The sequence below is a fragment of the Mercurialis annua genome, linkage group LG3, assembly GCF_937616625.2.
Source record: "Mercurialis annua linkage group LG3, ddMerAnnu1.2, whole genome shotgun sequence".
Classification (NCBI taxonomy): domain Eukaryota; kingdom Viridiplantae; phylum Streptophyta; class Magnoliopsida; order Malpighiales; family Euphorbiaceae; genus Mercurialis; species Mercurialis annua.
This window is the reverse complement of record NC_065572.1, coordinates 73057879-73129573: the sequence shown is the minus strand read 5'-3', so window position 1 is coordinate 73129573 and position 71695 is coordinate 73057879. Positions and strand designations below refer to the sequence as shown.

Sequence of the window (71695 nt, the reverse complement as noted above, 5' to 3'; positions counted from 1 at the left end):
AATTACGATAGAAAATCTCATGTGGTAGCATATGACTATTTTAGTTTATCTAATTGGTTGGGGCATGTCCCTCCGATTATCAAATTCTATGTACTGGCTGATCAATCAGCTTTTGATTAATAGAACTTTTTATTTCAAAAAAAAAAAAAGCTAAACTGATAAAATTTTAAAATCGTGGTATATTTAAAAAAATGTGCTATAAGTATTGCTAGATAAATATATTTTTCCTTTTTAACGATGAATCAATATGTAACTTCATTTTAAGGAAATCATACTCTATGTTTAATTTGATTTCATAAACAATTGATGTTAATACTAAAAATTGTATTAGTGATGATAAATATATATACTTCACAATTTTAAATAGCTACTGAATGTGTCTGCCAATTGGACTACCCTTGTCTGGCATTATGCCCAAAATGTTAATAAGAATTTAACAAAAATTAGACTACCTAAAGCCGGTATTGAAAATTAGACACTAGCTCGCTATATTTAAGAGAAGAGCTTAGCCCAATTCTATATAATACTATCAGAAAATAGGACTTGACTTTTTCACTTTTTAATTAAGAAGGCTAATTATTGAGAAAGTAAAAATGCACTTTTGGCTTAATTACATCTTGATAATTTTTAAAGTTAAAATAAAAGTAACTACTCTTATATGTAATGTCCTACTTATAATCTAAGAGAAATGCTAAATCACACAAACGTATATAACACTAATCACACGAATTTGACTTTTTCAACCAAAACCATAAATGATTATTAATGAGTTTCTTACAAACATTCAATTCTCTTCATTTTAAGAGCAGTGTTTATTTTCTTATTCAATGCTTTACAAATATTAATATTATTATTTCTTATCACATTCACTTAATTAACACATTTTTTTTAATTATATTACTTATATTATGCCATATATAAATTTTAATAAAACATATAAAAATATACATTTTTCATTTTATATAAATGTTTATATTATCTGCATTATTTATAATAAAAATTATCAAATATAAATGTAATTTTAAAGATCTAAAATTTAGAAATTAAGATTTAAAATTTAAAATTTAGAGTTTAGAGTTTAATGTTTATTGTTTAGATTTTATTTTATAGTTTACTAGTATTTAAAGTATAGAATTTAAAATTTGAAATTTAGTGTTTAGAATTTTGATTTAAATAAAAAATTAAAAGTAAATGTTTATAGTTAAGGAGTAAGAAGACAAGATGAAAGAGTATGTATTCACTGATAAAAGTGCAACTGTTATTATTCATTAAAAAAAATTGTCATTTATAATTTTAGTTGAAAAAGTCAAATTCGTGTGATTAGTGTTATATATGTTCGTGTGATTTAGCATTTCTCATCATCTAATAAAAAATAAGGATAAAATTGATAAAAAAATTATATATATATATATATATATATATATATATATATATATATATATATATATACACACACACATAGATTTTCTAATGGGATGAATATTTGGGAATAACTATATATTCAAAAATGAGGATAATATTAACAACATGGTATTTTATTAATTATGTCTAATGGTGTTAAAAACCAATTTTTTTTTTAAAATATATCTAAATCTTTCAATCCAATTTGACATAATTAATTTAATATTTAAATTTTTTTCAAAATAGAAAAGAAAAAATTATCAATTGGATGACATATAATTCGGATAAATTAATTTTTCAAAAATATCAAAATGATTTTAAAAAATTGAAATAGATTTCCAATGAATTATTCAAATTGAAATAAATTTATAATTTTAAAAGATTTAAATATATTTTTTAAAAATTAAAAAAGTTTGACTTTTTTTAATACTATATATTAACCGAATTACTTATTGCACGCAAAGCAGCCTATCATACAAGCAGTTGGCGGTTCCATATCAATACATAATACGTACTTTTAATCTCGTTGATAGACACATAGTCAGTTGGCTGATACAATAAGAATCTAACTTAATTAATATTATAAACTGTTTTATTCACTTTGTGTTTGGTTGGATGACAAAACAAAACAGAATTAATAAAAAAATGGGTGCAAATCAAGCTTATGACAAAACTAACAATTTTTTATTTATGTTAAGGATAATAACTTAAATAATCAAGCTTCTCACCTACATATATATGATATGACATGCAATCCTTTTGTTTGAAACTTCAGGCATGCGTGTGCTTATTAAACTTTTATATAATTTCATTTTATTTACAAAATCTATTACATTACATTAAAGTTGGACCAAAAACACTGTAGCAGGAACAGTGTTTTGGCAACTTTACCCTTTAAAAATCTGAGTATACCGTTTGTGTCTTATCTCAGTTCCTTTTTTAACCCGTTCTTTTTTGCTAATTACTCTTTCAATCCCCCTTTTCTTTTCAATCGTATCTTTCTATTGCTCCTGTCGTTCTTATCCATCTTCCTCTCTATCGTTCTTCAAAAAAGAATTTACTCTAAATTTTGTTCCAAATTTTATAAGATCATTTAGTTTCGTATTTTTCTCTTTCATCACCCACCGCCGCCCGCCGTCCATCACGATTAACGTCCACCACGACATCGTTTGAGTCCCACAAAACCAGTCTAAGAGAGTTATGGAGTTTTTTTGATAGTGCTTAGAGCTGTGGAGGCTGCACAAATAATGCTGAATGGTCGGCTAGGAGGTTGTGCTTTATCCATGGAGTTTTGCTACTATTAATCATCGTGCATTATACTTTTTTTGCTCTCTCTGAATCTCTGGCTTACGAGCTTTTTTCAAGTGTGTACAACAATAACTGTTTATTTGATGATAATTGCTATTGTTATTTTTAATTCATCTTGAATTTAGAGATAAGTATATTGCATTTTTAATCTCACATCTTCTAATATGAAAACCTATTTTCAAGTTTATAATCAATTTATTTATGGATTTATTATCAACAAATTGCATGATGATTAAACTTAATTGGGGACAAATTTTTTTATGAAGGTTACTCATAGATGTCCATCAAGATAATTGGAATCCATAGGCATAAGTTTATTGTGAGTGAATGTTTTTCTGAATTGAAAATATTGATAATAAGTATACCCTCTGTTAGTGTTTGATTTTTTATGTTAGATTTTTATTTTAATATTTGATCTTTTATGTTAGATTTCTATTTTAGTGTTTGTTTTTGTTCATTTCTTCGCTGTGCTTTTGGTTTATTTTGTTCTATGTTATTTAAATTGATAATTAGTACGGAGTTCTGAAAAGGCAAAGTGAAAAGAGGTATATTGAGTAAATGTCCAATTTGATTCTTCATTATATAAGGCTTATTTAGATCATGGAATGATAGAATTGCAGATCTTTTCGTAAAATTATCAATGGTACTAAGCTGATTCCTAGAGTTTTACTAATTTTTGATGTTTTGAGATTGAATTTGAGATAATGATATTTTTTGAAGTAGGGTTGTTAATGTATTGATAGATGTTTGGATTTCAATTGGTAGTTTAAGGTTTTGAATTTGCTCCTACTTTTGATTTTAATTTGTGTTCTTATTTTAGTTTTTAGTTTAGTGTTTACAGTTGCTAAATTTTCATGTCCACTTTACATTTTACTATTTTATTGGCAGTTTCACCTTGCAATTTGAAATTTAATGTGTAATTTTTCAAATTATTGTATTTAATTAAATTCTACACTATCGTGAAGTTTATGTTTTAGAATTTTAACTGCGATTCTATGTTTGTGGTAATTGAAGGTCATCGAGTTTGACGATGCATTACGGAGAGCAAATCTAAGGTGAATAGGCGAACGGGGTGTATTCAAGCCAAATTTTGGTAAGAATGCAAAGATTAATGCTTTAGAAAGCTATTAAAGCCTATAAATTAAACGCTACATTAATCTGAATCTGATGTTTGTTGCCATTTATCAATTAGGGTGTGCAGCAAAACCTCATCTCTATAGTATGATTGTTATCAGAGTTGAGTAAGGTTTGGTACATGGTACAATGATTTATGCCATCTGTACCATTTTATTTGACATAAGCTTAATAATGGTACTTTTATTTTGTCAAACGTCATAAATTCATAATTTTTATTTTAATTTGCATTGTATTAAATTCTTCGATAATAAGGTCAAATAATTAGAATTTGTATCATTTCATAATTGGAGATCATGCTAGCAAAATATAGGAACGTCTATTATAACCAAGCTGTATTTCATCTTTATGATAGTTTTGAACATCATGTGCATAATAAAGCTTCAGTTTGCATGTATATTCATTTGTTATGACACTGCTGCCTCATCTTTTTCTAATATACGGAGATTATCATTACGAGTTATATTTGTAGTTTTCCATGGATATATTATGATTTTAAATCTTATGTAGTTTCAGTTTCTATAAAAAAATTGAAATAACTCTCCATTTGAGATAAATATGTGGCTTCAGCTGACATATAATTTGATTTCACTTGCAGGCTTGGCAGAAACATGAGGAAATAAAAGCTATTGAGAAAAGTTTGAATGAGTACATGTATCAAAATTATGGCCCGAAGCATCGCGAGGGCTTCGTTCTAGTTATAATTAAATTTCAAACTTACAAGGAATGGAGAGTTTTATGGTGATTTAAGATCAAATTGAGTTTACATTACAACTAAATATTTATGTATCTTATATTTTTTCTCTTTCGTCAATAATATATATTGAAATGTTGCGGTCTTTAAACTTTAATTCAATTTCATTTTGGAGTAAAAAGAAAATTATGTTGCTTCATGATGTGACAAGATCTAGTTGTCATGTAGATTTAATTTGATATAAAAGCAATAAAAAAACCTTTTCCTTGTTTGTAGTTTATAATCTAGCGCGTAAATTGACACATTTAAAATTTTATGATCAAAATTATATCACACAAAAGTTTAGTGATAAAAAAATTTAATACTTCTTTTGGTTGGCTGTTTAATCTTATTATTTTGGGAGTTGTTTGAGCTGTTAGATAAAATCCTACAATTAATGATATATTCATGAGATGTTCTAAACGGATCCCAACTATGAGACGACGTCTTCATATTAAGATTAATGCCCATTCGAGTAGGGTAGGTTCTTTACGGGAGACAAAACTCTACTCCAAAATTTAAACAGTTACATACATGAATACGGTTCGAACCTGCAATCTCATTTAAATAAAGAAAATACCTTAATTATCAACTCACCTGCGTTTTGGGGGTTAATGATTTTTCTAACAGCAATAAAAATTATTTTAACCATTTCATTAACTCTAAACCTCTAAATCAAAGACGATGTTCATGGAGTATCACCTAATTAATTATCAATGCAATGAAAGTTTTATACGAAAAGAAAGCCACTATATATACAAAAAAAGAAAGCCACTATATAAATGTAATTTCATACAAGCATATAATACAACCATATGTATAAGTAAAACATTTCTATATATATGTAGTCCTAAAATAGTCGCTAATTCTGTAGTTATTATACAAATAAATTTACAGAAAAGAAGGATCAAAAGCAAACTCCACAACTGATCTAAGCTCATCCCAGTCACCACTCAAGAACTGATCATTCCCATAATAAGCCGGACTCGATACATTTGATGAAGATGCCATCGATTGAGTCTGCATGATATAATTGTTATTAAATGGGTCTGCATGATATAATATTTGATTCTTCTCATGATTCACATGATTATTAATAAGCACAGGCTTCTTCTCGGTATACTGGAACACCGGAGCAGCAAAACTCAGGTAATTTTCTCGGCTCTGATCAGAATCTGCACTGCATGTGATTGAGTTTGTTGAGTCAATAACTGGTTGAGGCTGAGTGCGTTTGGTGGATAACTCTCGCCAATCTGGTGTGTATTTCCTGTGCGACACACTTCGCTTGAATATTCTACAAAGTGTCCATACTTCCTGATAATTCGAGAACCCAAAAATTATTATTGATATGCAACAGTTTATTAACTTAAGGATTAAAAGTCTTACTAATACCAAATTTTGGCCATATATTTCAATTTAGTGTCATAACATCAGAGTCACACAATAATATTCATTATTTTTTCCATCTAACATGACAATCGAGTATAATTGTCGGGTATTACATTGTTGAAAACTTTAATATAAGCACAATAAGTTTTTTTTACAATCGAGTATAATTGTCGGCTATTACATCTTGTGGCTTTTTTAATACAACTTCATTCATAAAAAAAAAAGTTTTTTTTAGTGATTTTCAGTTAAATTGAGTCTACGTAGTATTTAGGTCTTGCTACATCATATTTTATCTTACATGAATTATTATTGTTTCGCGTAAAATTTTCATTTTCATACAAGAAAAGATATTATTGCTTCATGATATGGTAAGATTTGGTTGCTACATAAAACTAATTTGGTTTGAAATTATTAAGAAACTCCCCATTTACTTAAAATTTTAAAGTTCATTACCTAAATTAAAAATTAAACTTTAATTATACTACTTTGATACTATTTAAAGTTATGATACCAAATTAAAACATAAGATAAAAGTTTGTTGCCACTCAGGTTTTTAACCTTTAACATAATCATTGTTTCAATAGCTTGTATGAATCTTACCGCTTCTTGAGCAGAAGTTTTAGTATTGGCAATGGCCGCGTCGTTGACAGGAAGGCGAAATTCATGCATCATCCAGTCGGTTTTGGTTCCTTTTCCGGCGCTTCCACGGTAATAAACTAGGGTTTTCTTGAGTCCAATGCAGTCTCGGCCTTGGCCACCATTAGAATAAATAGGCTTGTCAATGCCAGTTGCTTTCCAGAATCCAGATCCTGTCACTCTATTTGGTCTGATGCTATTCCTGTATTTTCTTCCTCTTCTGCAAAAGAAATACCCTTCTCTGTCTCCCACACTGCTAGCTTCTGTGCCATCATCAACAAAAATAACTTAGTTAGATATACATAATATAATACATTAGATAGACTAAAAAAGATGCATATGCATCTAATTCAGTTTAGAGTTCTACATAATAATAAGAGTTGGATTTTTTGTTTTGGTTTTGTTATGATAACTTCAAATTCAAAATGTCTACTTGAAACCTTAAAATGGTTCATAAAATTGGTTTGTTAAATAGAAATAATGGTTGCATAACATTAATTATACGGTATTTATACAGCTAATGATATAGAACTATAAACACATGAAGTTCTTACATAATTATGCGTCATTATGAATACTCTCGTGTAAGCGAACTCTACGATTTAAGGATATATAGTTGAGTGTAACTAAACGAGAATGATTAATAAAGGTGCACTTAAGACTAAAAATTGTCTAACTACATGTATTAAACAATCAAATGATTGGCTTATACATATATATCACCGGAGATTAATAAAACACTTCTCCTTACTGGAAAAATAATATTTATTTAAATAAGTTGAAATTCAGTTACCGTCAAGACATTATAATTTGATAATCGAAGCAAAATTTAGCCCTAAAAACTATCATTTTAATCTCCAAACCCTAGCTAGTTTTTTTTTTCATTTCATTCATATAAAGAAGCTAAAATACTTTCGTTCATATATTATTATATATAAGCGAGAAAATAAAAAATAAACAAAAGCATACTTGGAAGATCCCAAGGATCAAATTTGTAGATATCAACTTGTTTGATGAGCTCAATACAAAGAGGTTTCTTATCAACTTTTCTTCGAAGATAAAACCCTACAAGTTCTTCATCTGTCGGGTGGAATCGGAACCCTGGAAGTTCAACTTCTTCTTCATCATCATCCCTAATATTACTGCTTCTTTTAGTGTTCATCTTCTAATTACTCTTTTGCTCAGAGAAGAAATGAATAAATATTACTATCAGAAACACAGTGCATTTTTTTGAAAGAATTAAGAAACAAAATTTAGATTTTATATAAATTGTGAAGTCATGAGAGGCGGTATTTCAGGTCAAAGTCTTTACGATTGACTTATGGTAATAGTAGGACCACTTATTTAAATGATATATGAAGATGTATATAGAAATAGTCGTCCCTTATTGTTTAAGAGTTGCCATCCATGACTTTATTTCTTATGTTTTGATGAATAAATCCTAGCAAAATGGTATCAAACATTGTTTTAACTTTTAAGTACGGATGGCTACGGTTCACAAACCGACAATTTCAGTTCGGATCCGTCAGATTACGGTTCAAAGAACACTTAAAACATCGTGATTAATGGTTCAAAAACATGCCGGTTTCGGTTTACAGTTCCGGTCCTGGCGGTTGGAAAAAATAAAAAAAATATTTTTTTATAAAAGTTAAATTTAAATATTTTAAATTAAGTTGAAACTGAAATTAAATTTAATATAAATAATTAATTATACTTAAAATTTAAAATCCATTTAATCCATTTAATGGTTAGTGTTTAAGAGGATAAAAAATAAAAATACATTAAAAACAAGTAAATAATATTTATATGTTTATAGTAATATATATTATAAATAAATATAGTATGATGTACATATATAATAAATAAATTAAAATATAATTTTTAAAAAATATACGGTTTGGAACCGGAACTGACGGTTCCGGTTCTAGAAGATGTTAGCGGGCCTGAATCCGACCTTTCTCAAATTTTGGGCCGGTTTAGGCACGGTTCATAGTTTGACCGGATTTGACCAAGCCGGTTCACGGTTTAACCCGGCCTATGGCCACATCTAGTTTTAAGAATCATTGGATTGGTTAGGCTGCTAATCGAAGGTTGGTCTGATTCGTTTTTTTTCTTTCCAAAAATAAATTTTTTAGCCATTTTGAACTGGAAAAACTCGTATGAATTGATGAACTATTGAATGGCTGAACCTTAATTAAAAAAGTTATATGAATCAATGAAGTGGATGAACCTTAAAGGTTGACCTTTTTCACAATTTAATTATTTGAAAAATAAATATGAAGGACCATATATATGTAAAGGTTTAATTATATTTTTTATTATTTAAGAATCTAATATTAAATAAAATAAAATACATTAATATATCTATTTAATTTAAATAATTTAATCAATAATTAAATTGATTAAACTGTAAATGGATGACCATGCCAATTTAGCCATCAATTCGATTTTAAAAATATTGAGATGAAGGATAAATATTGCACTAGTTTTCTCCTTATTTTAGAAACCAATGTTGTTAACTTGTTATTATGATATCACTCTAACGTAAAACGATATTGACCTAGTTGCTCTCTTTATCTTCTAGATTTGTTCGCATCATTAACCATACATTCATTTTCTTCTCTTTGATTGAATTAGTACAAAAGGGAGGAATTTTGCTCTAGTTGAGTCAACATAATTGATAATTCTAGCATACACTTGTATCATATATTTAGCTACCCGGCCTAATGGCATATGTGTCAATCGTTCACTTTTAAAAGACCTAATTATTGTAACAAAAATCTAAACTTTTACTTGTAGTTGCAATTTAATTAAAACATAGTAATATCTCGTTTCATCATTTTACTACAATTTTAACTAATTATTGAATCTATTTAATTGTCCCAATTTTCAAATGAATTTATATACTAACTCCGTAATTAGCAAATCCCATTTTTTAGAAAAAGAATAATTAAATTTACTTTTGATCTAAAAAATCAAAAATAATATTAACATTTAATTCTATAACTTTTGACGGTTGAAGCAAAAAAAAACAATTTCAAAGCTAAATATGATCAGAAAAGTCAAATGAAACAACTATGCATTGTACTGAGATAAAAGATTAAATAATTAAATTGTTTGAAAAAATAGCTAGAATTGCAGAATAAAATCTAAAATATTTGGTTTAAATTACAACTACATGTAAATATTTGATATTTTTGATTTTGTTTGTTTATACCAGTCTAAAAAAAGTCAATTTTAATCTAATTTTAATTCTAGCCAGTTATTATCACTTTTTATTTAGCCAATGTTTTGATTTTATAGTATATTTCTATTGAAAAAAAAAGTTGAACCATAAATGAAAAGAAAACAAAAAAGCTTGCCTTTTTCTTTTGAAAAATTAAATAATTTGCTTGTAACTAAAATTTATTAACTGAAATTGGACTATATTTTGACATTTAAAAAAAATTAAATTATAAACAAAAAATTGAAAAAGAATAAATATTTTTGAGAGATCATACCAAAAATTTACTAAATTTGAAGATGTTTTATCCATGCAATCTTAAAGAGATGAGCGCCATGTATACATTTGGTGCCCGGGATTGAAATCAAGACTACATTTGTCCAACATAAAAGTATGTCATTAATTAGTACTTACTAAATTTACAAATGATACTTGAATCTGATATTTTTCTAAATTAAATAATTAAATATAACACAGAGTTATTGTTATTAAATATTTTCACTTTTAGCGTCTTTTTTTTATTTAAGTGTACAATTTAAAAACATTTTACTTCGCATTCCAACTTTTTCAAACTTTTCATTTTTATATTCCAGTTGCCATTTTATTTATGTGTTACATAAAAATAAGGCCAAATATTATCAAAAGGCCAAACCTTTCACAAAAGTTTCACAAAAGTCATGACCTTTTAATTTTGTCAATTTTGGCCAAAAACTAATTATTTGGTTTCACAAAAGTCCTGATCTTTCAATTTTGTCAATTTTGGCCAAAAATAGATTATTTGGTTTCACAAAAGTCCTGAGTTTTCAATATTTGGCATGCCACATAAGCGCCACATAGGCAAATTGAAATTAAATTGAGAGTTGGCCACAACTGAAACCAAATAATTTGTTTTTGGCCAAAATCGACAAAATTGAAAGGTCAGGACTTTTGTGAAACTTTTATGAAAGGTTTGGCTTTTTTATAATATTTGGCCTAAAAATAATGTTGTTTTGACCATTTAAATAAATAAAATAATATCGAACAAGGCACTTTATATGTATGCCACAAAATGTAAAGTTGGGATATATGATATCACTTTTTTATATTATTTTTAAATCAGAAAAAAAAAAACGCGAAAAAGGAAGATGTATTATAACAAGGCTTAATATCTTAAAAAAACCCTGATCTTTCATCCCCTTTCCAATCCTACCCTGACGTTGCAAATCTGTCAATTTTATTCTATTTTGCATTTTTTTTATTTCAATTGTACCCTAAAGCATAAAATTGATCTTTTTTTATTTGGTAAAAATTCTCTAAATTGACCATTTTTTTGCATTAGATTAACTTTTTATATTAAATTGACCATTTTTAAAAAAAATTATTGAACTTTTGTCAAATAAATAAAGGTTAATTTTATGCTTCAGGGTACAATTGAAATGAAAAAAATGCAAATTGGGATAAAATTGATAATTTTTTAACGTCAGGGTAGGATTGAAAAGGGGATGAAAGGTCGGGTTTTTTTTAAGGCATTAAACCTTGTAACAATAATCCAATATAACATATTGAGTGCTTTTTTTTTTCTTTCTGAAAGCACATATTCAGTGTTGTTAATTTTCTATCAAATATATAAATTATTAATTTCAAAAAACGTACAATACTTTTATAGACAATCAAAGGAAAACAAAATTATTCTCTGGAACCAATGGGGTTTGTTTTAAGTGGTAAGCGGCTTGGTATCGCTTAAGCAAGGTCTTGGGTTCGAGTCTTGTGAATGCAGAAAAATCTCACTGGTAGACTCATCCACCATGCCAGGTGCGCGACGCGGGTCGGATCCGGATTAATCAGGGCGAAACCTTGAAAACTGGATGGGCTTAGCAAAAAATTATTCCCTGGAGCGTGAACATTTGACTAATTAGGATATGCCTCTGATAAAGATTTGGTTATTATTGACAAATATCTAACACATTAGCTTTGACTAGTAACAATACATCAAGGGGTACAATTTGTTTTTTTTTTTGGATAAATTGAAAAATAAATTCATCAACGCATACTTTACAATAATACCCTCAAATAAAATGATTTTATTAATAGCAATAAATTTAAAGATAATTTTAATAATTTAATCCGATAATCTTATATAAATTTTGATAATTATTCAAGTAGTCAACAAAAAAGATGAAAGGTCTAAGAGCAAACTAATCTGAAACTTTACATATGTTATAGTTCACATTTCGTCACGTATGTTTGAAAATTAAACAATGTGGTCCTTCACTTTTAATTCCATCAATGATTTAGTTTATCCAACCATTTTAGTGTTAGTAAATTCATTCAAAAGACTTAACTAAAAGATTCAAATTTTAATTTAGTCCTTAAAATTATATTGTTGCAGTAAAAAACTTTATCTAATTTTTATTTCTCTATTTTTTAATTCAGCTAGTTTATACAACCAAAGAAGTTTAAAACTTAAAAAATAACTTTTAAAAAAATTGAAATATTATTAAATATTAAAAATTAAATTAAAGCTGTTAACTCATTAAATCTCATTATAATATAATTTTTTTAGACATTAAAAATATAAATTTAATGATAAATTAAAGTTTATTTTTTTGATTTAATCCTTTGACTTAGCTGGTTAACACCAAAAAAGAACTAAAAAATTAAACCGTTGATAGTAATAAAAATGGAGGACCATATCATTTGATTTTTAATCTGAAAGAACAAAAAATGAACTATAATATATGTGAGGAGTCTCAATGTAATGTACTAAAAATCTAATTGATAAAAATAAAATACTTTATATTCTTTATTAATTTTTAGGATAAATTAGTTCATAATTGAAGAAAATATTATTTAACTAATTTATATAATATAGAAAAGCTAATTAAAATAGAAAACTATATTTTTTTTTTCAATTATTGAATAATTTATCATAAAAATAAACTAGAATATATTAAATTGCATCTTATTTTTATTAATTAGACCTCCCTTTATTTTACTTCTTAAATATAGTTGTCACAATTCAAAAAAAATAAAAGAAAATACTGTCTAAATTATTCCAAACGATATTTCTATCTATTCAATCATAATTATAAATATATAATTTTTTTTTCTAAATTAAATACCATATTGCAGTCTGACCCAACCATAAAACCAATCAAAATAGAGAGATGAGAGTTAAATATTCAACTGAAAGTTAAACATGGACTGAACCTTAACTTTAATTTTTTTTTACATTATTTGTTCATATATAAAAGTATATCATTAATTTTTCATAAAAATATTTTTAAAATTTCAACAACTTCACAATCTTCAATATTAAATTCAACATCAATGTCTATAATAAAAATATTATTTTCATCCATAAAATTCTAAATCATTAAATTCAACATTTTTACCGTATTAACTTCAATTTATCATATTATTTTTCATCACCTGATAACAGAAAAAAAAATATTATTTATAAAACACTTTATAACCTAGTACGAGTTATCTGCAAGGTCATATGATACTCGGTTGGTTTAACATTTTTCATAAAGGTTTTAATAAAAAGGAATATTAGAAATTTTCAAATAGCTCAGTGACCGGATTTTAGGTTTTTCGGTTGAACCGGCTGAGCTAAATTAGACAGCCATATTAAATATATTATGTTGAAATAAAAAATATTATATAAATAAAAATTGTGAAATTTATCTCAATTGAGGGAAAATGATGGAGCTTTAAATGAGAGTTCGACAAGACATGACATAGGGGTTGATTTCGGTTATTCAAATGTGAACTGCACTTCTAAAAACCTCTTTTTTCTCTCTAAAAAAACCCTAGCCGCCAAGAGTTTTCTTCTTATTTCTTTTCCGGCTGCCGTCAATGGTTTGATTTTTGTTGTTGACGGTAGCCATCCCTTTATTTATGTTATTTTAATTTGATAGAATATAATAAATAGCGACTCTTTTTCATTTTTTTGATGGATTAAAACCTATCAACGAAGCGCAATTCATTTACCAAGAAGTGAAGATAGATCGAAGATCTTTCATCAATAAAATGGAATCGTTTATGAGCTATATTAGTTTTATTTGTTTTTCATTGTTTGTTTTTTTTCTGAATGTTTTATGTTGTCCTTTCATTATGAAAGGTTTGTTGTCCTTTCTCTGTGAAAGGTTTGTTGTCTCCTTTTTATGTAGGAGTTTGCTGTCTCTTTTTTATGAAGGAGTTATCAAGTGGTGATTGAATGGAATGCTCTGAGTTTGTGGGTGATTAGATAAGTTTTGATCGACGAGTGATCGAAGACTGCACTTATTTAGCGAAACAGTTAATAATTTATTTTTATTTTCGTAAGTAAGATCTGCGAATCAGGCAGCATGTTGTCTGTTCCATGTCAGGTCATCGGATTTAGTTTTCGAATTATTCCGAATTTCTTACAAATGTAACTGTTTCATATTCGATTTAATGAGATTTGATGATTTCAAAAAAAAAAAATGTGAACTGCACTTTGATTTCTGAATATAATTTCTTCAATTTGGTCAAATTTAAACATTTTGCATCTTCTAAATTTGGTATTGAGATTATTTGTCAATGTTGCTTTCTAGCAACATCTTCAAAGGAAGTTGAAAATGTCTAGAATTAATATAATTAAAATATTTATATGCACAAGTTGAAGAAATGAATTATTCAAAGACAAAGAAATACTATTGACCACCACAAACTTTTTTTTCTTGAAATTTAGTACAAGACCTCGAACATAATTAATAATGAATTGACTAGGCTTAATTACCGGGGTCGATAATGATTAACCAGCCAATTAATGGAATTACTCAGTAAATTACAGAATCCTTAATCTCTATTTTTTAATTTTTTCAGATAATTTTTAATTAATCTCTAGCGGGTAAGGATTAAGACAATTGATCCTCTGTTTTCCCCAAAGCTAGTCTCTCTGCAAGCATGAACTTAAAAGCAATTGTAATCCATCACCATGGATCAATAATGATAGCTGACCAACTCAGCAAATAATAAAAAAATCGGACTTCTCCCGACTTTCGTGGAGTTCTCTTCCTACGCTAGGTTTCTAGGGTTAGGGTTTCTCTTCGATTCTGAAGTTTTTTTGGTGCTTACCACTGTCCTACGATTTCCCTCCTGGAATTCCCTATCCCTATCCTATTCAAATCTTAGGATTAGGGCTTTTCGTTTTTTCATTCTATTTATTTTGCTGGTGTAGCAGATAGGTACTGTTTCTGGTTTTTTCGATGGCTGGTGATATTACTGAGTTGTACGCAAAACTAAACCTCACAGAGAATGAGGAAATTGCCATTAACTTGGAGGATGTTATTGATGATGAGATGGAACAAAAAGCAAACCTTAGTCTTGTGGGTAAGCTTTTAACGAAAAAGCCATATAATTTGAATCATATGAAGAATGCACTAGCGAGTGCATGGAGGTTGGCGAAGGGATTCAGTATAAAGGAGATTGGTGATAACCTCTTTGTATGTGAATTCCAATCTAAATTGGATAGGACCCGAATTCTGAACGAAGCTCCCTGGCACTTTGATAAACAATTGATATTGTTCGAACCGTTATGTGGTAACTTGCAACCGGATGAGGTGGGTCTAGATATGTCCCCGTTTTGGATTCGTATCTATAATCTCCCCCTTAATTGTAGAGGTACAGCTGCTATCACAAAAATTGGGAGTAAAGTAGGTCGGATTGTGGAATGGAGTGGTGATGAGATGGCCACTTGGGGACGATATAGTCGAGTTCGTGTTATGGTTGATGTATCAAAACCCATTGTCAGAGGTACTAAAATTATAAACCCTCTGGGAGAGAACTGTTGGGTATCTTTCAAGTACGAGAAAATCCAAAACTTCTGTTATTGGTGTGGCATGCTTGATCATTTAGTGGCTGATTGTGAAACTAAACCTGAAGAGACCGAGGTGGAGGAGTGGCCGTATGGACCAGTGCTACGGGCCACACCTAAAAAGCGGGTTCTTATGGGAGAGAGGGGTAGCAGCAAACAAAGGGAGGGAACTCAGAATAGAAGGGAGAAATCCATGGGTACTTCACCGGAGGTTTCAACTGTCAAAGCAGATATGGTAAGACGAGAGCTTCGTATGGAAAATCAAGGCAGTCAGGATGAAGAAGTTCAATCTGTAAGGCCTGCTATTCAAACTAAATCTGATGCTGAGAGGAATGCAGGGACTGATTTAACAAAGATCGTAACACAGGATAACTTTGTCGAAATTCAGGTTGCTCAAGTTGTTGATACTACACAGATTTATACTGATGGGAAAGAAGGGTGTGTTCAACATGCTTCTAGTGTTAAAAAAAATAGGAAAAGCACTTGGACAAGAAGCAATTCACAACGGAAGTCGAGTAAGGGTACTGAGGTGGACAGTAAGAAGGAGAGTTCAAAGAGAGGCATTGATGAAATGCAAGTGGAGGTTTCTCCGGTTAACTGTTTCTCGAAGAAAGCTCGGGATGGGTTGCTGGATCAGTTTAACAATATTGAGATATCGGCGGAGACTGTTGAGCAGTCTCGCCGGACGCAATGAAACTCCTAAGTTGGAACCTCCAAGGGTTGGGGAATCCTTGGACGGTACGCGCGCTGAACTTCTTTATTTCTAATGTTTCCCCGTCTATGTTTTTCTTGATGGAGACTAAACTAGTTAGTAGTGAATTTGGTAGTATTCGTAGGAGTTTTAATTCGTATAATTCTTTTATTGTTGATTCTCGAGGTAGAAAAGGGGGATTAGCGCTCTTTTGGAAGAATAATTTAGATGTTATGATAGTTGATTCTTCAACTAACCACATTGAATTTGAAGTTGCTGATGTGATTACCGATTGTAGATGGAGGGGAGCGGGTTTATATGGCTGGCCAGAAACAGCTAACAAGCATCTTACTTGCGAGTTAATCAGGCGGTTGGGTTTGAACGGCAGAAGTCCTCTTGTAATGTTCGGCGATTTCAATTTGTTCCTTCACCACGGCGAAAAGAAAGGTGGAAGAAGTGGAGATCAGCGGGAGATGGATGTTTTTGGAGAGACATTGGTCGATTGTGGGCTGGATGATCTGGGGTTTTATGGTAATGCTTTTACCTGGTCAAATAGGCGAGAGTTAGTTCATAATATTCAGATTCGATTGGACCGATTTGTTGCTAACAGTCATTGGCGAGATATATACCCAGATGGTCGAGTTACTCACCTGGCTCGATATCGGTCGGATCATTGTCCGATTGTGCTTGACACTAGCGTTATTCAGATTAGCAAAGCTCCGAGGCCGTTTCGCTTTGAGCAGATGTGGATGTCGCATAGTCAGTGTGAGAACGTTGTGAAGGATTCCTGGAATTCTTTTTGGGGAGAACCGGAGGAGATTATGGGCAAATTAGAAGGTTGTAGTAATCAGCTTAAGTCATGGGCCCATGAGAATTTTGGCAGTGTTAGAAAACAGCTGAAGCAGAAAATGGAAAGCATGAAAACGCTGCAAGAAGGTGTTAACAATATCGACTCTGACCGGCAGGTTATTGTGTTAGCTGCTGAAATAGATGAGTTATTAAATAGAGAGGAGATTATGTGGCGCCAACGATCTAGAGCTGATTGGCTTCGAGAGGGGGATCGAAATACTAAGTTTTTCCACCACAAAGCTTCTAGCCGTAAGAAAAATAATAGTATATTCAGGATCCGTGATGACTTCGGTGAGTGGAAGTATGGAGAGAACATTGCGAAGGTAGCTGTTAACTATTTTAGTAAGCTTTTTACTACTTCTAACCCCACAAACCAAAATTTGGTTATTAGCTGTATTCATTCAGCTATTTCAGCCGATCAATTTGAAGACCTCCAAAGACCCTTTCGCGAGGACGAGATCCGCTTAGCTCTCAAGCAAATGGGTCCAACTAAAGCCCCGGGACCGGATGGTATGCATGCCTTATTTTATAGTTCGTATTGGCAAGTTGTTGGGCGTGATGTGGTGAATTGTGTTCTTAAGTTTATGCGTACAGGGGTGATGCCACCCAATATGAATCATACGTTTTTAACGCTCATTCCAAAGATTACTTCGCCTGAGGCTATGAAAGATTTACGTCCGATTAGTCTTTGCAATGTTATATACAAGCTGATCTCAAAAGTTTTGGCTAACCGCCTTAAATGTGTGCTGTCTTCGGTAATTGATGAAGCACAAAGTGCCTTTGTTCCGGGTAGGCTTATTACCGATAATGCTATTGTCGCTTTCGAAATGTTTCATTCCATGGCAAAAAGATCGCAAGGGAAGAATGGGTCGATTGCTCTTAAACTCGACATGAGTAAGGCGTATGACAGAGTAGAATGGAACTTCATTGAAGCTGTTATGGAAAAGATGAAGTTTCCTGCCCACTTCATTAAGCTCATCATGGCGTGTATTACTTCGGTCTCCTTCTCAGTCTTGATAAATGGTCGTCCGTGTGGTCACATTCAGCCTCAGCGAGGACTTCGCCAAGGGGATCCCCTCTCCCCGTACTTATTCTTGTTATGTGCGGAAGGTTTCTCGGCATTACTGAGGCAAGGGGCACGAGATGGAGATATTTCTGGCGGTAGTGTTTGTAGAGGAGGCCCAAAAATTAACCACTTGTTTTTCGCTGATGACAGTGTGTTGTTCGTGAAAGCTACGGTTAGGGAGTGTTCAGCTATTAAGCGTATTATTGCTGTGTTTGAAGAGGCTTCTGGTCAAGTCGTCAATGGAGATAAATCTGAATTATGCTTCAGTGCTGATACTCCGCTAGCTAATAGACATTCAGTGCAGAATATTTTGGGGTATACGGTGGTTAGCCAATTTAAGAAGTACCTTGGTATGCCAACTATGGTGGGGCGATCGAAGAAACCAATTTTTGGCTTCCTTCGAGATAGACTCCATAAACGTGTTCTAGGGTGGAAGGAGAATTTCCTCTCAAAGGCGGGTAGAGAAGTTCTTATCAAATCTATCGCCCAATCCATTCCTACGTATATTATGAGTTGCTTTGCGTTGCCTATATCTTTTTGTGATGATATGCAGAGCATTATTTCTAGGTTCTTCTGGAGTGGCACTGATGACAAGAGGAAAATTTCGTGGGTGAGTTGGCGTTCTATTTGTCAAGCGAAAAAGGATGGGGGTCTTGGTTTCCGTAACCTTCGGGCATTTAACTTATCCATGTTGGGCAAGCAAGCTTGGAAACTGATCCAGGATTCAAATTCTTTGTGTGCGAAAGTATTACAAGCAAAGTACCATCCTAATTCGGGTTTTTTACAAGCAAGGCTGCGACCTGGTTCTAGTTTCGTTTGGCGAAGCATTATTGAGGGGCGAAAGGTGTTGAATTGTGGATTAGCTTGGAGAGTGGGAAATGGCAAGTCTATAGATGTTAAGGGAGATAACTGGATTACATCGTCAAGCTATATGAAACCGGTTGCCTGTTTGGATGTGCAGGAAGGCTGCCGGGTTAGTGAATTCATAGACGATAATCTGGCGAAGTGGGATATCGAGAAGCTCCAGATGCACTTTCCGCCCAATGAAGTAGACTGCATTCTCCAAATTCCTATAAGCAATCGCTTACCTCCAGACAAGCTTTTTTGGGTACCAAATAAAAATGGTAATTATTCAGTTAAATCTGGATATTATCAAGCTCGGAACATAGTTGAGAGGGACAGAGCTTCTTCGTCGGGGACCCATGTGCTGCGGGATTTCTGGAATCAGATTTGGCGATGCAAGGTCCAACCAAAAATCAAGCACTTTTTATGGCGTATTGGGCATGATTCTTTGTCATGCAACGTCAATCTTGCAAAGAGAATGCCTATGATGTCAAAGATGTGTCCAAGGTGTGGGGTGAAAGAGGAATCAGGTCTTCATGCACTTAAAGACTGTGAGGAGGTTCGTGGTATGTGGCTTTCTTCTCCGTTAGGCCTGCGAGCAGATTGCTTCTCCAGCTCAAATCTTGTTGAGTGGTTAACGCTAATGTTTAAATCTCTAAAGACGGAGGAGCTCCAATTGTTTATTCTGTCGTTGTGGACGATTTGGATAGATAGAAATAATATAGTGTTTGGAAATAGTAGGCTGCCTCCTTCCATCTTGTTTAACAATATTCACTCTATGATGTTGGACGTTGCTACGGATGCTCAGGTACACAGAGTGGAGAATGGTGAGGCAATTCAGTCATGGCAACCCCCTCCAACTTCGGTGGTTAAAGTTAACTCAGATGCAGCTGTATCGTTGGAGAGGAAGAAATCAGTAGTGGGGGCTGTTTGCAGGAATAGTGCAGGTGAGGTGATTAAGGGCGGTGTTTGCGTTTTAAATGGTATTACTGATGTTGATATTGCAGAAGCAATGGCGGTTCAGTTTGGTATGCAGCTTGCTTCAGAGGTTGAGTGCTCAGAGTTGATTGTGGAGTCTGATTCTCTGGGAGTCATTCAAAGACTTAATAATCCGTTCGAAGCCAGCGATCATTTGCAGCTTATTATAGAAGACTGTCGTGCTATTCCTTTACGTTGTCCAGTTCGTTTTCAACATATTCGTAGGTCTTGTAATCACATTGCTCATACCATTGCTAAATGGGGTATGTTCATTGGTAGAGATTACTCGTTTGACGGTGATATGCCTTTCCCGATCAACAATCTTGTTATTAATTCGATTTAATTAATAAAAAGTAATCTTTTTTCTCAAAAAAAAAAAAAAAAAAGGATTAAGACAATTTCAATTAGAAAAATCATCTATCTATGATCATTACTCCTGAATACTAGCCTCAATTCATTGTTCTTATGTAGATCTATAGTCATAATTCTAAAATGTTGTGCAAATATTTAATTTGTTGAATTGTAAATATGAATTCTTATATTTGCAGCCTAAATGACATAAACATAGGATTGTATATTTATGTTATAGTATTATAAATGGGCTGAATCCTAATACGATCTGCAGTTTAAATAATTGTATTAAAATTTCAAATCCGAGCACCACACGTTTATTCAACCGATTAACACGATAAATTTAACTCATTTACAAATAATAAACATATCATATCATAGTTTATACGAAAATATATTTAATCCGTTTAAATAAAAAATACTATAGTAATCTACTGAATAATAAATTAAATTTGCTGTCTAAAAACAATAAGATATTAAAATTTTGAATCATATATAACAAGTGGATTCCTTAACCGAATAAATTAAACGGATTTAAACTTTATTAGTAATATGCTAATTTCATGTTTTAAATAGATTAATCCGTGTATCCGAATTCGTATAAACTGAACTCAAACTCGCTTAATTTTTTTTTTTATGTGTAGACTCGCTTAATTTATTTCGTATCGTTTAAACAAAATCATGTTTGAAATTGGCAGCCCTATACGAAGGTCAGTGATAAAGTTCAATTTTTCTTTTGTAAAAGAGTGCAGTGAATCAACGTTAAGATGAGGACAAGCCAACACTTTTTTATCATATAAATTTCAATAATTTTAAGGTGATGATGCGCTCATATATATTTAAGGAAAGCTTATGATTAAAAAATATTTACATAGATTTTTTTATTATGTCATGTCAATCATATATAAAGTCAAAAATATATTATGATATAATTAATTACATGATAACTTTATACAACAATTATGACATGTTATTTTTATAATAAATTATTGTGATAATTTTTTATAATTATTAATTATGCCAAGTGTTTGATTGATTTATTTTACAAATAACAATGACACTATGTTCTTAGTTAACACACTAATCAAGTTTATGCGTTAAAGATGGGTAATTGATTTTGGAGGTCACTGTACTTTTCAAAAATTGCAAAATGGTGACCGAACTTCAAAACGTAACATTTTAGTTACTATACTATTTGATTATGTTAAGATAGAAGGATTTTTAGTCACCGAAAAAAAATATTTCGAGTCGATTTTTTGTTGATTGTATGTATATATGAAATTTAAGGTATTATTTGTCATAAATAATCAAAATTTGATTACTACATATGTATAATTTGACCGTAAAACACTTAAAAACCTTCCAAAATCACATATTTGAAAATTTAGTAACCATTTTATTATGTTTTGAAGTTCGATCACCATTTTGCAATTTTTGAAAAGTACAGTGACCCCTAGAATCAATTACCCCGTTAAAGATTTTATGGACGAGATATGAGACAAGGAGAGTGTTCCAAAAAGGCTTATAGTCAAATTATTAACGAGGAAAAGGCTTAATTAAAATAAAACCAAAAAAGAAAAGAGCAAAAGTAAAAGTCATTAGTCAATAACCCTCAACTTTTGCATTACTGGAATCTTCTTTTTCTGTACTAGTCTAATATATAGAGATGTTTATGGATCAATTTGGTGCAATTTTATAAAAATATTTAATTTAATTTTTTATCATAATTTAAAACTATTACTAAACTTAATAAATGTCATCGAGATGTATAAGTTAGATATCATCACTCATTTTTTTTATCGATGTCCAATCTTTTAATTTATTAATTATAATCTAATTTTAATAATTACTTTTTAATTATAACAATTTAGACATATTTATCAATTTTATTATTATTTTTCAATAAGAACTAAAAAAGATTTTCAATCGAAATATATTAATCAAAATTATGCTACAATTAATGAAATGAATTTATTTATCATTAATAAAAAAGTTTGACCTAATTTAGAACCAAAATTCCTTTGCTATATATACTTTTAAATTGAATAATTGACTAAAATTAAAATTAATTTATTATTAATGAATTTAAAAGATTGTGCCATACACGGAAAAAAAAGTCAAAAGAAAAAATTAAACATTTTTAAGTAATGAAGGCTATATATTAAAATATATTATATTATTAGCTAGCAGACATATAATATAAATATAAAAGACCATATTAACATAAAATATCATGTTTAACCCATTAATACTATTAATATTTTTTAATTTGAGGATCAACTTAAATCCAGTTAGATTATCAGATTGAACAATTTATGAACATATTTAGTTGACGAAATATGTTAGCACAAATGTTAAGAGCGTTCCTCCTAAAACTAATAGATTTGACTTCAAGTCATTATGGTGGTAGTATAAAATCTTTTACCCTTCCTTAGAAAATAGGCACCCATAATATTGTTTGAATTACTCGTGACATGATCAATTATCCTACAATTTAAATTAATTATCTAACAAAATATATTATAATCAATTAGTATAAATTTTTCTATATAATCTTTAACTAATTTATACATACTAATAACTAATTTATAAAATATTAATAATTCATAAGTATCTGTATTGATTATATATATATAGTATTAATTTTAAACTAATTTATTCTAAAAAAAAGGTTCGAGAACTGAATTAAATATTATTTCTATCAACGTAGCCTCTTATAATAATAATAATATGATTGATAAACTTGGCAAGATGAATGAGTCGGTTGATAAAAGAAATATTAATTTTAGTTTTTGTTAGTCACAACATACAAAATTATGAGGCAAATTGATATCTAAAAGAATGTACTCGTCATTGTTTAGGATGAACAACACGAATGATCAAATGCAAAACCGCAATAAATTGATAAAATAATCAAGTCTAAGCTACGGTATGCTCCAACCCGTAGCCTAATGAGAGTTCCGCCCATGTATGTTAGTGGTTGGTTATTTCTTCAACTTTGGCAACACACTGAGGTAGAAATTTGCAAGCAGCAGCTACGAGTTTTTCTTCTCATGTTATCTTTTTTAGCATTGATATCAATTGCAAGCTTTTTGTGAAGCGCATAAATTTCTATGAAATATTCTATATTTTCTATTCAAAGACTTAGCAAGCTAACTAACGGAAGATGCTTGTATTGAAATTTCTCACTAGTCATAAAATTTTCACAATTTTCTGAAAGAAGGTTCTTAATAATTGACAATTTTAGAGCAGCGACCACATAATACTGTGAAATTATTTTAAATACCTCCAAGCTCATGTTCTCTTATTGTTATTATTATTTATTATTTTGTCTTAGAGCTCTCTTATTTTTTAGTTGTTTATATTGGGGCAATCGTCTAATTTATAAATTTAAATCTATAATAGTACTATTGACATGAAATTCAGCTTATAGGTTCTATGAGTGTAGTGGGGAAGCCTATTGGCTGGGTGTGTAACCATCTCATCTCCAAGACGCAATCTATTATGTTTCTTTATAAAATTAAATTATTATCAAAATGAAAAATAAAAATAAAAAAGTAAATCTCATATCACACGAGACACTCATAGATTTTTTTGTCATGCTTGATTGTACACATAATAATCGACTTAGAATATAATATTAAACTAAGAAAATAATAATAATTGACTTCAATGTGCATTGGCTATGTATATACCGCTACTCAAATTAAGGACGCCATCATGGGCAGTGCCAGTTGCCGCAGATATATACTAGTATCAATTTTGTATTTGTCATCTCATCTGGTAATAAATATCTTTCTAATGTCCATGCTGATCAAGTACAAAAGATCTAATTCGTGAAGAAAAATATACTATAATTCAATTAAATTCATCACAGAGATGCCGGAGTAGTTTTAGAAGATATTGTTAATCTAGTTTCCAAATTCTCGGAAATTAGATTTAAATATATAAACCGTAAACATAATTGGGTAGCCCATATGGTGGCTAGAAAAGCCCTTATCAATGACTGCTTCGGCAGCTCTCATCATTCAGTTATGAATTGACTCACTCAAATGTGTTGAGGAGTCATTTATTTGTGTATATCTCACATTTTATTAAATGAAATTCAGCCTTTGATAAAAAAAAAAGAATTTAATTCACATGATAATTTTTCATTCAAGAGAGGCAAGCGGATTCATTCAGAGAGTAAAGTAATATTGATAGTGAATAGCGGAGATGCTACCTATATTTTTATTTTAGCTAAAAAAGAAAAAAAAATCTAATACGTATTAAAAGAGAAAAAAGGAAAACAAGCCGAACCTCACACCGTCACACGACATTTGTCCGCAACCGCATAACTACTTTAACATCATTGTAGACAGTTTGCTTGTCCGACTAAAAGAAAGAATTTTCTGAAAAGTGATTCAGCAGAAGAAAACTAGTGCTCTTTTCATATACGTAATAGCCCCACGTACACTTATTAGAAAGCCTTCAGCTTAAACAATCAGCTAATAAATACAAGTAGCTTTCAGGGACACGTACAGAAGTACTAACTTAGAAGTTAGAACAGACTTCAAAATTAGCACATTCTAAAGCAGTCTAACATGTACCTAAGGAAAGGATTCACCAATGCATTATTGACTAAAATGGAAAGGGTTTGATCAGGGCTGATGAATTTTGAGAAACCGACAACGACCACCGGTTATCAAACCTAAAACTCAAATATTTGGTAAAGAAATTAACAGAAAATTGACGCCTGCCTAGAAAATAAAGAGAAAACCGATGCATTGAGACAGTTGACTGGACAAAGCTCATATTTACAATAGATCATCATTAATAAACAAAGTTAGTCGCATAAACCTCCCGAAAACACATTTTATGCATCATTACAAGAACTATACATATGGATCGTACCATTATGACGCGTGACGCTGTTGGAACTTTATTTGGATGCTTCCAAAATCAGCTCTTCTTTTTTGTCAGACTCTTTCTATGCTATTCCCCGTCTGTCAAATATATACTTATTGAGAATGTGTATATACTTCTTCCCCCACTTGTAGCCATGAATCCGTTGACAGCCCAAGCTCATGACTGTTATCATATTTTAATAATATTCCAAATAGTATTTTCCCCTGCTTCCATCAACACATACAATCGTTTTGTAATTAAAATAGATCAAGAAGCTAAATTCCAAATGGGTTTGTTCAGACTAACCTTAACTCTCCTGTATGCAGCTAGAGTAGCCAAAGGTTCATTTGACCTCTGCACTTGACCGCTTTGATTCACTAAATTGATCATCTGGCAGCGGTTGCATCCACCCAATGACTGCCAAGCATGATATTCAATTAAGACAGATATAGAGAAAACGAACTGCGTAAATAGTGGGCGTCACTAACACGCATAAATTGTACCCAAAGTGAAACCAAACTCATACTACTTTAAACTGCTTGTTCCCCGGCATATTTCGTCCAACTTATTCCAAGAGGGAAAAAGAAAAAGAAAATATAAGTTACTCATGAAACTTACAAGAAGTTGACAACACATTAGAAAACTTTTCACGCTCCATGATCAATAAAAAAAATTGATATGGTAAGTATTAGGAGGTCCACAATTCATGCTACGCCTAGAGTGCGAAATATTTGGTCATAACCGAATTGACCAACCAAATCAAATCGAATTAATACAACCGAAATTTCCAAAGAAAATTTGGTTGATATATTTATGTTATTTAAAAAAGGGTTAATTCCATATAAAATCACCACCTTTATACGTTTTTTCATTTTAATCACGTCCTTTAAAAAGTATCAAATAAAATCACCACCTTTCATTTTTTTTGCAAATTTATCACGAATGTGAAAATTCGGTGTATATTTGTTGACTTGACAACCGGAATCAACAAGAAAAGAGTAAGAGGAATGTATTTTGTGTGTTAATAGGGCATTAATCAGATTAAACCATTTATTTGGGAGGAAAAAGATATCGAATTTTACTCATCGATGATAGATTTGCAAAAAAAATGAAAAGTAGTGATTTTATTTGACACTTTTTAAAAAACGTGATTAAAATGAAAAAACGTGTAAAGGTGGTAATTTTATATAGAATTAACCCTTTAAAAAATTTGGTTGAGCTGAAACCGATAAGAATTTATTACATATACTCCCTCAATCTCATTAGAGTTCGCTTTTTTGTCCCAAAACCTCTTGCCTATTTTTAGTAAATAACAATCTTCAAAATAAATTCTTATATTGTCCTTATTTAAAATTCACTATAGTAGGAAAGTGATTTTTTATCAATAAAATTCATAGTATCAATTGTGTTTTCTGAAACTGTGTAATAATGAAAAAGTGGATAACTCTATTGGAACGAGTTAAGTACTCCCTCTTCCCTTTTAATTGTCCATTTTTAATAAAACACATATATTAAGAATGACATCAAAATTTTATGTAAATGAGCCTTACATAGATATACTAAAAGTCCACATATTAATAAGGGTTAATAGCAAATTAAATCACGAACTTTACCCTAATTTACAATTACAACACAAACTTTAAAACTTGGAGTTTCAGTAACCAACTTTCATTTTTTTGGCAAATTAGTACCGATCTAAAACAACACTGACGTAGACATTGTAATGTGCCGCCACGTGTCGTTGCATGATTGATTGGTGTATCAATTTGCCAAAAAATGAAAATTGGTTATGACATTACCAAGTTTCAAAATTCGTGTTGTAATTGCAAATTAGGGTAAAGTTTGTGATTTTATTTGCATTTAACCCTATTAATAACTCTAACTAACTAAAGTAAAAGGCAACAATGAAAATATTTTTAGAATTTGTCTTTGAAACTTGTGATGGACAAATAGTTTGATTTTTTTTCCCTTGAAAAAAGGATAATAATAAGGGAACAGAGGGAGTATATAATATGCAGAATACTACCAATTCCTTTTTTTGTCTAAGTGGTCAAGTGCTGTTACTAGTTCCTTTAGGTTATGATTTCGATACACCGCAATGTTTTCACATCATTTTTCTTATTTTCATTACAAAAATCAGAAAAAAAGAACATTTTGAAAATTTTAATCATGGGAACCAATCGGTTTTAGCCAAACTTGAACAATTTTTTTAAATCGTTCAGTTTGGGATGATGCATCATTTTGGTGACCAAAACCGATTGTTTCAATCTCCCCACTAGCATTGGCAGCTGTAAACCTAATAAGAAAATAACTGAGGAATAGCCAAAGTACACCTCCAATAAAGCCAAAACCATGATGGTTACCACCCAGAACTTACTGTAAAATACTCGCTGCCAATTTTAAGACTTCTCCATCCATCTTCTGCATAAGGTTCACCTCCCGATATAACAAGATTGGGACGAAATCTCATTGGATTAATTTGGATGAATGTTCGATTACTTCCTTTTTGCACATCTGTAAACACCAATGTTAATTGTCAACTTTTACAATTCATGAAGCAGGGGAGTTCCCAAAACGTATACAACAAAATGAATGCTGCAAAAGAAATTTCATACAATCGAGAAGACTGGTGTAAAAGTGGATGAAACATTATGCATGTCAAGAAAGTGCAACTATTCCATTACTGTGCGACTCTTGAAGGAGTAGAAGAACATACTCAGGTTTAATCTGCTGTTGAGGTCAGATACACTCTCCTCGGATAGTAATAAAAACTGAGCTTCATTGGCAAAACTGAATCTGCTCTCCACATCTCTGCACATGTTCATACCTCTGTTCATCTTACTGCAAACTTTATTCTCTGAACTGGAATATCGTAATAATGTGCATGGTCGACCTACTGCATTACTAAACCATAGGTTGATGTCATTTTCATAGTGCTTTACTTCGAATCTGATAATCAACAAATAACCATCATATTAAAACATACAGAATTGTAATGATGGCTATGACAACAATGCATAGAACTTGTTGTCATAGAAGTTAGCCGAACATCCCTGACTTGTTCTGTTTGTAGTAGTACATGAGACTGACAAACAATCGAACTATAGCAGATTATGAAAATAATTTTCAATAAGAATATACTTGGAAATACAGACAAATGTTTCTGAATTTATTTTACTAAGCTTGTAAAGAAGAAGCTTGATCGAGCCATTTCAAAAGGTCAAATTATTTTCATCAGAGAGTATAATATACTAACTCGCCATAAGGAATTAAGGATTAATACTGGATTTTTGAAGTAGGCAAAGACTGGTATGTTGTTCAACAAAGGAAGTTTTACAGGCAGTTGGAATCAAGAGATTGACTAGTCAAAGTGGTGCCCCTAGTTTGTGCAGTGTGAGGAAATCTACAGCAAACAATGCCTATATTGACCAGATTTCATGAAAAGCGTCTAATAAGCATATCAATTAAAAATTTGTTAACTGACCCCAACTAACTTGGAATTAAGGCTTAGGTAAGTGTAAATTACTAATTCGAAATTGTCAAACCTCTTGGCATGCAACTCAATTTCTTCTTTTGCAGCAGGATCAGAATCTGTACTTAGATTGATCTTCAACTTCTGTCTGCATCTAGGTGACTCAACAAACATTATCCCTTGGTTCAGGTCAATAGAAGTACTAATAAAGCACATTTCAGGAACCTGCAAAAGAACTCGGATGAATCAAGGAATGATCTTATATTCAAAAAAATGATAGCATATACAGTAACGTGTATAATTCACTCACCTTCTTCTGCGTAAGAATCTCACCCGTTAGACTTTTAAGGAGCCACTCCCGATCATGTCGCAAGCCTGATAAAGTTGGCAATAACATTAAGTTACTATTCAAATCAGTGGCACGAGCATAGTAGGCAGCAGTATATGTTATATCTTAAAGTCAAAGAATAAAATTCTTCCTCTCAGAATAAAAAATAAACAGATTTTACGCAATCACAATTTAGCATCAATTGAAAACATCTATAATCCTAACGATTATAGGTTTATGATTCCAGTTTCAATTATGCTTAATTTCTTCATCTCAGAAAAAATTACAGATTTTACCCAATCATCAATATGAAATGAAGCTTGACATCTATAATAAGAGTACAGGTTTATGAATCCACTATTAATGTCATAACTAAACTAAAGCATTCATTCTTGTTCATTAGAAAATTGCAAAAAAAAGAAGGGGAAAACGATAAATATTTTCCAGAAAAACTAAACAATAAGGAAAGCTAGTTGCCTTGAATCATTATTAATGAAATGGAAGAATTAGATAGGTTAACCTACCACTACTGCATGTAAATTACTATAACATGCACATTAAACTAATGCATATGAATTCATCAAAAACAAAACTACTGCATATGAGGTATAATAACATACATCAAACCACATTTGCATAAATATAATTACCAGTGCTGCTCAGAGGCCATCTTTCTACGGTGAATCCTCCACATGATTTTATTGGGTAAATCGATATAGTCTTAAGATGATAGCCTGTCAGTGGTTGTGTTTTTTCTTCCCCTGCAATTTTAGGGGAGAATCAAAGATTAGTTGCAGCAGGCAAAAAATTATAAAAACACTTGCTCTTTTTTTAGGCCTAACCCATCCAAAAATTCTTATACTATTAGCTTTTATTTTACCCGGTCCTCGCCAAAAAATTTTGGTTTTAAAGAGTTGCTTTACTGTTAGTTTTTGTGTACTTGCTGTCCTTTTTCATGAAATGTCGTCGTTTTGATTTGCATGAAATGACAGCATCTTCTGTAATTCCGTCCAAAGGACCACGAGTACACAGAATTAATAGTAAAGGGATTCTCTAAAACCAAAAAAATTGGCAAGGACCAAATAAAATAAGAGTTAGTAGTACATGGACTTCTTGATGGGTTTATCCTTTTTAATTGAAGATGAACTAGGCCACATCATTGAGTAAATACATAAGAACAAAAAAAAAAAGCAAACAGATGGAAACTCATTTAAATGTACAAAAAGGAAGATCAAGACCCCATCATGAATTAAACAACTCATGGCAGTAACTTTGTTGAAGTATATAAAATCACTTGAATGCATGAGAATCGATTAGAATTAATGATTGGTCTCTGAGGTACAAGGAACCCTCCAATTAAAACAAATACGAAGAACCCTCCAACTATGATATATACAAGGAACCCTCAAATTAAAACAGATTCCTAAGGAACTAAAAAGCTCCAAGTTTAATCATATGTAGTCAACTAAAAGCTGCCCTTTAGCGCTGGAAGTTGTTCTGCTAATCTAAAATTGCTGAAAATTCTCAAATGACAGTGGACCCTAATAAAGAAAAAAAAAAGCTGAATAGAACATTGTAGCATGAACAAGTGAAGCAAATTAAAACAGAATGTAAATTCAAGCCTTTTGAATTATAAGCTATATAACTTGTTCAGAAACGGATATAAACTAGATGATTTTTTTCAAAAAAATGAAGAAATTATTATGCAATGGGTGTGACTGCAGCACCTAACAATCACCTGAAAAGAGAGCGGATCTTGTTCTCAGCAGATGCCCATTTCCAGACTTATTGAGTGTTGATACAAATGATCTTTTGACAAAATCAACAAAAGCCTGCCAGTCAAATTAGAGATATTGAGTCGAAGCAAAAGTCAAATTAAATGGCATCAGAAAGATTTCTTTCAAACTTCCTTGATCTGCAACAAGTAATTAAAAAAATGCATTGTAATCCACCGTGAATATAAATATGAAAAACAGTTTAAGCCTATAAATAACACAAGGACGAGCAGCATCTCTCTTGTTATCTTCCACCTGTAAGAATTGACTAGAACATGGCAGAAACATCCGTTTACCTTGGCATCTTCATATGTTGACATGTAAGCAAATGATACTCTAACAGCACCAGTTGGTTTTCCATGTAGTATGTCATTATCATCCCAACAAACATGCCCAGCCTGAATTCAAAAGAAAAATGTAAGGACGTATCACAAACTACACAAAAGTAGCCCCTTTTTCTTGGGCATAATACTTTAATAGCACGAGTATCACTGGCTAGTGACCGCTTTCTGCCTCTATCTTATATAAGAAGCATCAAACCAACAAAATACAAACCTCCAAGTTAGAAAGAAGATCCGAGTGAGATAATCCAAGATATTTTGCACATGCTCCAGGATTGCAAAAGCATCCTGTCTAAATAAAAACAACAGGACAAACAGCATAACAAATACCATCAGCATTCTTATCATCATACAGCAGTTTCATCAGGATCGTACTGAGCATTTTTCAACTCTTACCCGTAGCTGAATTCCAGATAGTGAAGCCAATTTTTCCACCTCACGGGATCCGAACCAAGAACCATCTGGTCTTAGCAAATTGAATGACAATAAGGAACCTGATCCTTGACAAATCGCCTGAAAGGGAAAAGTGAAACCAAGATCACAAACTTCCGAAAGGTAACAAAAGGTCACACTAACATGCATGCACAAACAAGGAACACCAACATATAATTTCTTTCATCGGAGTCAGTTTTTAGTATACATGTTCATACCATGGATTAGCACTTCGTCATGTGCCGGTGGAATTAGGCCTTAAATACGATCTGAGTCTTTGCATAGGAAGGTAATTCTTATGATTTTATAGTGTAGAGATCCTATGAACTTTAATGTGGACAATCTTAATACTTATTTCACTCTCTAATCTCAACCAAGCTTAAATCCCAAATTAATTGTGGTAGGCTATATCAATATGGTATCTCAAGTCTTAGCCTCAACAGATGTCAAGCCAACCTTTCTAAAATACACATTCTAAATATTGCCCATATGCCCACACATCCATCACAATATTCTTGAATGAGCAACGCACATCTCAGAAGTACAAAAAGGAGGACAAATAATTCTCCTTTGAAAGATGCAAGATAAAAGAGCCAAAAAGATAAGATAATTATGTTGTAAATAGCTTTATTTTAGTTGGAAATTAGTCCTAGAGAAATATAAAAGCACTAAAGATCAAGATCATATATATAACCGCCATTAAACTAACCTTTGAAACCTGTTTTTTGTAAATTGTACAGACATTAGCCCCATTTCCATGCTTCAAATCCATAAGAACTTTCTCCACAAATGCTGTGAGTGATGTTGTATGCCTGAAAGAAGGGAAAGGATGAAATGGGTTGAGTAACACACATAGAGAACATAAAGCAGTTCAGCTAAAGGATCTGCTGTTGATTATACCAGATCAATGAAGATAAAATTATACAAAAAAGGAAACAACACATATACAAACATCAGACATCATTATTGTCTGTTAATACCAACTACTTGACACAGTAAGTAACAGCTTGTATGAGTCTAAGAAATCATAAATGTGAACCAAAGATAAGAGAGGATCACCTAAACAATCATACTCTAACCTTGTTTTTTTTTTTAGATTTAACAACGATTAGAACTGTTAGTCAATCCAAATTATTTGAGATGAAGAAAAAAAGTCATTCATCAAAATGGGTTATTTGAAAACCTACGGCAGGTGCTACTAAACCTGCCCAAAAAAAAAAAGTCATTCAGCAAGATTCGAGATGTTGAATCTTTTAAACCTGCCCCTCCTCCTTCCGCCCCACCCCAAAAAAAAAACAAAAAAAAACTATAGTCTATTTTACTACCTGCATATTGCAGACGCAGTTAGAGATTTTAGTATTTTGAATCCATGGCGAATAGATGCTATGCTCAGAAATGAAATGGTGCCATCTTCAAAAAGCTCTTCAATATTATCTCTTCTTCTAACAAAGTCGACGTCAGCAATTGATGCAGCAACCGTTCCTGAGGTGCATGGAAGCATTTAAATTAACAGATGCCAACAACAAATAACATACTGGTTTTGATAAAGACATTAAAGCAAAAACCTCCACTAAAGTAGGCCTTCTTCAATATCTTAGCAGCATCTGTGGCATCAAGAAGATGAGCATTAGCATGAAATACAGAAATAACTATGCTACATAGTTTCAGATGACCGTATAATGTTGCATTCTTTCCAAGTGGATTAAAGAAATTATACTGAAAAAATCGAAATGATACCAGATCCTTTTGGGTAAATATGATCTATTACTAACTTTCGTGCACTTTGACAAACAAAACTATCATGTATGAACATATGAACTTTTTGATTATTATTCACATAATCTAAATTCTTCACAGAATCAATTACTTACCATTTCGAACAATGAGAGCACCTAGCCCAGTTGGATATCCAAATAACTAGACAAAAACACCAAGACAGAATATCAGTATCACACAATATTAGTCTCAATATCAAACAAATAAATATTTACATGAACATCTACCTTATAGAATGAGAGTACAACAAAATCTGCAGAATAACTTGACAAGTCTAGAGGTTGTGTCGCGCATCCTTTTGCAGCATCAATTAAGACCATCCAGTTTCCCCTATTTAGAGCAATAACTTCAGATTATACCGCATCATAAAAAATAGCCGTAGTATCTTCCTCTTTAAGTTGAAAACACCGCTCAACTTGTATATAAACTATCCTATAAGCATATAGAATCACCAACACAAGATTGAATATTGGCAGAAAATGACGTCGTCCCCATGAAATCGTCTTAAATATTACAGAAAAGCACCCGTCCACACATTGAAGGAGACCGAAAAAAGAGAAGTTCATTAATGACAGCAAATGAACCAAAAAGTTGACAACAAGCATTTACATACTTGCAAAATTGAGAACCTTCTAAAATTCTTTCCGGATTTTTCTTAATATCATTCACCAAGTTGAGGCCAAATCTGAATCCTGAGAAATTGCACTCTAACGGAAAGGCGAACAAGTTAAAAGCATCAGCTGCAAAAAGAAAAATTATTCATCCAGCTTAGTTACAGATCGTTTCTAGCAGCAATATGATAGCAATGATTCAACAAGTATAAACAATTTAAGCACGCATCTAACTAGAATATTGGATGTGTTAAACCTATATGCCAGTGAATTTATTACCTTTAGCCTCTCCTTCCATAATTTCAGCTTTATTCCTCCTTTGGACCTGATGCATTGACATCTTCGTTAATGGTTCAAGGGTTTTGGATACTCCTTCATGATGCGCAACACTTTCAATATCTACTGCAAAAGCTTTAGCGCCTTTACTGAGAGCATATCTATTAACAACTAAGCATAGAACAACTGTGGATTCATAGAATTTAATTGAAAAATAAGCTAATTGCTTAGACCATTTAGCTCAGAGGTATAATTTCATCATACAGACAAACAGTGATCATTTCACAGTAGAAGGATACTCTCTGATCCCAAGAACACTATTGTGATTTTCCATAGTGTACATAAAACTGCTTCCTTGATTCCATGGGAAGGCCTCACCAATCAGCTTCAGCGCACCCGTAGCACCAGATGTGAATATGCATTTGTAATCTTTAGGAGATGCATTGAAATAATCAAGAACCTATAGTGGAAAATAAAAATATTTAACATAGTGTTTAGAAAATCGACAACTGCACCTTAATTGGTTTTATTTCAGTTAATCTTATGTTCAGACAGATAACGTATTATTCAATAAACTTTTACAAATAACGAAAGAATTGTGAAACAAATTATAAAAAATGCAACAATCGACATGAATGAACCCTAAGTCACAGTTAATTCCAAACAATACCTAATACATTAGCTATACAAGTGTTCATATTAAGTAATGAGAATTAGTACCTCTTGGCGTGCTTGTCTTACTATGTCAAAAGTTGCAGAACTAGCTTCACTTTGGCTATCTAAAATTCTGTGTTAAAGGCTAACAAAACAAATACTGTACAATTTTTCTCGAATATAAATGCTCAAAAGTTTAAATTCAAAATAAGGATACGAGGATTTCCATACACGTTGCTGCTAAGATCTTTAAAAACCGCCTCCATCTGCAATTCAGAGTATAACGTAGCTCCGGCATGATCCAGATACACAGTACCTGCAATTACAATCAATTTACATAACACTGAGCTGAGAATAAGACTAATAAGCAAAATGATCTGATCAAAAACAAAATTAAAATTAAACAAACCGTTCTGTTCCAATCGCTTGAATTCGGTGGCTCGAATTTCATCGATACTCTTCGGACCATTAGGATAGCCATAATCGTGACCGAATTCCTTCAGAAACTGTTCTTTGCTTGCGTCCATGCTTATTCTTCTTCTTCTTCCACAGCCCTAGCTTGGCAGGCGTTAATTCTCTGTTATAAAAACTGCTATAAAAATGGTAATCATTGGAGATAACTGTCTATATATATCAAAATTTGCATGATTATAATTTCGAGTGAATCCAGTAATTATTGAATTCAAATGGCCGACAACAATCTTTGGATTATTCATTTCAAAAGCTTGGAACGCCTGTTTAGTAAAACTGTCATTACAAAATAATATAAAATTGTTCATATTTTTTCTGCACGTATTTAAAAAATAAAAACACGCGGTGCTCTATCGCTTCTTCTGGTTCTTTCTAGTTTCTACCTCTCCCTCGCCTCTGCCTCGTGCCCTTGTTCCCTTGTTTGCTAGCTTATAAAAAATACTGGTAGTTCTAGTAATCTATGAGTGTTTATCCCACACAAGTACACAATGAATGTACAACGTCATTTTTACAATAAAACAATAATTATTTGAGACAATTTTTTTTTATCATTAAACATTTATACATGGCTAACGCCTCATTGATTTGTTGTACGAATGACGTGGCGCAACCGTTGTGTTATATAATTATTCGTAATTTATAGGTAAAAACTCATTTTAACATTTAAGATATAAATAAGACCTTAAAATTGTAGTTGGCTAAACTATCACCAAACGATTATCCAAAATGATTCACATAATGTTGAATGTTGTCACCATTAGTTTTCTCTTATCTAATGATAACATGGCACAAAGAAAAAAGTTCAAAATTATTTTTAATGTTTAAAATACTTACCAATTTTATATTTATGATTTTTTAAAATATTCTCACCCTCTTCTCTTCTTCATTTAAATATCAATAATAAATAATATTTAAAATTAAAATATTTATTAAAACAATCAAAACTCAATTAAACACTTCGAAACCTAATTAAATACTTAAAAATTCAATTAAACAAATTGAAATTTAATTAAATTAATCAAGATTCAATTTAAACCTAATTAAATCAACTAAAAACTTCTAAATCACCCCCGATTGTTTTCCTAAATTTATTCCGAAATGACCCAAATTTTTTTGCCACCACCTCCTACCGACCGCCACAATTTTGTTCCAGCAGTCTTCTCCGACATGGTCTTCCATGGAAGAACAGGTTTTGTCTGTCTTTCTATGGAAGAACAGATTTGTTCTTCCCATGGAAGAGCAAATCGCGTGGTCAGTTCTTCCATCGCTTCTTCTTTCATGGAAGAGAAAGTCGAAAAAAACTACTGAAATATTTTTCAGACAGTCGATAGGAGGTGATGGCCGAAAAATATCAGATCGTTTAAGAATAAATTCGGGAGAAAAATCGGCGGTTTAGGAAGATATAATTGTTTTAGTTGATTTATTTAGGTTTAAACTGAATTGTAATTGGTTTAATTGAATTTCGAAGTGTTTAATTAGATTTCGAAGTGTTTAATTGAATTTTGATTATTTTAATAAATATTATAAATTTAAATTTAAATAATTATTAATATTTAAATGAAGAAGAGGGTGGAAATGATTAAAAAAATATAAATATAAAATCGGTAAGTATTTTAAACATTAAATGAACTTTTTTTCTATGTTAGACGAAAAATAATTAACAGAGTTAGCATTCGACGTGATGTGAATTATTTTAGACAACCTTAAGCCATCCTCGATCTCAGAGTCTTATTCATTTTTTTTTGTCAGACTTCATGAGTTAAATGAACCTTTTGCCTGATTTATGCAAGCAATGTAAGATATGAAAAGTAAATAAAGTAAACAAATATTATAAAAAATAATTAAAATGAAATAAAATGAAATAAAATAAAGGTATTAATTAACATTATTTTAAAAATTAAAGTAAATTAGTGTTTTTTAATATTTTTATATCAGCGTAGGTTTTCATTTTTTAATCACGTGTTTTATTAGAATGGATTCTACCAACTTTTATAAACTCTACCAACTTTTATAAAGTTTATCCATAGATAAATTATGATTTTTTTTATATTCTTTTAATAAATGTTTTTGTTTGTAGCCACCATCAAACCAAACCGCTCTTTTTTTCCAGCTAGCCATCTACGTCAAACCTGACTCAATAAACGTCGAATTAAAAAGCTTAACTATAATTAACAAAAATATTTATTGTTGCTTTCTTATTAAAAATTTGTTGTCTTTTTTATGAAGGTTTTGTCAGATAGTGATTGAATGAGATTTTATGGGTGTAGTTTGTGATATTAGAAGTTAGTTTGCAGGTGTTGAAAAAATTTAATTGAGGATTACGCTTTATTATTGGCACAACTGGTAATTTACTTTTTGTTTTCCTCTGTAGATATGCGAATCAGATAGCACATATTAATGTAAATGGTTTACTTCGTGTCAGGTCATCGAATTAATTTTTGTTTAAATCGCCGGTGGTGGAGTCGTTCGGAAGCATTTTTTAATTTCTTTAAATTTTTAATAATTTTTAATAAATTAATTAATTTTTAGGACTTATTTAAACGTTCTTTTAAAGATAAATGACTTATTTGTATTTTATAAATTAAAAATAACATGAAATAATCATTCAATTTAATTGTTTTTAATATTTCCATCTTTAAATTAATTAAATTGTCAATTTTTTTTATTTGGGATGGAGTCGAAACACAAAACCAAATAAGGGTACAATTGATTTTTTTCCTACGTCATCGTACAATTGGGAAAAAAACTAAAAATGGGTGGTTTTCGAGTAATTTTACCTTGATGAAATTAGTACTTCGAGAGTTGAATGAGTAAAAATATAAAAGTCCACAGACTAAATAACGCATAAAATTATAACAGACGTCATTTGATTGCACCTATGTTAATATAATTTTATCACATCGAACCGATTAGTGGACACTCTTTATTTTAGAGATTGAATAGATAAAATTTAAAAGTTTCATTTTCACGAAATGATAAGGCTAAAAGAAAATGAAATAAAACTATTATAAATATTTTTTGAATTATTATAAATATTCTTAATTTTGAAAACGTAAAGTAAATGATTTTATAATAATTTTTGTTTCAACATAATAATTTTTATATTTTCAATCAACAGGTCAAAATATAAAAAGGTTCCCTTGTTTAAATTTTCATTTCATACATTAAGTAAAATGGAATTTCAGAATTACAGAACTTTGCAAACAAGTGTCAATTCTATCCAAACAAGTCCTCAATCCAAACATATTTCCAAAGATAGACAAATTTGAAATTCAATAGACTTATAAACAAGTAGTAAAATGCATTTATTTATTCTTATCCGACCAGAAATTTGATGCACTATAGAATTGGAAACTAATTGATCGCAGCAAAGTCTAGAGATTTCTCCTTTCCTTGGTGAGAATTACTAAAGAAATTTGCCATGTAATCCCCAAACACAACCTCCTTATAAAGAGCTAGCCCATCTTTTTCCACCAGGTGAGCCAATGGTCCAATCTTTTCGGTTGGTTTTGGAATTGTAAAAATCGGAATCGACACTCTTGATTTTTCACTTGTTGTTCTCACTCTATGTTCAGCACTTTTATATTTTCCATTGCTCAGTATCTGCAACAGTAATATTATAAGATTGGAATTAGAATCGCGGATTTGAAATAATTTTATAAATTTGGAATTAGAATAGCGGATTTGATAAATCCGACCGGTTTACAATCAAAATTAATAAATTCAGCTCCGCCGAATGAGAACCAGCTTAAAACCAATTCTACTCAGGTTTTAAAACCGACTTGAGTCTGATTCCAAATCCAAACCGGCCCGCAGACACCCCTATAATGAATGGAAGCAGAAGTAGTAACAAACAATGGCGGAACCAGGACTCCAACTTAGGAGGGTGGAAATTTTTACGTGCGGCTATTTAAAAACAATCAAATGGCAGTAAAACACTTAGGGAACAACCCGCCCCTAACACATGTAGGGGTGGTTTCTAGGAACGATTATAATAAAAAAAATCCCAAAAAATCTATTTTTTTTATATATTTTTCCGGCGAGGAGGGTCGGCCGACCCTCCCCAGTTCCGCCACTGGTAACAAAATTTGAGTTTTGGTGTTATTCAAACCTGTAACGTGTCACCAACATTAATGACCAAAGCACCAGGACATGGCGGAATCTCTATCCATTCTCCTTTCTTTTTGCCATTAATGGCGTCTTCGGCTTTGACATATAAACCGCCAATTTCATCTTGCAATAATACAGTAAGGGTACCCATGTCAGAGTGTCGTCCCACCCCAACTGTAAGTTCAGGATTGGGGCATTTTGGGTAGAAGTTCATGTTTACCATCTTCAGCCCAACCAGTGCATCTATTTTTTCATCATCTACTTCTGCTCCTAGCTTCTCCATTAGAACATGCACTATTTTCTTCACCATCTTCATTGATGTTCGTAAGTATTCCAGGGCCACATCCCTGAAAAATAATAACAATACTTCATAGTGATTAATGAAGAAATAAACTATTTATAATTTCCAGAACCGATGTTATCAATTGAGATGAGGGGAGTGTAATTTAATCAATATCCTAACTTGATAATTAATTAAGTTTACTGTATGAGTTATTTACTATTATTCTATTCGAGATTCATTTTGTAAATCGTGTGAGTTATCTAATACTCCCTCCGTTCTTTTTTAGTTGTCCATTTAGTAAAATATATTTGTTTCTAATTAGTTGTCCATTTAGAATTTCAATGTGATTTTAGTTATTATCTTCCAAATTTACCCATTCATAATAAATGACTCTATGTTTTAACTTAAAAGGCATTTATTAACTAATAGGGTTATATTAGTATTTTTCTTTAAAAATCAAGACAAAAGGAGCACTATCTTGATATGTGCAATATTGGCTAAATGGACAACTAAAAAAGAACGGAGGTAGTAAGAAACAGTTACCTAAACTTGATTATAAATCTGAAAGCTTAATTACTTAAAAGAACCTTATTTTTAATTTTGTTTTCGTTTATACCCTGACTTAGGAAAAGTGTCACATATATTCTTGACGTTGTCTTTATATTTCACCTCTACCCCAAATTTCAAAAAATAGATGATTTATTAAAAACAACTAAATATAAGGGTTATTTCATACTTTAGTTTATTAAAAAAACTACAAACAAATACTTCATCTTTAAAAATATTCAAATAAGTCCTAAAACTAATTAATTTTTTTAAAATAAATAAAATAAAATAAATAAAATATTTTTTATTAATTTCAATTTATAAGCGTACTCCGAATCAAAAAAACCGCTAATATTATTTTTAAAAAAATATTACGGTTTTCAAGAAGGAGGAGCTCATTTCCTCCCATGGAGCAAGGATCATATCTGCTCCTTCCTTCCATGGAAGGAGGAGCAGCTAACTCCTTCCGGTCGCTCCTTCCTCCATGGAGGAAGGAGCTCGCTGCTCCTCCTTCCATGGAAAGAAGAGAGGGAAAGAGGAGCTAAAAAAAAATAAAAAAAGTTAAATTTGATATCGGATTTTAAAATTTGTTTTACGGTAATAGGTCGGAATTAAAAATATTTTATTTGTTTTATTACGGTTTTTAATTTTTAAAAAATTGCTGATAATTAATATAAATTAAATTATTATTATTAATTGAATTTTTTTAAAGAAGAACGTGTTTTTGTACAATTAATAACATTGACGTGTAATTATAATATATACTAAAATTGAAGGAATATTTTACACTCTCTTTCAAATGAAAATAAGTCAATTTAATACTTCGAGGGTAGAGGTGAAACATAAAGACAACGTCAAGAGTATATGTGACATTTTTTTTAGGTCAGAGTATAAATAAAAAAAATTAAAGATGAAGGTTTTTTAAGTAATTAAGCCAAGTCTGAATATCTATCCAACATTCTTTTTGAAGCGGAATTCTACAATTATTATTTTTTTATTTCAAACCCAATCCGAATCCGTTATAAATCGAGTTTTTATAGGCGAATTTAGACATTTATTATTGTATAGTTTTACATGTATGTCCGAAAAAATGAAGCAAAACTGTATAAATATAATTAAATATAAAATTCCAACCAGATTTGACCGAATTTGAGCTTACATTAAAAGAATCGAAATAATAATAATAATAATAATAATAATAATAATAATAAAACCAGTTGGAGAAGCAGAGATAGAGGCAAGCGATCGCTTAGTTTGGTAAAAAAAAAACGAATTATTTAACTAAAATTGGATTATATTAAAACAAATTAAAATTAAATTAAATAAATTATCATATCTCCTACTAGATCGAAACTAAAATAACTGATATTAAAAAAACCGAACTGACTGGATTATTCAGTGAGTTTGTAAAAATATGAAGAATTATATAAAAAAAATTAAAATATATCCGGTTAACAGAATTTTAAAATTATTAACTATAATCAAATCAAAAAAGAAAAAAAATAACCCAATTGGACCTGACTTAACTAACCAAAGTACTTTGACAAGGAAAAAAAAAAACTAACCAAAGTAACCGAAATATAGATATCCATGTGCTTACTTGCATTCCCTAGGCCAATATGCATGTGCTTCTTCATCACTAGAATGTATCATACTGATATAATCTTTCCATTCCAACGCCTTCTCCTTCTCCGGCACAAAACTGGTGCTGTACTTCACCAACGGGCTCGGACTCACGCCCTTACAATACACAGCCTTTTTCTCCGGTGGTTGGTTAAAGAAACTATGAGCCGCAACCTTCAACGACTCTAGTAGCTCAACCGGAACACCATGGTTCACCACTTGGAAGAACCCAAGGGTCTCAGCGGCTCGAGCCAGCTCCTCCGCCACTTGGTCATGGTTCGGACCGTCTAGTTTTGATAAGTCAATCGGTGGAGTATGGTTTAAGGTGGATTTGAGGTTGTCTATTATTCTTTCTTGTGGAGGTTGAATATATTGTTGTGGTACCTCCGATAAGCCTGAGTCCACCAAGCCTTTGACGCCGTTGCCGTCTCTGACTACGAAGTTGAAGAGTGAGTTTGATTGGGAAAAACTTGGAGTTGGAGCCATTAATTCTGTGGTAATAAGTCTCTGATGAGCTATATTGATAATGTGGCCAATTTATACACTAAATTAAGTGTAGTTAGTCAACCATACTTGCTAATAAATTAGGAATAGTTAGCAAATAGTGGTCCCGTTTGTCAATCCTCGTCTCTATTTTTTCTGAGAGAATGTAACTATAGTGTTTTTGTCAAATATATTATAATTTTTAAATTTTTTAAATTTTAGTTCATTATTTATTTAATTTATATCAAATATATTCAAAATTTATTTAAATTTTGTTAAATATATCCAAATTTACTCAAGTCTTAGGGACATTTGGCGAAGATTATATAAATGACGGATCGAATTGATAAAATTTAAAAATCACAATATATTTAGCAAAAATACTATAATTATAAATAGATAAGTTCATTTTTTTTCTTAAGTGTTTTTTTTTTAAGTACTTGTAATATAATTTAAAAACTAAAATTTGGCGTGCTTAACTGTTTCGCGGGACGTTTAAAAGTGACCTTGCTTATGGTTATGTGCGGGACTCTAATTGGATTTTAAAGAAATTGTTTTTTCATGGCTAAAGGACAAGTTAAGTCACTAGATCTCTACTTCTCCGCACTTCCAACTCTTTCTCATTTTTATTCAAATCGGAAACTCTAACCATTATATAAGAATTGCAATTTATTATTCTTTTGTTCACTATAAGATACAGATTATTATTAGATTGTTTAGTTTTTATTTCAGTTTTATTTATTTATTAATCTAATTTTATTATTATATTTTTTTGAAGAACAATAGTGAATTATATTCAAATTTTGACTATTTCAGCTTCAGATTTAAATTTATTTAATTTTTTTTGTTCTTCAATTATACATGGTACTATTTACTTATTGTTTAATTTAATTAAACTTTAATGATTTATCTTTCTTTATTTATGCAATTTCTATTATCGTACTTAACATTAATAATTATTTGTTCAACGATTACTTGTCGTTGGATTGTTTAGTGAGTAAGGAATAATTGATTAAATTTTTTTCCTCATCTTTTGTCGGTTTTAATTGAACCGACCGAATAATCGACCTATTCCGTCAGTTCACTTTTGAAATTTTTCGTTCTTAATTTGTCAGTTTGGTTAAAATTTCTTATTCGGTCGCTTTTTTAGCTATTAGATCGAACGATTAATTCAGTTAAAAGATTTTCGAACCGACCAAATGCTCACCCTATTTCACCATAAGATTTATTTTCTTTTAGAAAGAACCAATTCATCCCAATACAATATTTTTTTTCTATGGATGGAGTCAAAAGAAAATGCTAGAGAGAGAGAGAAATCATTAATCTATTATTGTTAATGATGATGAATGAACTTGACCCCCTAAACCGAATTAGTTAACTTTAAAACGATTCCTCAATACCTACAAAATGACAAGCATAACGTTAAAAACTAAATATTTAAATATATTATATAAATACACTATTTTATAAAATTATAATTATAATTAGTAGTATTTGAAAGGATGACTGATGATCGCACTAAAATACATGGTTTGGTGAAAACAATTATAAAAAAACTATACATTTAAAAAATCTCTTCTAAAAAATTTCATTTAAAATTTTATCTTATACATTATTGGACCAAGTCGCATTTGAATCCTAAATTTGAGTCTGAAAATTAATTTAAAAAGCCTAATCATGTTTATTAGTGTGTATGAACATATAAAAACCATCCCGGGTCGAATCAGAGCTTTCTAGCGAGAATCGAAAAATCTAATTTTTGACAAGTTACAGTGGCATATCGCGCCCAAGATGCCTTTGGCATCACGGGCGTGATACACATATCTCGGGCGCTATCTTATCCATCACGGGCGAGATTCATGGCCATACCAAAACCTCTTAGGGTTTTGACTTTCATCACGGGCGCTACACACTCATCACGGGCGCGATGAATGTGACCGTTGGAGGTCCAATGGCTCTTTCGAAGCACTCCCTATCAAAAGTTGACACTTGACTTGCACCCATTAGCTGAATCCTTGAAGCACGAATATCACAGACGCGACATAAGTGTATCACAGGCGCGACAGAGTGCTTTTCTGCACAAACTTGAGTTATCTTCTAGAAGACTCTTGGGCTTATTGGTGGGGTTATAAATAGGCCTAATACCTCAAAAAACCCTGACCTTTTAGCCCTTTTTCAATTCTACCCTAACGTTGAAAACCGGTCAATTTTACCCTTTTTCGTATTTTCTCGTTTCAATCGTACCCTAATTTTTTATTTTTTCACAATTTTTTATTTAAATGATGAAATTATTTAATTAACTAAATTTAAAGATAAAATTAAATTTATTTCCATTCAAAAAAGTACAAATAAGTCTTTTATTTTTAAAAACTAACTAAAAACCATAATCAAATTAAAACTAATTTAAATTTTTAATTAATTGAATTAAATCTAAATAAATTTTCAACATATATAATTAATATATGCTAGACATGGAGAACGTTGTTTAATTTTTTTCAAATGAAAAAAACGTCAATTTAATATTTCAGGTTATAATTGAAATACAAAAACACAAAATCGCCAATTTTTAACGTCAGGGTAGGATTGAAAAGGGGTTAAAAGGTCGGATTTTTTTAAAGCATTAGGCCTTATAAATACTCATTGTCTACTATATTTATTTGATTAGACACTTTATCAATAACCAAAGATTACAAGCATTAAATTTCTCATTTTTAAAACATTTGTTGTGCATCAATTTACATTGATTGCTTTCCTTTTTTTTTGTTAATTATCAATTGTAGGTTTGTGATTAGCCTTGAAAAATCATTTTGTGAGTTTGAGATTAGCTCTAAAAAAATCTCTTTGTATTGGTTTGTGTTTATCTTTAAAACACATTTACAGTGAATTATCAAAATCTCAATCTTTAATTGAGTGTGGAGTAGGATCGATTTGTGATCTGAATCACTCTAAATCTCTTAAGTCAATCTTTATCTCTTAATCTTCTTTTAAATTTTAAAACACTTTATTCACCCCCTTTTAAGGTAGCTTTTGGAATTTCATACATAAAAAAAATTGAAAACTGTCATTTTTTTTAAATGATGTATTTTTAATTAAAATTTTATTATTTTAAAATTATCTTTATAAATTTGTTAAATTTAATGATTAATTCAAATTAAGAAATTATAGACATGTAAATTTTACATTTATAAATTTAAAATTTATGAATTTACTTAATAAGTTTAATTTAAAAAAAATAAAATGCAAAAAAGTAATATAATACAAATATAAGATGGTTAAAAGCTTGCAAGCTAGGAGCTTGGTATTTTTTGGAATTTTTTCTTTGGATAAAAATGAAAACGAAAAAGAAGATGAATAAAAGGGGGGAATAAAATTTATTTATATGATGTGGCATTTTATGTATTTTTTTTGTTTATTTTTTATTTTCACATCGAACAATTTAACATTGCAGCAATTCTCATTAATATAGGAGTTTAAATATTAAAACGTTAAGGTTATTTTTGCAACAAAAAAACAGTAGTATTGTAAGGGAGATGCGGCCTAACTATTAGGGTCATTTTGCACCTTTTTCCAAAAAAAATAATCTGAAAGGAACAGGTGGATTACATCTTTATCATTAGAGTGGATCATTTCTCAAAATAACATCGATCTATGATTTAAAATATCAATATACTCCATGAACTTACGTAATTAACACTAAAATAAATTTATTTTTCAACTAAGCCATGTGTATCAATTCTCAAAATAAGGAGGCTGGCGAAAAAAAAGGATTGCTAGATCATATTTGGACTAATTGATTAAAATTAATATAGTTAGAGATTAATTAATACTGCAAGACTTAAATTAATTATATATCGCACTATCGTGTGAGATCATCTCCAAATGGACGCAACATAATATACATGGCATGAGACTTGTGGTACATCCAGAAGCTTTATTATAAGAAATTGACTTAAAAAGGGACCATTTTGTAATTAAAGAAAAATTAATAGATCTTAGCAAAATTTTAATAAAAAAAAGGGTCAAATAAGTCTCTAACGTTTTAATCTATAGGTCAAGTAGGCTCTCAACGTTCAGAAAAGTGCAATAAGAACTCTAACGTTTTTAAATTGTATCATATAACCCATTTTTAGGGATGCTTGTTAATACGATTTAACATACATTAGGGTCCTCGATGACCCTTAAGGAGGGATTACATGATAAAATTTAAAAACGTTAGGGGTTTATTTAATCTTTTTTGAACGTTGAGAGCCTATTTGACCCATAAACTAAATATCAGGGGCTTATTTGACCCTTTTCCTTTTAATAAATCCTAGCTAAGTCAAGAGACTTTTTTCCATCATGTGCGTTGTAAAAACAATTGACTTAAAAAGGGACCATTTTGTAATTAAAGAAAAATTAATAGATCTCAGCAAAATTTTAATAAATCCTAGCAAAGTCAAGAGACTTTTTTCCATCATGTGCATTGCTGAAGAAATTGTTCATATAATCTTCAAATACCAATTCTTTATAACGAGCCACCCCATCCTTAGCCACCACTTGAGCCAACGGTCCGATTTTTTCGGTTCCCTTTGGAACTGTAAATATTGGAACTGAAACTCTTGATCGAGTGCTTGTAGTTCGTACTCTATGCTCTGCACTTTTATACTTTCCATTGCTTAATATCTACAAAATCAGAAGCATCATGTTTAGAATTATACTATAAAGCTTTAATATTTATTATAAAATTATAAATACAATTAATTATGTTTGAACAAGTTAATCAGTGATTTAACCGGTTGAACTATGAATTGATTAGGTTATTGGTTCAGTTTTTAAAACGTTGAATATGACAAGATATATTTATTAAAGCTAAAATAATTTTATATATTCACAATTATGACCAAGTTGATAGCAATATTTTTAAAAAATCATTTTGACAGTTTAGTTTGTCGATTTTATAAATTTTAATAATTATATAAAAGTGATAAATAAAAGAAATGAAAAATCTAATTAATTGATAGAAATTAATACTTTTTTAATCTTTTAACTTATTTTTAAAGTACATTAGTAGAAAATCATAAATTTTTAAGAGATCATCTATTAATTTATGAAAGCTTTATATTTTACTATTTTTTTATGATTATATTACTATTATATTATTATTTTTTGTTAGTATTTTAAATATGGACTAATTTATCATGAAAATAACTCAAGATATCGAGTTATATCTTATTTTTATTTTGTGGAGTGTATAAATTCATTTTACTTATTCAACAAATCTTTAATTTAATAATGCACAAAGTTATTTTTCAACAAATCTTTAATTTAATAATGCATTATTTTTCAAAGCTATCATGCATTAACTCAAACCTGTAAAGTATCACCAACATTGATGACCAAAGCACCAGGAATTGGTGGAATTTCCACCCAGTCCCCCAATTTCTCGCCATCTACAGTATTCTCCTCAACTTTGACATATAGACCACCGATGCCATCTTGTAATAATACAGTTAGGGTCCCAAAATCTGAGTGACGCCCTACTCCAACCGTTAGCTCTGGATTTGGACATTTTGGATAATAATTCATGTTCACCATCTTCATCCCAATTAATGCATCAATTTTGGCGTCATCTATTTTCACTTCAAGCTTCTCCATTAAAGCTTCTAGTAGTTTTCTCACCATTTTAATTGATGTTCTTATATATTCGAGAGCGACATCTCTGAAAATTGAAAAATAGTACATGAATAATTTCTAGTTATTGAAAGATTGCATGTGGCCGCAAATAAAAAAAAACAATTATTTAGGTTTGAATTGGAGAAACGATTTGAAAAGGTGGCGACACTATGAATACATAAATGAATTAGGTATTGACTAATTTTAACTAGTGAGATTATAACTAATAATGTCGATTTCATATCTAGCAGAAGATGTGAAATAGCTAAAAAATTGTATTAAATTTTTTCACTAGCAACCAGCCAATTTAGGGTAGTTCAATTGATACGGGTGTAAGATGTTGATTTAAAAGTTGTGAAATTAATTACATGTCTAAATTGTCATTAAAGCTAATTATTTTATGTGGCGCTATTTCCAGAGCAATAGTTGATAGGGGGCAGAATAATATTTTTTATTTTGACAAAAATATCATTTTCTAATTAGAATCCATCTTTATGTAATCAATAAAGGAGGATGATTTTATCAAAATAAAATATTTTGCAATGTTATTATCAAATGTTGTTCTAGCAATAGCGTCATCCATTATTTTTAAAATATATAAATAACTAAAAATAATATGAATATTACAGAAAAAGGAAAAATAAGTTTATTTTCCAACAACTTTACAAAGCTCATTGCCTCTTTAATTTAATATTTTGTTTAACGTTGTCAAATATACACATAATTTGTTGGGGCTGACGTGATACAAGAATGTTAATTAAATCTCACTCCTAGATATTCAATACTAAAATGGCCATGCTCCAAAAAAAGTTGAAAGCACATTTAACAACATTTTGATAAAAAAAAAATATTAATCGAAATGTCTAAATTTAAGGAATATCGCACCTATGACATACGTGAAGAAATTGTGGATCAATAAATTAATTTTGTACCACTCTGCCAGTGAAATCTAACTCAAATGGTTAAAGCTCTCCAAATGCATATTTGAAGTCTTAATTTCGAGTTTTTATAGAGTTAATAGTTTGAGGCTAATTTTTTTAGAAACTTTATAACACTAACAACTAACCATTATGAAAGAAAAATATTTGCCTAACACAAATATTTTAATTTAAGCCAACAAAAAAAACTGTAAGTCAACCAAATTCTTAATTTGGTGTGATCTACATTCATTAAAAAAATTCATTCAATTCCACCATCACACCATCTAAAAATTTATTTTCCTATAAGGTTAACTGATTTCACCTATGAATTTCTCCAAGATTAAGTTTGGACATCTTCTTTTTTTCATGCATGTGAACTAGAAGAAAACCTAATAAAAAGTTAGAGCTAGAGATAAGCTTATATCATGTAATTAAAGAAAGTTCTTACTTGCATTCTTTAGGCCAAACTTGAAGTGCTTCAATATCATTGGTGTAAACCATGCTGATATAGTCTTTCCACTCCAATGCCTTCTCTTTTTCCGGCACAAAACTGGTACCATACTTAACCAATGGACTAGGGCTCACACCCTTACGATACATAGCTTTATTTTCAGGTGGCTGGCCAAAGAAACTATGAGCCGCATCCTTGAGTGACTCGAGCAGCTCGACAGGCACGCCATGGTTCACCACCTGGAAGAACCCGAGAGTCTCAGCGGCTCTAGCAATTTCATTCACCACTAGCTCATGGTCAGGACCGTCGAGTTTTGACAAGTCAATAGGCGGGTTATTATTTAGTGTCGCGTTTTGTTTGTCTATTCTTTCTCGTTGAGGTTGCACATATTGTCGTGGTACCTTTGACAGTCCCGAGTCGACCATGCCCTTGACGCCATTGCCGTCTCGTACCACGAAATCGAACAATGAGCCGTCTGAATGGGAAAAACTTGGAGCCGGAGCCATTATATGTTAGTGCTGGTTAAATTTAATTGCGGATTGATAAATTTGTTGAGTGTAATAAGCTTGGTTTTATTTGGCAATATATATATAGTTTGTGAAGTGGAGTAGTAACTAATACATTATGTCAAGAACGCTTTGGTCATGTCTGAAATGGTATGGTAGTCGCAGTCTTGTTTTGACCCGCCCTTTTTTCTTTTCTTTCACTTTTTATTTTTTTCTTTCACCCCCAAAAGACTAGTTTTGGACAAAAAAGTCTTGACCGTGTGAAAGGAAAACATCATGAGAAACTCCATTTGTATTATACACGGTATTAAATTATAAATTCTTATGTGAACATAATTAGCTAGTAAAATTGTGAACCATTCGTTTGTTGTTTGACGTATGATAATAATAATTGTGATAATCAATCGATGAATATCATTAACTGAGAGTATTTCAATTAAAATTAGTATGATCTTTATTAATTGGTTTTCCATTTAGTGAGATTAAGTACTTCAAGTTTGGCCAATTAATAAAGATCATCCACTTATAAAACAAACATGACTAATAAGCTCGGTTTTTTTAATATTTTTAGCTATTGTTGTTTTATAATTTTATCGGTTTAACTATAGTAATTAGGCTAACCGACTAATTCAGTTTTGTTTTTGTATATTTATAACTTTGGCTATATTTAGTTAATTTAGTTTTAGTTAATTTTATCAGTTTGCTTAAAGGATTAAAATAATTCAGATTTGATAATCGCTCTGTTTGTAACTAAATTTGGATATGTTCTTTCAAATCCTAAATTTACTCAATTCACCTTCTAGGATTAATAAAATCTTAAAGAATGTCGCTATTCTTAGAGCAGTAATTGATAATGAAAGAGCAATTTAATTTATTTTGACATAATTGTCTTTTTCATCAAAAATAAAAAAATGACATTCAAATAAAACGAGAGACAACTTTTTCCAAATACCAATATTTGCTTCGCTCTTATCAGTTACTTCTCTGCGGATAGCGTCACCCAATCCTAAATTCACATATAGTTTTTGTAGGTGATCAGGCAGCTAAGTTTGCACAAAAAATTCCTAAGCTTGCATATTGATTTGATTATGTGTTAGAAAAACACACTAATTCTTGTTGATATGATTAAAAGTTAGAAAAACACATTAATTCTTGTTAGAATTGCAATTTGCAATGGATACAACACGGAGTTTACATATATATCAAGTTTCTAAGAAAGACCTATACATTATTGTGGTTGGTATATGCCACCAAAGCCAAGAATTCAAGAGTTCAATGAGATCACTGAATATTGTTGAGATTTTATAGGTATTAATTAAATAAATTATTTAATACGGTTCTGTTGGATTTTGAACCCATTTTCTAAAAAAATCTGAACCAAATCTAATGCTTATGACTTTTATATTTTTAAAATCAAAAAATAAATTGAACATTTTGGGTTTGAATCCATGAGTTCTATGATGGAAACATTTGGATCCTAACATTAAATTTCTTTTTTAGCCATTTTCAATTCCACCCTATCATTAAAAAGTGATCAATTTTATTTTATTTTGTATTTTTTTGTTTTAATTGTATCTCAATTTTTTAATTTTTTAATAAGTTATTTATTTAAACGATGAAATTATTCAATTAACCAAGTTTAAGGATAAAATTATATAATTTTTATTTAAAAAATAGAAAATAAATCCTTGAATTTTAAAAACTTACAAAAAAACCATAATCTAATTAAAATTAATTTAAATTTTGAATTACTTTGACTAAATTTAAATTAATTTAATACATACATAATTTATTTTTTAAATAGAAAAATATCAAACTCATCCCGACCATCCAAAATCGACTCGTCTTCTCCATAAAAGACGAGTCCAAATCTGGGTTCGTCTTCCATGGAGATGGTTCGTCTTCCTTGGGTTTGTCTTCCTCAGGAAAGACGAATAGAGAGGAAGTCGAATCCACTGGTTCGTCTTTGTCATGGAGGACGAACTCAGATCTGGGTACATCTTTCCCATGGAAGATGGGTCGGTTTCAGTCAGTTTTCGGCGGTTGCGGGTGGTCGAGTTTGACTTTTTATTTTAAATTAACTATGTATATATAAAATTTATATATAAAAATTATTTTAATTTATGGAGACGAATAGTTTTTTGTGTAATTTATAACATTAACTGCTATTTTTAATATATGTTAAATATGAAGATTTTTTTTCAAATAAAAAAAGATTAATTTAATGCTTAAAAGTACAATTTAAACAAAAAAAGTAAAATAGAATAAAATGACCACTTTTTAACGTCGGAGTAGAATTGAAAAGAAGTTAAAAGATCATAGTTTTTTTAAAACATTGGGCCGATAAAGAAGGCTTAATATTTTTTCAAATCCAAAAATTTTGTTACATTAATTCTTTTTAAATATTTACAGTTATCTTAATTTGAAAGATTTATTGAAATTTTTCTCTGATTTACACATATTTGGGGATAAAATTAGAATAATATGGCAATTACGGGTATTTCTTAGGTGTACAAAATCCTTGGCAAATCATATATATTATATTGAAAATGTTAAATAAAAGTGTAAAATTAATATTGAAAAAAATGTGTCCACTTCCACATTGGTTAGAAATAACGCCTCCAATTTTATACTAAGTGAATGGTGGGGACAATGAATATGTATACCACTAGTTTATTTAATTACTTCTTGTCTTTTTTTACATTTTTATTGTTCATTTCTTTTTTGCATTTTTAATTGTTTTTTTAACTTTATCTTTTAATTTTTTATAACCTCCAAATAAATATTGTGACATCTTTGTCTCTCTAGCTAATAAATATTACAAATTATATATGACTATGCAATTTTGATTTCCAACAAATCAAACAAGACACTATTTGATATAATTTTATATATCTCCTCTTCTCTAAAATTCATTTTGTTCTTCTGATAAAATTTGTATAATATTCTGGTTTGTTGAATGTATTATTACTATTTTGCTGGAGAGTGTTGTACTTCACATACGGATTAAGACAATTTATTTTAAGAATAACGTGTGACATAGAGGATTTGATAATAGCCAATATAGTAATATATTATTTCAGAACTGTCCCAAGTTAAAAACAAACGTGTCATGCTGATGAGTCATTGACGTGAGCTGCCATGTATGAAAAATATAAACCAAAAAATGCAAAAAGTTATTAAAAAAAGGAAAAATATTTTGCGAAAGTCTTTAGTATGTCGTTAATGAAAGTCTTAATTATGTCCAAACCTCAAAAAATTGATTTTGAATCTTTAGAAAAATACTTAAAAAAACAATAATATTTGAAAAATATAACCCCTAAAGCAAAACTTGAAAGTCATAATCGAGCATGTTTGGAGTTTATTTTTTGGACTCTTGCGCTTTAGATTTTTATTCTAAATCTGATTTTAGCGTATTTTTGAGAAAAATAGTAGTAAACAGTTTTAAACGGTTTCTAAATTATTTTGACAATTGTTTTTAATAGACAGTTTATAAAAAGGGGTCAAACGGTCTCTGAAATACAGTGTTGTAATTGTCTTTTAAAACAGTTTATAACCGGATTTCAAATGGTTTCAAACGGTCTTTAAAAACAAAATTTGCAACCTTTTTCTTCGAACAGTTTGCAAAAGTTTTATAGTTTCCAAAGATTTTGCAGCCTTTTTTGAAAAACAATTTATAAAAGGGTGCAAACGGTTTCCAACATTTTTTAACACACAATTTGTATTTTTTTTTCTAAAAATAGTTTCAAACAGATAGTTTTGCAACTGTTTCTAAAAAACAATTTATAAAGATTTCAAATGATTTTCATACAGTTTCAAAACCAATCGCTAAAAAATAGTTTCAGATGGTTTTCATACAGTTCCAAACGGTTGCAAACAGTTTCATAAATCAAAACAAATTCTCTGCATATAAAATTGTAAAAATGATGAATCCGTCAATTTTTTTGAAAAACGTCAGAGAAAGAGTAAATATTTTCAAAAATGTTATTAGAAAAATGCAGCATAATATATTACACTTATAATCGTGAAAAGGTTAATTCATCGAATTTTAAGTAAAAATATACGAAAACAGAAAGAAGTTGAAAAAATAGATGTAGAGAAGAAGAATGAAACCCAAAAGAATACAACTTTAAATAGGCTGAAGAAGATCTAGAAAAACGCATTACAAATAAAAAAAATTCTAAAAAACAACGAAAAACAATGAACAAATATGAAGAAAAGAAGAAGAAGATTTTCTAGATGATTTTGAACTGGCTGAAAAGACTTAGAAAAAACGTATTCCATATAATGAAAAGACAAAAAATATAAAAAACAGAAGGGAAAAAATGAAAAATAGCATGTGCACACAAAAAAGAGTAAAAAATATAAATAAGTTAAAACTAAACGAAAGTACAACTAAAAATAATAGAAATTAAATTTCAAATTTAAAGTATATTTATAAATTAAGTTATAAATAGATTATTTCTAATATTTTCTATTATTTTTTCATACATGACAAATATGTGAATGTCCGCGTGAGGGACAAATCAGCATTAGTACACTCTTTTTTGAGTTACAATATGATATGATTTTGGACATTAACGAGACATTTCAAAGTTTGAAAAGAACGAAAACTCTCCGCAAACGTTTTACTTTTCTTGATCATTAGGCCTTTAAAATAAGGAAAAAGGGTCATTTATGCCTTTAAAGTTTAACTCGAGGAACAAGGAAGCCCTCAACGTCCGGAAAGGTTAAAATGTGCCCCTAACATTTTAAGTATGAACAAACAGGCCCCTAATTTTGACGCATAAATAATACGCTAAGTGCTTGACTGTCCAAATCGGGGGCTCAATTGTTCATTTTTTTTAAGATGTTAGGGGTTTATTTGAACCTTTTTAGACGTTGAGGACTTACTTGATCTTAGAGGCAAACCTTAAGGGCATAAATGACCTTTTTCCCTTAAAATAATAGATTTAAATTAATTTTTAGAATTAAGATGTTTAAATAATCAATCTTGTTGTTGATGAGTATAAATATGCATCCACAATTCCGAAAATGTTACGTTAGGGAGAATGGATGTAAACCCATCGGACATGGATAATCATTCCGGTCCTCGGAGAGGCGGATTTAAAAAAGTTAAATCATGACAAGAGAACACGCATGTCATATGTTTCTTCTGTTACACCCAGAAGCTTATTCTAAGATACATCATGACAAGAGGGAAAAAAAAGACATTATTGACAAAAAAAAAGGATCTATTTGAAAAGAAAAGTATTAATAGATCCTTGCAAAGTCAAGAGACTTTTTTCCATCATGAGCATTGCTAAAGAAATTGTTCATATAATCTTGGAATACCACTTCTCTGTAACGAGCCACCCCATCTTTCTCCACCACTTCAGCCAACGGTCCGATCTTTTCTGTTCCTTTTGGAATTGTGAAAATCGGGACTGAAACTCTTGATTCTTTGCTTGTAGTCCGCACTCTATGCTCTGCACTTTTATACTTTCCGTTGCTCAATATCTACAAAATAATTAAAAATAGTGTGTTGAAAATAAATAAAAATTTAAAACTATTAGTGTTGATTTTTGAATTTACTTCTTTAAAGTTTAAATTAATGTCACAACCTTTTTAAATAGTAGCATACAAATATAAAAGCATAAAAAATACTAAAATGTATAAAAAATAGGCTTAATTGCGTAAAAAATCACAAAATTTAGCGTGTTTTGCAAATTTAACATAAACTTTCAATTTTGGCAAATTAATACACAAACTTTTGATTTTTGGCAATTTTAGCACCGATCAATTTTTCGTGAAAGAAATGCTGATGTGTACACCGGAATAACCACTATTCCTGCGTCCACGTCAGCATTTTTCTCTATTTTTTTGAAGGAAAATTGATCGGTGCTAAAATTGCAAAAAATAAAAAATTTGTGTTTTAATTTGCCAAAATCGAAAGTATATGTTAAATTTGCAAAACACGCTAAAGTTTATGATTTTTTACGCCATTAACCCTAAAAAATATAAGGAGATATAAAATTAATATATTTTGTTAAAGTGTATATGAAGTTAACTTCAGAAAAATATATATGAAGTTAACGTACTTTGAAAAACGAGTAAAAAAGTATAAATACAAATAATTTTCCATTGACTATATATGCTGTAATTATTTTCAAAGTTAAAATATATTAAAATTTGAAACCAATAGCAACTATATTTTTTTTATAGGCACCGTTTGATATTCAGAGGCATTTTCTCGACCAAACCGAGCGAGTAAAACCCATAGTATGTCAAAAATATCCTAAAAATTATTTCGTTGTTCGATATTCAGGATTTGAAACTAAATTTTTTTATTTAAGAAGAAATGAGTCTTTATCGCTCCAACACAATGCGGTGTTAAAAACAATTATATTTAACTAAAAGTAACTATTTTAAAAACATTAATTTTTTGCTAATCAAATTTTAAAAAGAGGTTGATCAGAATTTAATTAAAGGATAAGAGCTATATATTGCCACTAACGTTTGGCTCAGGATCATTTATGCTCTCATGGTTCGAAAAGGTGTAAATATGCCTCTGACGTTCTTAAATCAACTATATAGCCCCTTACACTTAACACAGTTATGGGCGTATTTGGCCTTTTTTTGAAAAATATTAATGGTCTAAATAAGCCCATTAAAAAGTATTAGAAGTATATTTACATCTCTTCGAATTATGAGAGCATAAATGATTTGGAACTAAATATTAGGAACATATATGACCTTTTGTCCTTTAATTAAAAAAATTATTTAGTCAAGTATAACGATGACTAATTAACGAAAAATTATGAGAGTAATTAATTTAAATTAAATGTAGAAAACTCAAACCTGCAGCGTATCACCGACGTTGATGACCAAAGCACCAGAAATAGGCGGAATTTCTATCCAATCACCTTTCTTCTTACCGTCCACATTCTCTTCAACTTTGACATGCAGACCGCCAATTCCATCTTGTAATAATACAGTCAGGGTCCCAAGATCTGAGTGACGCCCTACCCCGACCGTTAGTTCTGGATTTGGACATACTGGATAATAATTCATGTTCACCATCTTCAACCCAGTTAACGCTTCAATTACGGCGTCATCTACTTTCACTTCGAGCTTCTCCATTAAAGCTTCTAGTAGTTTCCTCACCATTCTCATTGATGTTCTTATATATTCCAAAGCTATATCTCTGAAAAATATAATATTAATACATCATGAATAATAGTATTTATATCATTTGAGTTATAAATCATTAGTTATTGAAATTAAAATCGTCCATGGCCGCGAAATAACAGTAATTTATATTTGAATTGTGGATACGAGTTGAAAAGGTTTCAAATTTATGAATAGATTAATGAAGTAGGTATTTGTTGACTAATTTTATTAGCTAACTAGTGAGATTTTAGCTAATAATTTATTTGGATTGTGGAGTACTGTATAATCTTTTTTACTTGCAAATATTTGACGGTGGTTTAAAATAGGGGTGGGCATGGACCGGTTAACCGGTCCACGAGGGTAATATGTAAACCGGTCCATAGTAGTTCGGTTTTTAATATTAAAAACCTAAACCTAAAATTTTAAATGGTTAACCATTAAATCGGTTAACCATTTAAAACGGTTTGGTTTTTCGGTTTTGCGGTTTTTAACCATGTAACCATTAAAAAAATTAGATATAAAAAAGATAAAATTTTAAATATAGTCTAATAATTAAAATTTAATTTTCATTCTATTTAATTATTAAAATATAAATTTTATTTATTCCTATTTGAATTAGGTATATAAATATTTTATTAAGAAAAGTAAAGTTATATATATATATATATATATATATATATATACTCATAAAATAAAAATATATTGATAAATAAAATATTTTTTAAATATTTTTTTTGTTTAGAATTTTTATATATGTAGATTCTAAAATATATTTTATTTTAATAATTAAAAACATATGTATGGATATATATATATATATAATCTATAAAAATATATATTATTTATAAACCGGTTAACCGCGGTTTTTAAAATTCTAAAACCTAAACCTAAACCATTAACCATAAAAATCAAAAATCAAAACCTAAACCTAAACTTTTGGACCGGTTAATCATATTTTCCGGTTCGGTTTTTCGGTTTCGGTTCGGTTTTGCGGTTTGGCCGGTTTTTTTGCCCACCCCTAGTTTAAAAGCAACGAGTCTAGTTATAACTAATTATTTTTAGTAAAAATAAAATAATACAAAAAATATAATGTAAATCTCAATTAAAAAAAGCAACAATAATTATTATGATTTTTATAAAATATCAGTTTTATATACAATAATTATTATGTAGATATATTTGGAAACTTTTGTTAAGAACTAATAAAATTTAAAAATATGACATACATATGACAAATGCTGATGGAAATATAAATATTTTGTCTCAAGGAAACATGGATTATTATTTACGCCAAAAATTAAAGAAACTCTTAATCTGTGACCTAAGAATTTCTCCAAGCTTAATTTTGTTTTTCTAGTGAACTGAAAGAAATCAAATAATAAAATTTAGAGCTAAAATTAAAGCTTATGTGAAGAGAGTTCTTACTTGCATTCTTTAGGCCAAACTCGAAGTGCTTCAGCATCATCAGTATAAATCATGCTCACATAATCTTTCCATTCCAACGCCTTTTCTTTTTCCGGCACAAAACTCGTACCATACTTAACCAACGGACTAGGGCTCACACCCTTACAATATACAGCTTTATTTTCAGCCGGCTGGCCAAAGAAATCACGAGCTGCATCCTTGAGCAACTCGAGCAGCTCGACGGGCACGCCATGGTTAACCACCTGGAAGAACCCGAGAGTCTCAGCGGCTCTAGCAATTTCATTCACCACTAGGTCACGGTCAGGACCGTCGAGTTTCGACAGGTCAATCGGTGGGCTATGATTTAAGGTTGCGTTGTGCTCGTCGATTCTCTCTTGTTGAGGCTGCACATACTGCTGTGGTACCTTTGATAATCCTGAGTCCACCATGCCCTTTACACCATTACCATCTCGGACCACGAAGTTGAACAATGAGCCGTGGTCTGAGTCAGAAAAACTTTGAGATGGAGCCATTATGAGTTAGAGTTGGTGAAAATGGATTGAGAAATTTGTAAGTGTAAGCTATGGTGGTGGTGTTTAAGGTTGGATTATAAGGTATATATAGAGTTTGTGAAGTGGAATAGCCACAAGCCACTACTACATAACTTTGTCAAGAATTGAATTATAGTCCAATATTTGACATGGTCTTTTTTTTTTTTCCTTTTTTCCTTTTTGTTTGGATTAGCTTTTGCCAAACTCACTTTTCCATACGACATTCTTAGAAGGGTTATTTACAGAATTTTTTCTAATTATTTTATTTATAACTAAATTTGAAAATTTTATCAATTGTTATGTGATTTCGATAAATACATTCCAATTCAAACCAATTACACATATTTGCAAGACAAATCAATTTTCTTTTACAATTTTAACCAAATTTGACATTTTCCAGTTGAGAAATATTTATCAAAAGTAAATTATACTTGGCAAAATGATGACTAACGCTAATATCATTTGAGATGCAATTCATTGGTAAAAGATATTTGCTTTGGCTACTATCATAAAGCTATTAACTGAAAAAATAAATTTAGGGGTTAGAATATATTTTATTTTTGATAATTTAATTTTCTGATTAGGTCAATTAAGAGAAGTAATTTTTTTATAAAAGATTCAGGAAGTAAAATTTAAATTTTAAAAGGTATTTTTTAAGAGTTTTTTATTAGGTCCCTGTACTCTTGAAAATATTTATATGAGGTCTTTCTGTCAATAAAAGTGAAAAAATAGCATAGATCAAGTACAAATGTTTTCGAAAGTATACGTAAAGAAATAAAAGAACTTCATAAAATTATTTTTTTAAATATACAGATCAAGTAAAGAAATAAAAACGTTTAGAAACAAAAGGACGTTAATAAACCCAGACTTCTAAACTGGACATATATATGCTCGTATAATTTATATTTTTAAATTAACGATTGATTGAAATTTGAAAAAGATATAAATTCAATTTTTGAGAATAGGTTGTTGCATAATTATAAAATCCCAACCATCGATTTTAAATTTAATCTCATAATTACATAGATCTGAAAAAAATGTTGAACTTAGATATGGGAGGATACTTAATTTCCAGTTTTCCTTTTGTTTATTTTCTACTTTCAGCTCAAAAGAAGGTTTTAAGGGAAGAATGCGGACCTGGTAAACTCAAAAATATATTGGAAATTTCTATAGTCCTGCAATTGACAGTGACTCATGTCATTCTAGTTTGAAAGAAAATTGAAGAAATGAATTATAGTATCAGTATATTACTAAATGATAACGAGTCCCGAGATACGTAGGCGGTAAAATAGCCTCTTCCATACCGGATTACACCAGATCAGGCAAATAAGGGAACCCGGTGTCTAATAATTAACGCAACCGACTTACTAAAAAGGAAAGTTGAAAGATGACCAGATCTTGATTCACATATCCCGGAATAGAGCACCATCAAGTAGTAGAACTGATTTCCTACCGAGCATACCCGTAAACCGAATTAAACATTTATAATAACAAACTCTGACAGTTTCCCCTGACACTTAAGAAGATTCTATGCGACGCATATCTCACTCGACGAACGAGACGTACCAAAAAGAAACCACGTCAGGTAACCGATTTTGTGGGGACCAAAAGAAGAGCAGGGATCCACTACGGAACACACGTGCCAGGTGAACCTATATAAACCACCTTACCAAAAACCCTAAAGGTACTCTTTTTCTCACTCTACACTCTTTTCTCTTCTTTTCTCCTCTTCTTTCTTCTTCTCCAAAGAAGTACTGACTAGATCGTCGGAGCGAATTGCCGGTGACCCCCACCGGTATTTCGTCTGACTTTCTGTGTTCTTGTTCTTTCAGGTTCATCAGACCGGTCCAGGCGTTGGTGATTTATCACTTGGCGCCGTCTGTGGGAAACGTTTAATATCCCATTTTCTCTTCTTTTGTCTGAGTTTGTGACATTGTTGCGTGATTCTGATTGAAAAACAATGGCTAATGACCCTGTCATTGAGAGGATAGACCCTCTGGAGACGGTCGCGGATACTACTCCGGTTGGGGGAAGTTCTGCCAGTGGTCGTACTTCTGTGATCACTGGTTTAACACCTCCGGCCAACACTCAGATTGGAGGATCCAGAGCCTCTGGCAGCGGAGCTGGTTTTGTACCTTTGTATGGGATGGAGAACTATCCTAGGGTGAGCCCATTCACCTCCGATGCTGGTCATACCACTCTATCCACCCCGGGGACCACCGTTCCACAGAGCTTCCTCCACAACACGTTACCTCCCACTCAACTCAGTTTTCCGGTAGACACTACACCGGTGCCAATCGGAACGGGAATGGTTTCTGGACAAGATATACCCCCTGCGGTCTTACAAGCTCAAGAATATCTGGAATACATGGCTCGCCAGTTGCATCAGGCCCAGCAAGTGCATCTTGCTGTCATGGCCCAGTATTACCCAGGATACAACGCTGCTACGACTCCAACCCCAGTGCATCCAAGCACGACACGGGTGACCGGAGGTCGGGGTATACCTGCTGAAGGCGCTACAGTTCTGGGAGCAGAAGGCCAGAACGCTCCTATTCCTCCAAGGGAGGGATTGCACGGAGAGGACCTACCACCGGATAGACCGCGTAATACAACCGGCTTGGGAAGAGAAGTGCCAGATCCGGTGGTGGAACCTCTGCAGGCTGCTAGGGCAGGAGTCCCGCCAGCCAGGAAGGAAGTAGCTGAAAGTGTACATAGCTCGGGCAACGACCACCCGGACAGGAAATCGATAGGTGCCGAAGTCACACGACTGGTCCAGGCTGAACTAGCCAAACAGAAGGGGAACAAAGCTATGTCGAGACCGGTTACCTTGCTTGGCATAGGAAGCCCCCTCAGCCGAGCTATCCTCGACGAGCCATTCCCAGATAAGTTTAAATATCCCACTATAAAGCAATATAATGGAAAAACTGATCCAATGACACATCTAAATTGTTTTCAGGTATCAATGAGTGTTCAGAACGTTTCTGATGCGTCCATCTGTAAGATCTTCCCGACCACCTTGGTTGATGCTGCGCAGAATTGGTATCAAAGTCTGACGGATGGATCCATTGAAAGTTTCCAAGCTTTGGCTCTAGCTTTTAAAACGCACTTTGCTCCGAGCATACAGAGGAAGAAAAAGTCCTCCGACTTAAAGAAATGTTTTCAGAAACCGGGAGAAAGTCTGAAGGATTACATATCTCGTTTCAACTCGGAAGCGGTCCAAGTGGAAAATCTCATTGATGATACAGCCATTGACGCCATGAAGGATAACACCACTATGGGATCGTTCCGGGACAGTCTTATAACTAACCCAGTGGAGACATACACTGAGCTTATGGACCGAGCATGGAATTATATGAATTTGGATGAGGAGCGACAGAGGCAGGCACCCAGCTCGGTACCAAATACCCAGAAGCACATCTCCCCTGGAGGGGGGAGAAGTCAGGAGCGTTTTCGACCCAATTATGAACCAGGGGGGAGAGGGAGACCCCAGTTCCAGGGTGGTCCTGGCCGAAACAGTGGAGAGACTACAAACTTCAGACCGAGTTACAATATTGGAGGAGGTGAAGATAGTTACATCGACAACAGAGGACAGGAGAGGCATTTTGTGCCGTTAAATACTCCACGAGATCAGATCCTGATGTGGATAAAAGCTAATAATGAGTATATTTCTTACCCACCCCGGATGACGAGAGAAGGAGATAAAACAAAGTGGTGTGATTTCCATGAGGGGCACGGGCATGAGACCAAAGATTGCGGTAATTTGAGAAGAGAGCTGGATCGAATGGTGTGCAGAGGAAGGTTGAAGGGTTTCGTCACCAATCCCCCGCAACAGCCACCAACGAGCCGACCTAACCCAGTTCGAAATGAGCCTAGTACATCTCGGGAGCCTGATCCCCAGGCCAAGAGGTCTCAAATAACCGGAGTGATTAATACGCTAGCAGGAGGAACTGTAAGCTCAGAGAGACGTTGCAAGAAAAAACAGAAAACGGTGATGTCGGTCATGGAAGGACCCCGGTGGCCCGAGGTATCGTTTTCTCTAGAGGATGGCAAGGGAGTAGAGTTCCCTCATGAGGATGCTCTGGTTATTTCGGCGGTTATCCAACTAAAATGGGTACGACGACTTCTAGTAGACGATGGGAGTTCGGTGAATCTGCTAACTTTGGCAGCGTATTTACAATTGGGAGGCACCCGATCAGAGCTTAAACCGGTCAGTACACCTCTCCTCGGACTAGGAGGAACACCTGTAAGCCCGGAAGGAATGATTGAGCTAGATTTAATACTCGGTGTCGAAATCCCACAAAAGGAGGGACGAGCTGGAATTTTGGCGGAACCAACAAGGCAGGTAAAAACTCTTTTTATGATTGTCGATATGCCACTAGCTTATAATGGTATACTGGGTAGACCTATGTTGTATAGTACAGGTGCTGCTACTTGTATTAGATATGTGATGATGAAAGTGCCGACTGAGAAGGGAGTAAGCGCCATACGAGGCGACCAGAGGGTATCTAGAGAATGCTACATGACCACAATTCAGCCCGCCGTAGAATCAATGAATATCGAGACCCCTGAACTCACTCTGAAAGAAAAGAAGGGTCAAAAGCCGCCCGAACCCTTGGAAGCAGTCCAACTTCCTAACAGTGACATGACCGTACAGATGGGCATAAATTGGTCATCAGAGGGCCGAGCAGCAGTCATACAACAGATAAGAGAGTTTGCATCCGAGTTCTCTAATAAGCCGGAGGAGATCGGGGGGGTAGATCCCCAAGTCATAACTCATAAGCTGAAAGTTGATCCTAATTGTAAGCCAGTGAAGCAAAAGAAGAGGGTTTTTTCTCTCGAAAAACAAATGGCGATCAAAGAAGAAGTCGACAAGCTGCTTAAAGCAGGTTTTATCAGAAAGGTCCACCATTCGGAGTGGCTCGCCAACGCAGTATTGATCAAAAAAGATCCTGAAATGAGGAGGTACGTGGATAGAGCAAAGTTTTTTCTTGACCGAATATCCGATCGTGGGGGAAAATGGGAGTTTGAGCAAGTACCCCGGTCTCAGAATGAAGAGGCTGATCGGTTGGCTAAGTCAGCTGCCCGAGGAGAAAGGCTAGCTGGGGTGCATTTTTCCACACTCGCCCAATCGAGTATAGATTACCCCGAGACGATTTTCCTTACCCAACCGTTGGATGAATGGATGACTGGCATTGCTCGGTATCTAACAGAAGGGAGTCTCCCAGAGGATAAGAGGGCGGCCTACAAGATCCTATGTCAAGCGCCGCACTATGCCTTTTTAGAAGGGACCCTCTACAGAAAATCTTTCCTCCGACCTTGGTCTCGATGTTTAACTGCCGAAGAAGGAGAATATGTCTTGAAAGAAGTACACGAGGGCATATGCGGTTCTCATATCGCACCACGGTCACTAGTCAAAAAGGTAGTCCTGCAAGGATATTACTGGCCGTTGATGCTTAAGCAAGCTGAATATCTGGTGAAAAAATGTGAAAGATGTCAACAACACCAGAATTTAAGGCACACCCCGGCCACCGAGCAATCACCAATCATCAGTCCTTGGCCCTTCTCCACCTGGGGAATTGATATCTTGGGTCCTTTCCCGCCAGCGACTCGGAAGAGGAAATTCCTCATCGTGGCAATTGACCATTTTACTAAGTGGGTCGAGGCAGAAGCAGTAAGCGATATTACGTCTGCTCGAGTTAGAGAGTTCTTTTGGAGAGAAATAGTCTGTCGATTTGGGCTCCCACGAGTTCTGATAGCTGACAATGGGAAGCAGTTCGACTGCAAGAAGTTCAAGGCTTTCTGTGCCGAGTCAGAAATCGATCTCCGGTTCACTTCAGTGACACACCCACAGAGCAATGGCATGACCGAGGTAACGAATCGGACCATCTTAAAAGGACTGAAAACAAGGCTAGACGCCAGGAAGAAGAAGTGGGTAGAGGAGCTGCAAAACGTGCTATGGGCCTACCGAACAACACCACGAGAGGGAACCGGTGAAACTCCTTTCTCTCTAACATACGGATGCGAAGCCATGGTGCCAGTAGAGCTCGGTATGCCTACCCTAAGAGTCCAGTTTTTCAATGAAGCAACAAATGAGGAAGAACAAAGGCTAAGCCTTGATTTACTCCAAGAAAGAAGGGAGAAGGCCTCTGCTTATATAGAAGCATATAAACAAAGAATGGCAAGATACCATAACAACAGAGTCAAGCCCCAGGTTTTTCAGTTGGGCGATCTTGTGCGAAGAAGAGCTGATATCGGAAAAGGAAATGCTGGGGTAGGCAAATTAGAAGCAAATTGGGAAGGACCATACCGGATTGTTCAGGTCGGCAAAGGGGGAGCATATCACTTGGCCTCTATGTCGGGTAAGACCCTACCACGAACATGGAACTCGCAAGTGCTAAGGAAATACTACCAGTAGCAGGAAGTTAGAAGCAGCCTTTTTTGGGCGCTCTATGTTTACCTTTATTTAAGCTTTTTCGTTGTTGTAAGTTGAGGTTCAGGGGTTTTTTCACTTATGTTTGGGTTAGGCTTTTGTAAAACTCAAACATAAGTTTTTCCCCTTATATATAAAAAGAAAAGTTTAAAAAGACGTGTGCACTAAGAAAGGCTCCGGCCGTCCTAAGAAAGGCTTTGGCCGTCCTAAGAAAGGCTCCGGCCGTCCTAAGAAAGGCTTCGGCCGTCCTAAGAAAGGCTCAGGCCGTCCTAAGAAAGGCTCAGGCCGTCCTAAGAAAGGCTTCGGCCGTCCTAAGAAAGGCTCAGGCCGTCCTAAGAAAGGCTTCGGCCGTCCTAAGAAAGGCTCCGGCCGTCCTAAGAAAGGCTCAGGCCGTCCTAAGAAAGGCTCCGGCCGTCCTAAGAAAGGCTCAGGCCGTCCTAAGAAAGGCTTCGGCCGTCCTAAGAAAGGCTCCGGCCGTCCTAAGAAAGGCTCAGGCCGTCCTAAGAAAGGCTCCGACCGTCCTAAGAAAGGCTCCGGCCGTCCTATGAAAGGCTCAGGCCGTCCAAAAAAAAAATATGTTGGTTCATCATCGTTTGTTCGGTGTGCCAAATATAACTATGATCTAGCAATCTATGGAGACACCGAAATGGAATGAGATCCAATACAAAACGCTTTCGAAAAAGACTCTAACTACGAGTAGTAAATATGTTACTTTATACCGAGATAAGTTATTGAAATATATACACCAAAATCATAACACTTAAGGAAAACCACTACGATACAAAACACGTACAAATATTCCACAAAGACAAAGCAAAAATCAGGAAAAATCAAAAATAAACATAAAGCAATGTACCGGGATAAAAATCCCACTTAGGATCCCACCACGGGATTCCAACATAACAAAAAACAAATACGAATATTAGAGTAAACTGTACGGATCTGTAAACCAAAATTACACTAGAAATTAAACTACAGCAAGGGCGGGTCATTATGTCCCACAGGAGTGACGATAAAATCTTCTTCTTCATCCTCTTCATCATCTTCTGGGGGCAAAGTAGGGACCATGGCGACCAGATCCTTGACATCCAAAACAAAGGGTGTCAAGTCCACTTGGTCGCCCCCGAGTTTCTTCGCAGCATCATCAACCTTGTATTGCCCAGCCCGCAAAATCTGTCGAAGGTTTTCATACATCTTCTCCTCCTTTTCGGACAATTTTTTCTTCCACTCATCATCTCTCGCCGCTAGCCGATCTGACAAAGTCTTCTCTTGACCTTTAGCGTCTTCTCTCAGAAGACGTATTTCTTCCTTTTGCCGAGCAGTGATTTTGTCATTCCGGTTGGTCAGATCTTTGATCCGGGCTTCGCACTCACTCGCCAGCGCAGTCTTCTCAGCTTCAAAATCTGAAATCTTAGAAAGCAACAGCCCTTTCTCCTTGCTATCAGCTGCATTCTGTTCCTCCAGAACCTTAATCCGATCAGTTTGCTCTTTCACCAGGTGGGATTGATTATCAAAATTTTTCTCCACTACCGACAACCGGTCTTTCTCGATTTTCAATTGCTCAGAAGAGGCCGACCAATCGTCATATAACTTCTCATAAGCCTCGGTCGCCAGATGGCCGATTTGAGAAACCTAGAGAACACAAAAGGCTATAAGCAAAGGCAAACAAAACTTATTGTGATAACATAAATTTTTTTTTTTTTTTTTTTTTTTTTTTTTTTTTTGCAAACACTTACTTGCAAACCAAGAGAAGATACCAACCGACCATACAATCTCGGCGAATGTTTTTGATATCCCTCCAAGTCATCCGGGAGAGTTGTCACCCGGGCAATCTCATCCGCCACTGGTAGGGTCTCCACGGTCACTGCAAGTTTGTTCTTTGAGCAACACAGCGACATCCAATCGAAGAAAGAAGCAGGAGTGATGACCGGAATTTCAGAAGCACTAGAAGTATCATAACTCGGTCCACTCCTTTTTCTTTTTTGCGATTTCCCGGTAAAGGTAGTAGAATCAATGTGGATCACATCCATACCTTGCTTATCGTGGGGTCGGAGCACTTGATTAGCCTCATCAGAATTCGAAACCCTGTCCGGAATAACGGGGCGCGAAGGAGAGACGAAATCCCTCCGTTCCGGATCATCATTCGCCGTATGAACCGGGCTAGATGGACCCACAGCTCCGAGCAAATCTTTAGCAGCATCCACTTGATGGATATTCGGAGCAGGAGAAACCTCCGCAACCAAACCAGGAGCAGAGGGGTTCGGAACAGCAGGGTTGGTTTTCTTTTTCTTGCCCTTGGGTTTCTTCAACAACCGGTTTACATCAATATCCACTGCAACGAAAAACAACCAATCAAAAAAAAAAAAATAAAAAAATATATATATAAGAAGAAGAAAAATCAACCACAGAAAATCAAATAGACACAACATATCAAAGAAGGAGTCGGTTACCGTCCTCCGGGCCGGCCTTTTTCTTCCTCGGCCAAAACTTAAAAGGAACTTTAGGGCACACATGGTTAGCATGAGGTACCCCGGTCATTTTATTAGCCCTATTCAAAATGGCTATACTAGCTAATTCCAGATCCCCAGGGTTGAAAAAATGCTTTTTTAACACTTGAGGTTTATTCACCCATAACTTACAACTCTCAAAATCCTTCTGATCCGATCTAGAAACTCGAAAAAAATCCTCCCTCCAATCTTTCAGGGAATCTTGCATACCCAAAACGACCTTCTCAATATAACCTTTCCGAGCTGGACGAAAACGAAAATGTGCGTAATGCTGATTGTCCACAAGGGTCATGCTATACAAACAAGCAAACAGCCGCACCCCAGGGACAATCCCATGAGCCCGGCACAGTTTCAGGAAACAACTAAAATGCCTTATGGCATTAGGATGCATCTGACCCAGTGGCACCCGATACACCTGACTTAGCTCTTCGTATAAAGGATCTAAGGGAAATCGGATCCCGGATTGTAGATGTTCGGTGTGCAAAGTTATAGTGTTAGACGCAGTAGTAACGTTCGCCAGCTCTCCTTCAGGAACTAGTGAAAGCACATACGGACCCGAAATACCAAACGTCCGGGCGACCTTATCCAAGTACGCCGGGGTACACCGAGATGGAACCAACGAATCTTCCTCCTCAGTAGTCGTTTTCTCGGACACTTTCCTTTTTCCTTTACCCGGAACTTCGACAGGCAACGGCATGATGTTCGTCTGAGACTTTTCAGGGCATTGTTCATTCCCTCGTTTTCTACCCCGAACAAGTATCACCGAATCATCAAGGTCGGTCGAAATAACTTTTTCAGTATCCTTGCCACGACGCAAGCGTTTGAAAGGCCGAGCGGGTTTTTCGATCGACAGACTAAAATCATCCCCATCCGAGTCACCCATGTGATCATCGGTATAACCCCGCCCCTCGCGATCTTCGTGTTCGTCAGACATACCTAAATAAAGTAGCAGTCTTGGGTGAGGAGAACCGAGATATAAAAACAGCCTTTTTTAGCAAATTCCCAGATCTAAAAGATCGAAAAACGCAAACAGTTCCCCCACAGACGAACACGAAGATACAGCGAAGGAACAAAAACTATAAACCCAGAAACCACGATTAAAGAACAAAAACTATAAACCAAAGACTAAAAATTTTCCTAAAAACACAAAAATCATAGCAGCATGCATCAGAGAAATGGAAAAAAGCATATAAAGGGAAATCTCTGCAAATCCTAGCAAACACTACGCAAATAAAAAAAAAAAACAAACACAAACAAAAACAAAACAACAATAAAAGGGAAATGATGAAACTTACTTGTGATCTCCTCAGGCAGGCAGACACACGAAAGGCAGAAGAAACGGGAATCACCGGCGAGAAAGAAAGCACCAGCAGTAACCGTCAACGACACAAAAGCACAAGTCTTCAGCAACAGTCAAGAACACAGAGAAGAAAGGAAAAGTGCAGAGAAAGAAAGAAAAAGAATTTCGCAGGTTTAGAATGATATTTATGGGAGCAAAAATTTAAGAGTCGCGACGGTTATGGAAAGTAGAAAGGTCCCGAAAAATAAGGAATAAGGGAAATTGGAGGGAAACTGAAGAGTTTTCTCCATAAATAGCAGTTTTAATTTTTAAAAATTCAAATCATCAGACACGTGGCAAGCAAAGTCATGACAAAATACACCCCAAGACACATTCTCAACAACTGTCAACAAGACGAGACAGGAAGCCAGATGAAAAGACACCCAATCTGACATGAACAGGTGAAAAACGGTACCTCTCCATTTTTTCCCGCCCAAAATAGGACAAATCCAGATCGCGTTACCAAAGTTGCTGACTCCGGACATAAATGTCCGAAATACCAGGGGGCGGACTAGTGATAACGAGTCCCGAGATACGTAGGCGGTAAAATAGCCTCTTCCATACCGGATTACACCAGATCAGGCAAATAAGGGAACCCGGTGTCTAATAATTAACGCAACCGACTTACTAAAAAGGAAAGTTGAAAGATGACCAGATCTTGATTCACATATCCCGGAATAGAGCACCATCAAGTAGTAGAACTGATTTCCTACCGAGCATACCCGTAAACCGAATTAAACATTTATAATAACAAACTCTGACAGTTTCCCCTGACACTTAAGAAGATTCTATGCGACGCATATCTCACTCGACGAACGAGACGTACCAAAAAGAAACCACGTCAGGTAACCGATTTTGTGGGGACCAAAAGAAGAGCAGGGATCCACTACGGAACACACGTGCCAGGTGAACCTATATAAACCACCTTACCAAAAACCCTAAAGGTACTCTTTTTCTCACTCTACACTCTTTTCTCTTCTTTTCTCCTCTTCTTTCTTCTTCTCCAAAGAAGTACTGACTAGATCGTCGGAGCGAATTGCCGGTGACCCCCACCGGTATTTCGTCTGACTTTCTGTGTTCTTGTTCTTTCAGGTTCATCAGACCGGTCCAGGCGTTGGTGATTTATCACTAAACTTACTAAATTTATAGTGTTTTTAATTGATTAAGAAGAGTTTTTATATGTTGTTGTATGAGGTAATTACTTTCAGTCCCTCAAATTTGACATATTATATTAGTTAGATTTAAAAATTTAAAAATTACACTAAAACACCTTTTAATTTTGTAATATTATACTAAGACATTCTATTATTATGTTTTTTGTTAGTCTATCATTAGTTAAAAGAAAAATGCACGTCCCTTGAAGATTGATATATTTACTAATCCGCCTTATATTTTGGTATATTACATAGTTTATACCATATTTTTTAAAATGTGTTTAATTCCTTAAATTTGAAAAGACAAAAAATCATATAATTAGCAGTAGCCGATGCCTTAACAACAAAATATGACACTGTAGGTTTAAATTTAATTAATTGACTGCAATATAATCAATTATGATCTGCTAGCTAAATATATCATAATTTTAAAATCGTGCCAGTTAAATTCATTAATTATTTGATATGTGTCAAATATATCCACAACTCCTTTGAAGTGTCAAAATTCACCATTTTAGAATGATTATACAATTGTTTGAAGATTTAAATCATGTTCGAAAAAATTGTGGATGTATTTTTTTTATGAATAAATTGTGGATGTATTATGTCGAATAAATAATGGATGAAACTGATAAATTTTAAATTTATAGTGTATTTGAAAACGCAATGGTTGTGGGTGATTAACAACATTTTACCTTATTAATATAACAAAAACTTAATAAATCTATTAACCTATTAATTATTAGGCATCCCACAATTCATTCGGAAAAATTCTAGAATGAAGAAAAGTAAATAAAAAGTTTACAGTGAAATTAATTTAATTAAACTAAGGCTCATATTTGATCGAAAATTAATGGGTAATATATATTTTAAGAGAGTTTTTTTTATCAAAATAGATTTGAAATTCCATAAGACGCCATTGAAAAAAAAAAGTAGGTGATGACGTCGTGTAACTATTTAGTTTTTTTTTCTCTCTAAAAGTTAGAATACATCAGATTAAGATTAAAGTACAATTTAGAGAGTGGTATGACAAGATTTAACTATATGATCTTTTTAATTCTAATTTATCAATGACTTAAAAAAACAACAAGAGAAACAAGTAAAACAACAAAGGAAACAAATAAAAAATTAATCAAAA

The 71695-nt window shown here is 32.5% G+C and overlaps 6 protein-coding genes and 1 long non-coding RNA gene across 10 annotated transcripts; 2 read left to right on the top strand and 5 right to left on the bottom strand.

The window, feature by feature from the left end:
• Positions 1-2366: 2366 nt before the first annotated feature.
• Positions 2367-4542, top strand: LOC126674278 (uncharacterized). The gene is made up of 3 exons (XR_007639489.2): positions 2367-2670; positions 3724-3802; positions 4442-4542. It is a non-coding gene; the product is annotated as an uncharacterized LOC126674278 (long non-coding RNA).
• A 790-nt stretch (positions 4543-5332) lies between these two features.
• On the bottom strand, positions 5333-7819 carry LOC126674104 (transcription factor JUNGBRUNNEN 1-like). Its single transcript, XM_050368479.1, has 3 exons — positions 7571-7819; positions 6566-6864; positions 5333-5890 (listed from the first exon to the last, which is right to left on the bottom strand). The coding sequence occupies exons 1-3, from the start codon at positions 7761-7763 to the stop codon at positions 5468-5470; spliced, it is 915 nt and encodes a 304-aa protein (XP_050224436.1). The 5' UTR covers positions 7764-7819; the 3' UTR covers positions 5333-5467.
• A 7218-nt stretch (positions 7820-15037) lies between these two features.
• Positions 15038-16339, top strand: LOC126672977 (uncharacterized). Its single transcript, XM_050366922.1, has one exon. It carries the CDS (start codon positions 15038-15040, stop codon positions 16337-16339), a length of 1302 nt encoding a protein of 433 aa, XP_050222879.1.
• Positions 16340-25203: 8864 nt separating this feature from the next.
• LOC126673429 (molybdenum cofactor sulfurase) lies at positions 25204-35896 on the bottom strand. 4 transcript variants are annotated; one of them, XM_050367572.2, is made up of 23 exons: positions 35830-35896; positions 35385-35552; positions 35193-35291; positions 35042-35100; positions 34621-34781; positions 34325-34482; positions 34048-34174; positions 33662-33764; positions 33530-33575; positions 33224-33262; positions 32984-33140; positions 32368-32470; positions 31623-31739; positions 31441-31518; positions 31182-31283; positions 30849-30942; positions 29761-29871; positions 29093-29157; positions 28856-29007; positions 28027-28259; positions 27688-27824; positions 25617-25727; positions 25204-25534 (listed from the first exon to the last, which is right to left on the bottom strand). In XM_050367572.2, exons 2-23 carry the CDS (start codon positions 35500-35502, stop codon positions 25424-25426), a joined length of 2481 nt encoding a protein of 826 aa, XP_050223529.1. In that variant the 5' UTR covers positions 35503-35552; positions 35830-35896; the 3' UTR covers positions 25204-25423. The 4 variants fall into 4 exon arrangements, with proteins under 4 accessions (XP_050223529.1, XP_050223530.1, XP_050223531.1 ...); XM_050367573.2 differs by having other exon boundaries at positions 28027-28214; positions 35385-35855; XM_050367574.2 differs by having other exon boundaries at positions 28027-28121; positions 35385-35855.
• Positions 35897-38571: 2675 nt separating this feature from the next.
• LOC126671535 (scopoletin 8-hydroxylase-like) lies at positions 38572-42536 on the bottom strand. The gene is made up of 3 exons (XM_050365313.1): positions 41986-42536; positions 39558-39903; positions 38572-39049 (listed from the first exon to the last, which is right to left on the bottom strand). Exons 1-3 carry the CDS (start codon positions 42492-42494, stop codon positions 38801-38803), a joined length of 1104 nt encoding a protein of 367 aa, XP_050221270.1. The 5' UTR covers positions 42495-42536; the 3' UTR covers positions 38572-38800.
• A 3812-nt stretch (positions 42537-46348) lies between these two features.
• Positions 46349-50082, bottom strand: LOC126671529 (scopoletin 8-hydroxylase-like). The gene is made up of 3 exons (XM_050365306.2): positions 49512-50082; positions 47841-48189; positions 46349-47153 (listed from the first exon to the last, which is right to left on the bottom strand). Exons 1-3 carry the CDS (start codon positions 50018-50020, stop codon positions 46908-46910), a joined length of 1104 nt encoding a protein of 367 aa, XP_050221263.1. The 5' UTR covers positions 50021-50082; the 3' UTR covers positions 46349-46907.
• A 5011-nt stretch (positions 50083-55093) lies between these two features.
• On the bottom strand, positions 55094-59197 carry LOC126671528 (scopoletin 8-hydroxylase-like). The gene is made up of 3 exons (XM_050365305.2): positions 58598-59197; positions 56861-57206; positions 55094-55519 (listed from the first exon to the last, which is right to left on the bottom strand). Exons 1-3 carry the CDS (start codon positions 59107-59109, stop codon positions 55274-55276), a joined length of 1104 nt encoding a protein of 367 aa, XP_050221262.1. The 5' UTR covers positions 59110-59197; the 3' UTR covers positions 55094-55273.
• Between the last annotated feature and the right edge of the window lie 12498 nt (positions 59198-71695).

Bases quoted from the DNA above. Each gene is read 5' to 3' on its own strand.
- LOC126671529 (XM_050365306.2), bottom strand. From the start codon at position 50,020: ATGGCTCCGGCTCCAAGTTTTTCCCATTCAGACGGCTCATTGTTCGAT. The intron at 48,190-49,511 runs GTAAGAACTTTC...TTCAATTTTCAG, and splicing joins GTTTGGCCTAAAGAATGCAA to AGATGTCGCTCTCGAATATA. The intron at 47,154-47,840 runs GTTTGAGTTAAT...CTGATTTTGTAG, and splicing joins ATGTTGGTGATACTTTACAG to ATATTAAGCAATGGAAAGTA.
- LOC126673429 (XM_050367572.2), bottom strand. From the start codon at position 35,502: ATGGACGCAAGCAAAGAACAGTTTCTGAAGGAATTCGGTCACGATTAT. The intron at 33,765-34,047 runs GTATGTAAATGC...TGCTCTAAATAG, and splicing joins GAAGGTTCTCAATTTTGCAA to GGGAAACTGGATGGTCTTAA. The intron at 29,008-29,092 runs GTGAGTGAATTA...GTTCTTTTGCAG, and splicing joins AGATTCTTACGCAGAAGAAG to GTTCCTGAAATGTGCTTTAT.
- LOC126674104 (XM_050368479.1), bottom strand. From the start codon at position 7,763: ATGAACACTAAAAGAAGCAGTAATATTAGGGATGATGATGAAGAAGAA. The intron at 6,865-7,570 runs GTATGCTTTTGT...ATGATGGCACAG, and splicing joins TGATCCTTGGGATCTTCCAA to AAGCTAGCAGTGTGGGAGAC. The intron at 5,891-6,565 runs GTAAGATTCATA...TCGAATTATCAG, and splicing joins AAACTTCTGCTCAAGAAGCG to GAAGTATGGACACTTTGTAG.
- LOC126671535 (XM_050365313.1), bottom strand. From the start codon at position 42,494: ATGGCTCCAACTCCAAGTTTTTCCCAATCAAACTCACTCTTCAACTTC. The intron at 39,904-41,985 runs GTAAGCACATGG...ATTATTTTTCAG, and splicing joins TATTGGCCTAGGGAATGCAA to GGATGTGGCCCTGGAATACT. The intron at 39,050-39,557 runs GTTTGAATAACA...TTACTGTTGCAG, and splicing joins ATGTTGGTGACACGTTACAG to ATACTGAGCAATGGAAAATA.
- LOC126672977 (XM_050366922.1), top strand. From the start codon at position 15,038: ATGGCTGGTGATATTACTGAGTTGTACGCAAAACTAAACCTCACAGAG.
- LOC126671528 (XM_050365305.2), bottom strand. From the start codon at position 59,109: ATGGCTCCATCTCAAAGTTTTTCTGACTCAGACCACGGCTCATTGTTC. The intron at 57,207-58,597 runs GTAAGAACTCTC...TATATTTTTCAG, and splicing joins GTTTGGCCTAAAGAATGCAA to AGATATAGCTTTGGAATATA. The intron at 55,520-56,860 runs GTTTGAGTTTTC...ATTATTTTGTAG, and splicing joins ACGTCGGTGATACGCTGCAG to ATATTGAGCAACGGAAAGTA.